Source organism: Lutjanus erythropterus, chromosome 3, assembly GCF_056507025.1.
Source record: "Lutjanus erythropterus isolate fLutEry1 chromosome 3, fLutEry1.hap2, whole genome shotgun sequence".
NCBI lineage: Eukaryota > Metazoa > Chordata > Actinopteri > Lutjaniformes > Lutjanidae > Lutjanus > Lutjanus erythropterus.
This window is the reverse complement of record NC_139319.1, coordinates 2192565-2264653: the sequence shown is the minus strand read 5'-3', so window position 1 is coordinate 2264653 and position 72089 is coordinate 2192565. Positions and strand designations below refer to the sequence as shown.

At 39.1% G+C, this 72089-nt stretch overlaps 3 protein-coding genes across 3 annotated transcripts in view; 2 read left to right on the top strand and 1 right to left on the bottom strand.

Moving 5' to 3' along the window:
• spred2a (sprouty related EVH1 domain containing 2a) overlaps positions 1-15051 on the bottom strand; it is a 25560-nt gene extending 10509 nt beyond the window's left edge. Inside the window, exons 1-2 of the mRNA XM_084714630.1 lie at positions 14268-15051; positions 1571-1745 (exon numbers count right to left, since the gene is read on the bottom strand). Coding sequence (XP_084570756.1) covers positions 1571-1745; positions 14268-14293 — 201 coding nt within the window. The 5' untranslated portion in view covers positions 14294-15051. The remainder of the gene's footprint in view (positions 1-1570; positions 1746-14267) is intronic.
• A 21399-nt stretch (positions 15052-36450) lies between these two features.
• On the top strand, positions 36451-53602 carry LOC146329378 (NACHT, LRR and PYD domains-containing protein 1b allele 2-like). The gene is made up of 14 exons (XM_084714609.1): positions 36451-36493; positions 40203-40485; positions 40786-40854; positions 41253-43137; positions 43499-43672; positions 44097-44270; positions 44785-44819; positions 44978-45033; positions 45976-46022; positions 47289-47506; positions 47725-47987; positions 50683-50799; positions 50955-51096; positions 52105-53602. The coding sequence occupies exons 2-14, from the start codon at positions 40212-40214 to the stop codon at positions 52389-52391; spliced, it is 3741 nt and encodes a 1246-aa protein (XP_084570735.1). The 5' UTR covers positions 36451-36493; positions 40203-40211; the 3' UTR covers positions 52392-53602.
• Positions 53603-60013: 6411 nt separating this feature from the next.
• Positions 60014-67060, top strand: LOC146329377 (protein NLRC3-like). The gene is made up of 8 exons (XM_084714615.1): positions 60014-60096; positions 60671-60749; positions 60848-61076; positions 61160-62963; positions 63277-63450; positions 64604-64777; positions 66115-66161; positions 66389-67060. The coding sequence occupies exons 1-8, from the start codon at positions 60029-60031 to the stop codon at positions 66958-66960; spliced, it is 3147 nt and encodes a 1048-aa protein (XP_084570741.1). The 5' UTR covers positions 60014-60028; the 3' UTR covers positions 66961-67060.
• Positions 67061-72089: the final 5029 nt, after the last annotated feature.

Genomic DNA, 72089 nt, shown 5'->3' with positions numbered 1-72089 from the left:
CTCAGACCATACTGACACACAGCTGACACAGTGCTGGGCAGTAATACATTACATAATTACTATAATATATTATTTTTCTCAGTAACAAGAAGTGTAAGGGATTACAATTTCCAAAACAGTAATTATATTACAGTAACTATTTCCAGTAACTGTGTCACCGGGTTTCTGAGTTACTTTGCGTCCCAGGTAGACTGTCCTATGACTTGTACGCGCTCCAGAATATGTAGCGATGGAGAGCTGACAACACAAGCTTTCTGAGTGTTAATAGCTCACTGGATCAGCTGTGCAACAAGGTACAAAAGTAATATAGTAATATAAGTAGTCCTTTAAAGAGCAGGAAAATACTATGTCATTGACTTTAGACCAGGTTTTTGTTGGTCAGTGGTGCAATCATCTTATTTTAAGACCAACATGTCCATGGGCGCTCAGACGGGCACAAGTACGTTTACAACTTATATAACGTGGGCGCTGGGCGGGAAAATGAAAACTGTTTCGGACAGAAAGGTGCAATGAGCTTCAGGTCCTCTGTGGAGATGTGGTTGATGGGATGGCCTTGCTTGTTTTTCACCCTGAAGCACGGACTTGACACGCTCGTCCATCTTGATTTTGCGTTCTCTCTTTCTCGCCCTCAGACTCTGTTTGCTCTGTTTTATACGACCACTGACGGCTGACTTCTCACTCGTCTGAACCGGCCACTAGGGGCCACAAGTGATCAACAACTGCTTCGGTTTGAAATCTCTTTTCCGCTCGAGACAACGTATGTGGAGGTCATGCTAATGTTGGAGGAATTCTGCAAATCTCCGCTGAGTGAATCTGGCAGTTGTGGTGGTATTGCAGCAGGTGCTTCACCATCTATTTCATGGCAGAAATCTGCACTCTTGTGAGTGAGTTAAACAGTTTAGTTTATTAATGATACGTCAGGCTGCAGGTACTGTAGATGTTCATTCTGTTCTGCTGTAGTTTAATAATTGTGGTAAAACATGTTGTGAGGCTTCCACACACACGGTTAAATAAGTTGTGATTAATTCAGGGGCCTGGTTGTATTTATCTGTTCTCCCACTTTCATGTTTGTTTTCATGGGTTTATTGCGTCTTTTTTGTCTTGCAGCCAGTCATCATTAAGACAGTGTATTGGTAAGAATCTGGTAATACGATATGTATTGTGATACAGGGGTTACGATTCAATACATTGTGTTCTGTTGTGTAAGCAAGGTGATGTATTGTGCTTTTTTTAAATCTAATTTTAGGAAAACTGCTGTAGTATAAAGGACACACCACCTGAAATCTGAGTTTAAAAAGGTGACTCAGAAAAATAAAGATAGATTACAACAATGCTATCTACCAGTCAGAGGTTTACACAACATAAAACAAAGAACTACTACAAATCTTTGCATGTATCACAATATCACAATATCGCAATATCGCGATACTCAAGTGTACTGATATTTTCTTATACCTATATACATAATAGTTGTTATCATCACACACTTGCTTTATATGTACAAACATGACTACAATGAGCTGAAAAAGATGGGAGACTAAAATAAAAAAAAAAGACCCGTTGTACCCACCTGCTTGTCTTTGAGACGTTCTCCATGGATGAGGAAGGTGTTACGTCCCAGCAGTTCGGTCGGCAGCAGCCTGCACACGCCCACTCTGCTCAGGCAGCCGTCCTGCGCCAACCAGCCGCCGCTCGAATCGTCTCTGGTCATCACCACCGCTTTGACGCGCACAATGTAGCTGTCACTGCAACACACCAGAGAGAGAAAAGGTTAGCATGGGAACCAGCTGTGGAGGAGGCAGCCACTTAGACATTAATTGCTTTGTGGACTGCTGTTTTGAGCCCTTGAGTTTGGCATTATGGCTGCCACCATCTAGGTTTTTTTAAGCCAAAAGTTACCATATTTGGACTAGAGGGTGGGGCTTCATGCACAATATGTTGCTACGTCTTTATTTGCCCAACCGGGAAAGTGAATTTATTAATACCAACACTCTACATTCCAATTTTTCGGTTTAAAAACATTAACATTTTTAAAGGATTTATATGCATGAAATATATGTGATTATTTTAACCCACAAGAAAAAGTTGAATCATACACTTCCAGAGACTGGTTACCATGACACTGATATCGCCAAGATCACACGTCAGTCAGGCGTTGAGATTTATTTCAGCAGCATCTTTTCTATTCTGCCTAGGATCCATTTGTTAAGATAGTATTACCACAATTGCAATGCTAATTCCCGTTAGCGTATCAATGAGGATTCCCATTATGTGTTAGCATTGAGCTAACGTATTAAGTGCTAGTTATTTATATACACAGAAAAATCAATTCAGGAATCATAAAAAACAAAACAAAACATGACAACCCTAGAAAATAGGTGCAGCCTTAAACCCTGGACTGGACTGGCGAATTTGTGTCAGCGGTGTCGACCAATGAGAATCCGTTAGCACTGATTCCACACCACCAGCATCTGCAGCCGCATGGCCTCGGCCTTTTTTCCAGCATGATCTTTACTGCACATAGCATCACTCACCTGTGATCTCTCTCTCTCTCTCTCTCTCTCTCTCTCTCTCTCTCTCTCTCACACACACACACACACACACACACACACACACAGAAAACCAAAACAAACCCTGTCCATCGCCCTGAGCTGAGCCCACAGACTGAATCTTCACATTCAGAAAAACATGGAGCCTGAAGCACGGCAGCATCGAGGCAAAATACAAACAGAAAAAAAATGAAGGATTAAAAATAAATAAATAAATGAATAAATAAAAACACACTCTCTCTCTCTCTTTCTCCCTGTCTTGCCTTTTGTGCTCCGACATCTCTCGTACATCCTGTTTCCACGGTCACAGTATCACGGTGGTCTCCGTTGACGACAGGTTGTCGAGCTGTGCTGCTGCACGCCGCCGACGCCACATCCTAACGGGCCGGAGAGAGGCAGGAGACGCTGCCTGCCTCGTCTCCAGCCTCACACACACACACACACACACATACACTCTCTCTCTCTCTCTCTCTCACACACACACACACTGCTTCCCTCCGCCGTGTGATTCAGCCTGCCTGTCAAACAGATGGTGCTTGTGTGTGTGTGCGTGTGTGTGTCTAGCATGAGTCATCACTGCATTTGCCGGCAGCGTGCAGTGACACACACACACACACACACACACACACACACACAGGAGGGACTATATACTGGAGTTTGGTTCCAAAATGAGAGCTCCTCCATTTGCAAACAGTGACACCTTCACTTACAAAATGACTGATGATGTAAAATGAAACATTAACTGTTTTTTAGTTCTAACAGGATGGACTTGTTTTACAGACTATTCCACTTTATATGATATCTTGATATATTAATATCTTGATATACACACATTCTCTAAAATAACATAATGGACGGCTGTAGATCAAACTCGCCAACAGAATATAAAGGAGTTAAAATGAGCTCAACCTTAAACATCTCCTGCAGCAAAATGCAACATGCAGCAGTAATATTATTCCATATTAATAAAACAATGACCGGGACCATTTTACCTCACAATGACTTTTGATTTAAAAAGTTTAAGTAAAAATTTGTTATATTACCTGTTCTTGGAAAGTGGAATAAATCATGTCCTACCAAAAATGATTAATAGCAACATCATTTTACTGTGTGCATTTTATACTTCAGTAGAAATTATTCCACAACATTATTGTGGACTTCAGAAGAATTAAGTTTACTGTTACGTACGATGTTACATAATTATTTCATTGTCATTTACAGCACTTTAACTATTATTTTAATCACAAATTTACATGTAGTATTTAAGTTGCTTCCTCATGTCCCCCGTCTCTGAGTTAATTAGTTCCTACCTGCCGTTGTTTCAGAGGGACAGGTATCAGTGCAACAGAGGAGGGTTTTTCCTGCTGTGAATATCAAGCCTAATCAAGCGGCAGGATTTTATTGTGAAAGTCTACGACACAACCTTTGACCCCACATTCTGCCAAACAAAGGGACGTCATCGTTTGATCTGACAGCGATGTACGCTAGCCGCTCGCTAAAGAATGACATAAAGGCAAAAACAGCCAATGGTGAATATCAAACTTCTGTTGCGCTCAAACACTGTGAGAATGTTGTCAGTGATTTTGCTTCTGGTAAATTTTTTTAAAAATGTATAAACCACAGATATGTTATAAGAATTTAGATAGGGAATGCAAAGATGGCACCCATTCAGTCCAATGTCAGCTGCTAGTCTGACGCATGAGCCAAAAAAAAAAAAAATTACATCCAACCAAACGTTTGAAACGTAAAATGATTCATTTTGTGTTTATATAAAACCAAAAAAGTCATTGAGGAAGATAAATAAACCAGAGACTTTTTGACATTCTTGCTCAATTTATCAATTATCGAAGTTGTTTTTTTAACTGTCTATTAAGCAACTGATTGTTTTTTGTGTTTGTGTAAGTGTATTATAAAAGATTTAATAAGGACACATTCCAGTCATTTGTCCAAGTAACATCCAGCTTTCTGTGTGTGTGTGTGTGTGTGTGTGTGTGTGTGTGTGTGTGTGTGTGTGTGTGTGTGTGTGTGTCCTGTGATATTATATAACACACACACACCTGAAGGTCTTTCCAGGTTAGAAAATGTAGGTTGAATGTTAGTCAGAGGACAGCGCTTATCAGGTGTGTGTGTGTGTGTGTGTGTGTGTGTGTTTGTGTGTGTGTGTGTGTGTGTGTGTGCACCAGGTGTCTCTGTGCTGTCAGGCTCATAAAGAGGAGGTCAAAGGTTTTTAATGTACAACGTCCACCTCCATCCCTGCAGGTGTGGTGATGTCATCCATTCATCTCCTCGTGTTTGTCTCTCAGTCTGTCAGACTCACAAACTGATCATTTATTCTGTACAAGTATAAGATAAATTTGCAGAATAAACATAAAATCTGTGCCTTCACCTCAGCTTAACGTTCGAGAAGCTCCCAAACACAAGTGGCGAGCAAATGAGTGGCACGTGAATTAGCATAGAAAATCTTGAGTTATGGCCAAAAATGTGTTTACTGAGGTCATCGTGACCTTTGATCCCCAAAATCTAGTCAATTCATCTTTGAGTCGAAATGAACATTTGTGACAGGTTTGAGGAAATTCCCTCGAGGTGTTCTTGAGATACACGTTTTTCACTTTTGCACTTGGAAATATCTCGTTGCTTTTATATTTTCACACCGTGGTTGTAAATAAAGTAGAGTGGCGCAACCTTGTTCATTCAGTTCTGATGCATGGTTGTTGCCAAATATTCATCCAGGGAAATGACGAGGCAGTTGCTAAGTGGTTGCTAAGGTTTTGCTAGGTTGTTGCTAAGTGGTTGCTAGGGTGTTGCAGATGCGTTCACTATTCACTGTGGTTGGTTTATCTTCAGATGTGCTCCGTGCAGTTACCCATTTGGTTGCTATGGTATTTATAGGTGGTAGCCTGGGCACTGGTAGGTGGTTGCTAGGATATTGTTGGTGGTTGCTAGGGTATTGTAGGTGGTTGCTAGGGTATTGTAGGAGGTTGCTAGGTATCAGCAAATATGCTCCAGGCAGTTATGCCGATGTTTCAATGCGGTTGCTATGGTAATCATGCTAGGATGATGATAGGTGGTTGCTAGGATCATTTTTATTAGTTATGGAGATTCTGTAATGTATTCCTTATCTGTTCAGCAAGGCTGAGCAATATATCGATATTATATCGTATTACGATATAAGACTAGATACCGCGACAGATTTTGGATATCATTATATTGTGATATGAAGTAATTGTTGTCTTTTCCTGGTTTTAAAGGCTGCATTATATTAAAATGATGTATTTTCTGAATTCACTAGACTGTTCTAACTGTTCTATTATTTGGTTTTACCCACTTAATCATTATGTATATGATTATTTATCAAAAAATCGAATTGGGTTCATATCTTGTGAAAGCACTGATGGCCATCCCTACAATATAGTCACATTATCGATTCTGAGGTATTTGGTCAAAAAAAAAGGGGTATTTTTAGTCTATATCGCCAAGCGATAACACAAAAAAATCATTTTATCACCTTAGCTGCATCCACCTCCAACCAACACGATCAATTTGCTATTGCTGTGCAAACTACTGTAAGGTCACTATATTCTCCTCCAATGTGACAAAATGCTGTCTGAACCCAAACCGAACCCGTCCTTCATTAGCATATGAGGGAACCGAACCCGATTACAGGCCAACATTTTTCTTAACAAGCTTCCCTCTATGTACCAAACAGTAGGAGTTTTCAGTGAGAGTGACAAAACATGGGGGGAATCTGAATTAGCAACAACAAAATTGGGGAGGAAAATGAAAAAAATAAAAGATAAAAATAAAAAAATAAGAATAATAATGATACAGCCCAAACCCAACATAAGCTAATGAAATATGTGAGATATACAGCCCGACCCGACCCAAACCCATTGAGTCCCATTGCGTCCCTTCGGGTTCAGGCACAGATCTCAAGCTCTAGAAAAGACAGATAACCTTGACCCTGAGCACAGACTTTTCCAGCACGATGAATGTGTCAAGTGTCATCCATTCCCAAAATCTCTTTTTTTTTGTGCAACAATCTGACAAGCCAGGGCCAAATGGTGGGTTGATTTTGAAACCGAAGGGAAATGAATTGACCTGTTGGACAATCTGACTTGGACAACCTCCATCAGTCCAATCACTGTTGTTTTAAATGCTGTCAAACGTGCATCACAGTTCCTGACAGGATGATGGTGTGGGGAGAATCAGGCGCTCAAACTTCAGGTCCAAAATGAAATAGGAAAATAAAATGCTTATTAATCAGACAGAAAGGAGATAAAGGAACAGTCTGACACAGATATTGTACAGTCAGCCTTCTGTCTCTGCTGGTTTACAGTAACTCCCGAGTCCATTAGACCTGAGCTTGTCTTTCCGTCATCGCTGTATCACTGATGATTCCTCACACCGACTGGGAAGTCTGAGCAGACAAAGCAGCTGGCCAACAGTCTCAGTCAGAGATGCACTACACAACTGTGCTGGGAAATCAAGGAAATTACCTGTCAGTTTGTCTGACCTTTAAGCCACCGACCAGAACCCGACTAACACCAGAGTGAAGATCTCCATCCTCTGACCGATCAGAGAAGAGACAATCCAACAAGAACGTCTACAGCTGAAACTGAAAAAGCTGAAACCAGACAGCTCAGATTTCAGGAGGTCAGTGATCACATGTCGCATGACATCATTATACAGACTCCAGTGTCCCAGAGGAGGGTCTATTTGAACTTAAATTTAAACAAAAACAGAAAAAAAGAATGTGAACTAATTATTTTTAATCTCTATGAACTGAACTTTGAGCGAGCTCTTATATAGTGTGAAGCTACACAACACTGTGAGTCCCTAAAAAAAACCTGTTTCCTCGGTTCCTGCGGTGGAAACAAGCTGCACAGAGCTGGACATCCCTGCCCTCAAACAACCCCGTCCTCAGAGGACACGGTAATGAAATGACTGCTTAAAGCACTTTAACAACAGTGTGCGGATGTACTTAAACAAACAGCATGACACACACACTCGCACACGCACACGCACACACACACACACACACACACACACACACACACACACACATCTGTGGGAGCTGACCAGAGATGCAGATAACAGTCTCTGGTGGTCTGTTTGCTCCATCATCATGAAAGACAAACACACACACACATAACTACACATAACGCTCCAACAGGAACACGTATGTTGTCAACACCCAGGGCCCCAAATTATCGTTCTCTCTCCTGCAACTGTCCCGAATTCTACTTTTTGAGACAACTGTCCCAGACGTTTTTCTTTCTCTCTGAAATTGCTGCTTCTTAAACTTTTCCTCGAGACAAGTAAACACACACCGTGTACACAACTACACAATTTTAACAGTGGAATTATTATTTAGATGCTCTCAAGATGAATTTAAATTTAAAGATTTAAAGCCTTCAATTTTGGTAACCATTTGCACACAGAGATACCTTGCTTTGCTTACGAAGGGTGCAACATGAGGGGAAAATCAGATGAGGAAACACAATTGATCATCTGATTGCGTTTTTTACTCTACCCTCGGATTCTAGCTTTGAAACATATCTGGAAGACCTCCGGTTTTAGGTTGTTTTAATTGTCTTTAGTACGACTCGTAACAGCTAACAAGCGAGCTCACTTTCACAGCAAACATGGACATGTATCCGTAGACACGACATTCACCTCTTTGGCTTTCCAGCTTTCCTAAGTCAAGACTGACATATGAAGAAATGACGGAGTTGCTTTTTTTGTCTGGAGCGAAAATGTTTATTTCTCGACCGATCTCAATGAGTGGTGATATATTATAGTGTTCATGATCTGCGTGGAGTACGTTCTCAGTCCATGTAGTTCATAAACCCTTCAATATAACTGCATTCATTGAAAAATTATTTTTTTGGTCACCTGATGTGTGAAACGTGAGCGGCGGTGAAGTCGATCTGCAGCCGTGCGGCACAGCCGAGTCGACCCTAAAGGAAATCCATCTTCCATTAGCCGGGTCACGTTGCCGTTTGGAGGCTGGCCATTTTTTTGGCATGAGTTGCAGAGTTTTAGAAAGTAGTTCTGGTAGATTTTAAAGTAGATTCTACTGCAGACATAAAGTAGTTCCTACATTACAACAAAGTCTGTGGATTATCTTGGGTAAACGGGTCAAGATATTTGGAAAGAGACACTGATTTTTACATTTTTTTTTAGCACTTCGAGCACCACAGGACTAGTGCCATCTATTTCTATTATACTGGAGAGAAGGCAGACATTCCTACAGCCGATATCTCCAAACTTGTGGTAAAAGCATATTCCACTGGTGTCATCAGAGAGAACTCAAGAAGAGAGAACTTATTTGTTTTTAATCACAGCTGAGAGAAGATAAGATGATTTTACTTATTTTCACTAAACTCAACATTAAAATCTGCTCTCCGTCTCCACATCTACGACCACCAGAGCCGCCTCAGCTGGAGTCACTGGGCACCAGCAGCTCAGATGGAGGTCAGCACTGATATAAAATCGATGATGTCCTGTGTGGGTGGGGCCGGAGTACCAGGGACACTGCTGCCTGCTGACCTTTCCTCAATGTCATTTTCAACCCCCTCCCCTCCCTCTGGCGTTATCGACAGCTCTCTGTTGGCTGGTTCGGGGGCATCGGTTTGCCCGATCAATAGAAAACACCCCCACAAAAACACCTCTGGAGAGGAGCAGGGGAGAGTTTGAGTCGCTCACCGTCCAATGAAAACCAACAATCCTTCGCCAAAAACAGTAAAACTACTGAGCAGCTATCAGATCACCTCCCACTGCAGATCGCTGATGAAGCTACAGAGCCGCTGTGTTTTCTTCAGCGTTCTCATTTCAAGGACTTCATGCAGCCCAAATTTCAATGTATTCACAACATACAGACAGTCATACTCAGTGGAAAAGCTGGGACTTCAGGTCACACAAAACTTAGCCAGACACACAAAACAAAAATAGGAGCAAAAGGAGAAAAGATTTTGCTGGAATAAGCAGCAGAACAACAGCAGGTGTCTGTAGTGTGCAGCAGTCACATGTCACGCCCAGTAGAGGGCAGCAGACACCACACAATGACAGCAGAATAAATAACATTTTACTAGAGTTTTCTGAACTTTAACTTGTATTCAACAGTAGAAAAAAAACATTTACTCTACTATCCATTTGGATAAATTATTAAGTTTGATGATTGAGCTGTAATGGCCATCGAACATCGCTGGTCGCGTCTTCTTTGTCTAGATTACAAGCAGGCCAAGGAAGGCCTGGGGTGACAATTTTTAGTCCCACCCACTGTAAATCAAAATGTGATTGGTCACTTTCTAAACAAACACACAGGCTGTGGCCTTCTATACCAGTAATGAGTGAACCACCTCTGACCTTTCTCTGCCTTGGGACAACAACAAAAAATCTGATTTTACTGAAATTCTTAAATTTCTTAAATAAACTTAATAGACAGAAACGTTGTAAAAAATCTAATGGCCAACACGTAGAAAAATCAAGCTTAAAGTTGCATGTAACTTGATTACTTTGCCTAATATAGTGTTTTCATCAATTAACTGGTCTTTTATTTTGTCAGTTAATCAATTAGTTATTTGGTCCATAAAATGTTAGACAACGGTGAAAAATGTTGATCAAAGACCAAGATGACGTCCTCAAATGTCTTGTTTTGTCCACAGCTCAAAGACATTCAGTCATTGTCAGAGAGGAGTAAAGAAACCAGAAAATATTCACATTTAAGAAGCTGGAATCTGAGAATTTGGACTTTTTCCCCCAAAAAATAACTGATTGACAGATTTTCAAATTCATGCAAATTAATTTAAAAGTTGATTAATAATACATTAATCATTGTAGCTCTGAGTGTTTTATGTTTGCTGTTAGGTTTATTACTTTGTCCAGCTGTTCCTTCCCTTTTTGTGTGTAACTGATTGATTGATTGATTGATTGATTGATTGATTGGTTTAAAGACAAAAAAATGGTAAAATTTCCATCCAGTAAAACATTTTTCTGCTAGAGACCAGGATAATGAATTGGCAGCTATGTCATTCTTTATTTTGAGATTATACTTCTGCTAACAATCTTTACTAAATTTTTACTAAATATATGTTTTTTTATCTTTAACTATTTTTTTTTTACCATTCTTTGTGTCCAGATTACATAATCCTGTTACATAATCCGTCACTCCCCAGATTTGGTTATATATATATGTGTTTATTTTTCAGCCGATTGGCTTCTTTAAGATATAAACTTATCTGCAAATACAACAAAAATAACAAGACAGACTGCAGTACAGAAATGCTACATATGTCTGAATGAAATACCACTGATATGGTTTGTCCACCACACATGAAAAAGGTTTTGATAAAGACAAGTTCGACCAGTCAGTGGGTTAGCTGAGCCTGTACGCAGCCTGGGAGGAAAAACCCAGGGCAAAAAAAACAGTCATAAAAAATTGAACTAAAGGTAAAAACTAGACGGGAGGACATTTGATAACAGTGACACCTCTGTCTTATAGAACAGCCTGCTACCTGCTTCTCTCTGGTGCACTGTGGGTAAACATTTCACAAGTTGAGCCTATTATCTGGCTGTACGTGGGCGTATGAGTCATGTGTTTACCTGCAGGGGTGTGCACAGCGTGAGGCAGTGTAAAGAAAAGGTACCTGGCTTCATCAGGTTACCTGCTGCCGAGGCTCTCCGCCCGGGACGGAGAGGCTGATTGGCTGAAGACTGACGATGCATTCAAAGCCAACATGTTCTGAGTGGTTTATTCAAACTCTGCAGCTTTTAGTACTTTGCTACAACCAACTAACAGAACCCGGACACTTGAAAATGACAAAGAAGCAAAGCCTGTCAGACAGTAAATATATGATATATTCTTCTCAGTGGAACATGTATCCATCATGATCATGATGGTGTACTTAAAGTTTCAGGGTGCTGCTCACTGTTGCTGCAGCCTGCTGCCACATCTGCTCGTCTGACCACGAACTAAGAAGTACCTCAAATAACAGAAAACATCTTTGGAAAAAAATTAGTTGATGTGACTTTGAGTTTTTAGTTTGGCCCATTTCCCATTTGTTAACATCTAGGGGACAGGGTTTATGACTTATACTGCAGCCAGCTACAAGCGGTCGATCCAGATGTTTTGGCTTTGCTTATGGGGCACTCTCATGTCCAGATGTCACTGAATCATACCTAGTTGTAGCAGTACCGTGGCAGGATCCTGCCTCCAAGACAGATGGAGGCCAGTCTGGTGACAGGGAATACAGTACCAAGGTGATTTACAGCTGCTCCGACCAGGACCGGTCCAGAAAGAAACCATGGGTTCAAGCAGGGACAGGAGAGACGTGAAGCGGGAGACAAGTGAGACCTCCAGACGCTTGAGTGGGGGGGTCAGCCCTCCCAAACCCAGCCAGAAATAAGGCTGTGATGATAACAAGATTACCGCAATGTGATGCTACCGCAGGGTTGAGCTCATTACCAACATCACCGCAAATTTTATTTTGAAGGGTTAATCTCATGTTGATATCAGCACACTGATCTATTAATCAGAAACACAGCCTCTGACTAGTTGACAGACTCAACGCAAGGCATCTTGGGATTGCCACTGGGCAGCTAACAACATGCTAACAACAACAACTGTTTTCAACACGGAAGAACGGATGAATAAGTACACTTTTATTCATTTATTTATTTTATCACATCTCCAAGAAGATGCTGCAGTTCAAGGCTGGATAACAAAGCTTCTGAAAGTCATACAAGTGCATCAAGCCAATGTTGTTAAGGTACAACGCTAGTATTAGCATTAGCTTAACGTTAGCCTGTCACTTTTCTGTCATTCATGTCAACAATTGTTGTAAAATCATTCTAAAATCTTAATAATTTAATAACTGGGGAAAATTGTATATCGCTTTGCAAAAGAGATGCTCTAATATTATTTTTTCTTCCTGATACCAATTCTGATTCCATGTGTGTTGAAAAAAACATATTACTATTATTTTTTTTACAGCTGTTTACTAGTGACGCTGTACGGTTGGGTTAAAGAAATCTGGCGTATGGAAAGACCTGTCTCAGGGCTTAAAAATTTCATGATACGATGGGTGCATTGACTGGAGAACTTGCTGACACCTGAACCAGCATTTTAGGCTCCACTGAAGGTAGTTTTGTTACTGATATCAGAACAACTCACTGTGATTTATCGTGATTTACCAAACTAATGGATCAGTTACTCTTTATACTATAGAATATATTAAAGCTGAGAATCTCTTGGTACCTCAAGATTCGATTTGATTCAGATTCAAAGGGCTATGATGTTTTTATAAAAAAAAATGTATCTGTGCATCTTGATGTATCACAGCTTTTGATTTCTACAAGTCCCTCCAGGAAGTTGCATTGTTGTGATCGCAACAATTCACACTAATTCAACCAATATCTGTGAGTTCTGCACAACCTTGCAATTTTGTCCAATTGCCGCAACTTTTCCACAAATTTGACCAGTTAATAGCTTAGTAATTTTTTCACGGATACTGGAAAGAACTCAAGGTTTGTCATTTGTCAGGATGACTGAAGACCCCTCCTCTTCCTGCTATGAGGAACAGACTGTTGTTATGAAGAATAGAACACTGTTGCGGAAGCAGTTCTGATCATATGGTGCGTTCAAATGGGGTCGTTCTATCATGTTCACGAGATGAGAACATTTGAACGCCTCCCCTCGTGTCGTGCTGACGAAGTGGAAGTTTTCTGTTCTCCGAGCTCATTTTGATGCAAGTTCACTGATGCGTAACAAACCCATGTTGCTGCTGAGGTTGCGTCTGCAGACTGGTTGATGCTGGTTTTTCAAATCATGGTAAATCAAAAACTGTTTTAACAATAACGGTAATGGTAACAGTTGTTGGGAATTTTATAACCGTTTAATATGACACCTGTTATATATATGTTACATTGTATATATTTTCTTTATTCTATTTTAATTTTACATTCCTTTTTTCTATACTTGTTTTTTTCTCCTCCTTTGCATATTTAGACTGTTAAAATATAAATAAAATAATAAAAAAAATATAAAATATAAACAAGGAAAATTCAGTTAAACATGAAAATCTACTAGGCAATAAACTTGATTCTGATTCTCAAACTTTTTATCATCTCCTGTAGCATTTTTTTATTTTATTTTGAATAATTATATTTTTCCAGCCTCAACACAGAGAAGGAATATTCTCCCTCTGGTTGAACTGGTCACAACCTGTGGACTCCCTGATGATGAGTCACAACACACAGTGGCCTCAGGAAGGCTGCTCCTGCTGGAGGAACATGTCCCTGATCTGTTTTTATGAATGAAGGACAACATGCAAACATGGGACACAAAAAAGAAGCCCCTCTGTCTGTCTGTCTGTCTGTCATGATGTAAACTGCACCCCCCATCCATCCTCTCCTCTCACATCTGCAGGAGGCTGCACACGTTTCTCCTGACTGTGAAATCTGTCCGACCTCAACCAACCTCTCCATGAGGAGGAGGAGGAGGAGGAGGAGGAGGAGGAGGAGGAGGAGGAGGGCCCCTGCACCCCCTCATCACTCGAGCCCATAACAACATATGAGCACAGATCTGCATCCATGTGATCAATGCACAGAGCTGAGCGGCGGCGCGCCAATAAGCAGCCAGTCATCATCACAGAATAATAATGATAAGGGGGGGGGGGGGGGGGGGGTATTATTATGGGGTACGGGGGGGGTACTCACTCGTCTGGGCGCGTGTCCTCGCTCATTTTTTTCCGTTTCACCTCCGGTAATAATCAGCTCCCGCCGCGGCTGCACAGTGCGGTGTCTTCATGTTTCCTCGCCCTTCAGCGGCAGACGCGGCAGAAGCGGCAGAAGCGGCGGTTCTCTCCCGCTCTCCGCTCGGCTCTTGAATCCCGATGAGCGTTATGTGTTCTGTGTCCTCTCCTCCTCCTCCTCCTCCTCCTCCTCTTCTTCTTCTTCTCCTCTCAGTCCTCAATTGCTGGAGCGCATCAGAAGAGGCGCATCTGGTCTCCTCTTCCTCCTCCTCCTCCTCCTCCTCCACCACCTCCTCCTCCTACGCCTTTTCTTCCTCCTCTTCTTCTTCTTCCGCCTCCTCTACCTCCTCCCCCGCCGGCCCGGGCTGGAATGCGGTGACCGAAAATGTTGCGCTGGTGTCGGTGAGGATGGCCCCGGACGAGCCCCATCTCCTCCTTACTCCATGTTGGATTCAGTGAGCGCAGGCAGAGCGGAGCGGACTGAGGAAGAGGAGGAGGAGGAGGAGGGGGGCGGGTGACGTCAGACCCGAAGGACTGCAGAGTCACGTGCTATTAACATATAATAATATTAGTAATAATAACAATAATTACGTTATTTGTCAGTAATAATACCATATAGGCCTATTGCAATATTAATAAATGTCATCCTCCTTCATAACTTAAAATACACTGGTCATCTTTTGATATAAAAAAACTAATTAATTGCACTACTATTAATATGTTTTGACTAAAGAGGACAAGACTATAATATTAAAGATGTCAGCATATTAAAGGTTGAAGTGTGTATTATTTAGGAGGATCTCTTGGCAGAAATGGAATATAATATTTTGTGTGAATGATGCTGGACGGTATATTTTGTTTTCAAATTTTGAAGTTTATATTAAGTTTATATTTTGTCCCTTCTTTAAACTCAGGGTTGGAAAGATTAAACTTTTCAAATGTGTTCTGATATAATTACCTGTTAAAAATGTAGTCACTGACATGATCTAAGTACCACGATATAAAAGCAATGTAAATTGATTTCTTGTCTACTCTATTTTGCAGTTTAGATTCATTTTTTCTGTACTTGTTTTTTGATATAAGAAAACATATGTGCACTATTCTAATCTAATCTAATAATAAACTAATCTTGAATATTTCTGGACTGATCAGTCTTTATTTGTGCACATTCATGAAATGCTGAAGGACCTCTGTGATTCAGAAGTTTGGAGAAACGTTGAAAAACCTCCCTCTAATATCTTTTATGTCTTTATGTTTTTATGGCCACAGTCATTGTGTTTTCAGGTCATCCGGTTCTTGTGAACAGGATATCACAAGAAGAGCTTGAGTGAATTTCTTCAAACTTGATACAGATATTCTCTTGGACTCGAGGATGAAGTGATTAGAGTTTGGTGCTTAAAGGTCAAAGGTCAAGGTTACTGTGACCTCACATTTTTGGCCATTACTCAGGAGTTTATACACTAATTACGACAAAATTACACTCAAATATCTAACAGGATGAAATGATTGATGCCATTTTATAGCTGACTTCTCACTCTTCTTAACCAGCAGCGAGGGGCCGTGAGTGATCAACAACTGCTTCAGTTTGAAATCTAGTTTCAGTTCAGGACAACGTATGTGGTGGTCACGTTAATGTTTGCGCAACTTTGCAGATTTCTGCTGGTTGCATCTGACAGTTGTGGTGTCATAAAGCGCCATCTGAAATGTTTGTCCAGCTGACAAAATGTGACGAGATGCTGTCTAGAGCGTTCGTCCAGTGTGCAAAATGTGAAAAAGTGTCTTCTAGAGCACCCTTCGACGCCCTCCAGAGTGCCCCTCCAGTGGAGAAAACATATTAAAGCGCCCTTTATTGTGTCCTTCAGTGGAAAAATTGCAATAAAGTGCCCTCTAGTTTGGCCCAGGACATGGCCTGGTGCCACTAACAAGGCTTCTGTGGGAACTAGTTGGACAAATGTGCCAAAGTTGCTAAAAAAAAAAAAAGTAACTGTTGAGAGTTTTTGTTCAACTAGTACAATAAAATCCTGAACTAGTGTGACCAAATGTCCAACCAGTGCTGAGAAAGACCTTAAATGCTCAAAAGACTGTCCCTAGATAACAGCAAATAAAAAGTCCAGTTGGTCCTGTGAATTTCTATGATATACTGTGTAATACTTCACTCTCAGGTGTGGTACTTTACTGTAGTACTTCACTCTCTACCACTGAGGAGTGCCTACAAACTATTCTTCAAAATAAGAGCCCCAATTTATATTCCTAACAGTTTATCTTATCAGCTGACCCCCAGTTCAACATGTCCACTGTGTTTTACTGACACCTAGTGGTCAAGAAATGCCACTACAGCTGTGTCTCCACATCTGTTCTACAGCTGCTCTGACTACAATAATCTACAGTGTTTGGTGTTTGTTTGGTGAAAAAATGGGAGACGTGACTCTGTGTGTTTTTATTTCTTTATTTAACTGTGATTCTGTATTTTCTGAGTCACTTTATTTGGACAGTCCGGTGCAGATGTCCTGTCCAGTGATTATAACGGGACACAGTAATAAAATCTACTGAACTTCAGGCGATATTAAAGGTTTCTAAGGCAACAAGCAACAAAACAATGAGAAAAATAACAAAATACAGGCAGAGAGCAGCCGGATCTCTGCAGGTACAACCATCACCACACCTCCACCTTTGTATGAGTCTGTACTTGTACACTTTTTTAGGAAAATGTTGCAGATTATACCTTTAAGCAGAGTCAAGAACAGTCTGAGGGGTTAAAACAGGGTCAGGTGGAGGTTAGATCAAGTTTCAGGAAACAGACCAGAGCTTGTTGAGCGTTGATTTTTTTTTTTTGACAAATTAAGTTTAATCTTTTATCTAAAAATAATAAAAGTGATGCTGTGACTCATCTTTCTTTGAGTATGTAACACTCTTTGCTGGAAGTTGAGTAAAACAGTGAAAAGTTTGTACTTTCATCCCTCACAGAGAACATAGACTACAGTCAGTGTGGATGAGGGTTTTGTTTATAGGTTTGATCATTTTTGGGCTAAATATCATAAACTGATTCCTAAGTGTGGACCGGGGTCTACTGCTTGGCTGTTAATGCTCTGCAGGAGGTCATAAAAAAGTTTTATAATTTTGGAATTACAATAAAGTATTTATGCTTAATTCTTCAAAAATAAACTAAGAAAACTAAGAAAACACAGCTGTGAGAGTTTAATTACATGTGATTCTTCTTTTATCTGACTGAGGTTAACAGTGTTACACATATTAGTGACCAGTCACATGATCTTATATCTCCTTATAATTCATTAGTGTTGTGTGTTGATCGGAGTTGTGATTAAAAGTTTTCAGTTTAGGAATGTTTGATGGATAGAAAATATAACTTATTTTAATTTATATGAATGCATAAAATGTGACGTGCTCTGAGGCCATGAGAGGCAAACAAGAGAGAAAAATTCTGGTTATCATCAAATGATCAAGTCTGAACTAAACCTGTTTTCTCTCTTGTGTTTATGACTTAATAAGAGGTGAAAAATAGTTTTGCCAGGATATTTTTCTACCTGTGTGTTGTTGAAATACTGTTCCCACCTGTGCGATATGTCATGGGCCAAACCTGCCCCTGACAGGGTGCTGGATGATCCTCCAACCATTTTCTAATTCACAATGAAAATAAATTGACATGTTTTTTTTTTGTTTTTTTCAACCGGAAGGAGAGGCAGATATGTCAGTTTTTTATAATTACAGAAATGAGACTGTTAGTAATAGAGAAGACTTGTGATCTGCAGGAGGATTAGATGGTGAACTCTGCAGGAAAAATGACTATTAGAAGAGAAAAAGTTACTGTAGGCAGAAATAAAGCTAATTCTGATCCTATTAATATGTTTATTACATGGCTTTGTTGAATATTCTGACTGGTCAGTTACAGCATTCAAAGGTCTGTTATTTCTGTATAACAGACTGTTGCTATGGATACAGTTCTGATCATAGACTGTGGAGGAACAATAAAAACATTGTTAAATCACTAAAAATGAATTTAAACTGAAAATTACTAAAAAAAATAATTTAATCATTGTTAAATCATTTCCAAATTTACATTTTGTGCCAAATTATTGATATTTCTTTGGTAAATAATCATGAAACTAGCAGGACTAACAATTTATATATATATATAAAAATCTAACTATGGATTTTTTGAAACAATCCACTCTTACAATATTCATTTAGGTTGTCGTATTAATAAGATCAAATGAAAACGAAAAATGGTCACATACATGATTATATAGATTTTTAAAAGGGACATACTAAGAATGCAAATATATTACAATACATAAATAAATAAATAAATAAAACCATGAAATAAACTGTTCTTAAAGCAGTGAAATGACCAGTGTAACTTCTGTCAGAGAAATAAAGTGACTCCTCTGCAGTTTTTCTGTCTGAAGGCAGCAGAACAACATTAAAGGCAGGACTTGTTTTGTTTCCTCGGTGACTTTTAAAGTCAATTTTGGGACAAAAGTTGTGTTTTCAGTCATAACTTGACAAAAGATATGCAGAGATGTGGACTGACACTAGGAAAATGATTTTTAAAAAAAGAGTTGCTTTGGGAAATGCATCTGAAGTTTTGATGTTTTTCTCAGCCCTGAAAACTATAAATTAATAAAAGTGCATCCAAGACAAAGTTTTTTTTTTAGAAAGTCCAAATTCTCTTAGAAGACGAGTTACTTTTTCTCATCTGTAAAAACAGATGGAAAAAAGATTTGGGATGTAATTTCATTCATTCATTCATTCATTTATTTATTTACTTATTTGTTCATTTATTTATTGTCAGGATCATTTTTGAAGTTTTTGTTGTTGTAATACTCATTTTGGCCACAAGAGGACGAAGTGCACCTCTACCTCATGTTCTCTCCCAGCTGAGCTGAAATTTCTCCACACACTCTTTCAAACACAAAGTACTCCGATTGTGAATTAGTGAGTTATGTAAAATAACTGTCGTATTTTTGATTGATTAAATTAAATGTAATTGTGTTTAATAATTAATTGTATTTGCAGCACCTTGCAGCCAAAATAGCTTAACAACAAAGAAATTACATGCATGTAAAAGACATGGAATGAACATAAAAACTGGGAAAGAATGTCATAATTAATGGGAAATAAGATGGAAAATAAAACAGTAAAAAGAAGCTAAAGATGTGAGTAAAATGTACAGATTGCGTAACACAAAGCAGAGATTCTTAACTTGCTTTGTCTGGGGACAACTTCAGCAAAATGACAGGAAGTCAGGAGACAAAATAACATTAATGATAATATTATTTTATCTAACAGGTGAACTGAGTAAACATTAAAAGGCTTATAACTTAATTATCTTTGAAATTCTTTATTTCTAAATTAACTGACTGATTAACGTATTAAGTAAAATAACTTGGTGCGAGGACTGACAGAATCAAATATTTTTACTGCATTTAATGACTGCATTTACACTGAAAATGATTCGGCAACAAGTTTATATGAAACTGCTGCAGCCTCCATCACTCCATCAGTGAAATATTGAAATGATTCATAAACATAAATCAGGGAAAGGATGAACAATATATTTACACTGCTTTAGTATGAGATTTAAGGGGTAATGTACAGTGTTTCACAATAACAACCTGCTCACTGTCGGGGAATTCAAGTCCATTTTAAGGTTCAAGAAAATTTCTTGTGTGTGACAGTTGTATATGTCTGTATTGTTGTAATTTGTGTCAGTGTTTTATGCTGTACTCTTGACCACATCACTGTTGAAAAAGAGATTTTTAGTCTTTTACCTGGTTAAATAAAGGACATGTCAAATCTGTAGATGTTTCACTGATTGTGTTTAGACTCCAGGTGACAATTCATGAAACTAAAACTATCTACATATTCTCAGGATAATTTTTTGACCTTGAAACTCAACATAAATTATACAAATGTTCAAGAAACAATGAATAAACCATTTGATTAATCTTTGTTGAACATTCTCATGGTAATGTTCAAAATGTTTAATGTTCATTAAAAGTTTTACCATGTTTTTACTTCATTTCTTTCGTTGATGTTGAACATTTGTAAGCTTTCACTTGCATGTTCCTACACTGGTTACACGACATTTCACAGTGGAATTACAAGTTAATCTTATCAGTCAACAAATGGCTGATGATGATTCAAGATGATGTGACATTTGTTGGTGTCTGTGCCAAACAAACACGTTTTCTTATATCTGGAGAACAAGATTTGTCAGTCAGGACGTCTCTGCAGTGCTACAGTACTTCAGCAAAGATGTCCAACACACAAGCTTAAACTCAGACTTAAACTAAACTTAAACTTGAGCTTGGGCTTGGGCTGGTGGACTTCCACTGCTGCTTCAGGAGGTCCCTCTGAAGGCCGGGGATGCTTGTTCCAGTCTGAGAAAACACAAGTGTATCAAACAGGACAGGTGAGATACTGACAGTGTAACTGTGGTGGATGAACCTTTGATGACGCTGGTTGGCACAAATGTAAAACATGACATAAATCACAAATCACCCATCAACATTTGTTCACATGTCATGTGTGTAATGTGGCTGCAGGATCTGATGATGCTGCTGCAGTAGCTGCTATAACACACTGTGGTGTGTGTCTGTGCTGTGGTCTTTAAACATCGACTGTCTTCATGGTGTTTATGCAGCAGTGACTGATTCAACAACTTTGTTTGTGTATTTTTGTGTGTGTGTTGCATGTGTGTGTGTGTGTGGAGGTCAGGGGTGAGGTGTTGCATTTGTTACTGAAGGCCCCGTCTGAAAACTCACATCACACTGCTGAGAATAGAATGACATCAATTATTCCATAGAAATATGGCAGAGAGTGGAAAGTATGAAACAGAAGTGACTGATGAACAAGTTTGAATGAAATCAGATCTGCTGCTGTAGATGACGGGGTTCAATGTATCATCTGATAAACTCATAATAAAACAGTAAAAGCTGAACTTTGTCCTGTGCTGCAGGTTCAGGCTGGTTTATAGTGTTTTAATATTGAAGCAGGTCGTCACACTCAGATGAATCTAACCCTGTTTTTCTGCACAGACCTGATCAGGACACAAGTGAGCAGCTGGACTGACAGACACTCATGGAAATAAGTTCAGTAAGTGGAAATCTGCTGTTTGACATCAGTATTTATTTTAGGTTTGAAAAAACTATTTCCAGTTGTTTAAAGGTGTCCCTGAATGCAGACATCAGTTCAAACAGAAATTTAAATCAGTAAACTTCCTCTCAGGGAGGATGAAGGTTGAGGTTGATGATGAGTTCAGAGGTCTCAGTGGGACTGATTGCTGAAAATATTTACAGGTTAAATATTGTGTGTCAATAGGGCGAAGAGTAAACACACACATGTCCATGGACTTATTTGGTTTCATGTATGAGAGCTGTTTCAGTTTACACCAGACTTTCACAGAGACTGGGTCGTGACCCTCAGGTGGGTCACAGAGGATTTTATTTTACACTGTTTAACTTCACTCACTCCTCTCCTACAGACTCTTTTAATAGATGTGCAAAGTGTTCCTTTGTTCTGTGTCACCAAATACATAAAAGACTGTGGAAGAAATTCAGCAAAATTAAGATTTATATGTGAAGTCAACCTTTTATAAAGCATTTAAAACATGTCTATTATTATTATTTTCCTGATGAGAGTAAATAAAAACAATGAGATGACCTGTTAATTCACCTGAAGTCATTCATTTCTCATTCATAAAATATTTAACATGTATATGACTTCAGTAACATGAATTGAGATAATATAAGGTGATGGTGGTAAAAAAAAACGTTCAGGAACATTCATTTATGCACAAATTAACTCTTCCCATGATTTATTGATGAAGTCTAAAGTGATGTGGGTCATGATGAATTCTAGTTGTCTGTCTATCAACTATTGATTAATGTTTTACTCGTGATTCACTGACACAGACTGGTCACCTGTCAACCAATCACTGTAGAGATACTGAAAATGTTCAGTCAAAAAACATGATGTGATCCATAGCAACAGGGTCGGCTCCGCCCCGTCTCGTCTCTCAGGATTCTCTCAGTTCTTCAGTAAAAATGTCTCTCAGCAGCTTTCAGAATAAATCTGAAGAACCACTCTGAGTGGAAGAATAAGATGCTTCTTCACATCTTATTGTCTGTCAGTGAATTTTCCAGAGATACGACTCTCTTCTCCTCAAGGCATTTATCTGAGCACTGAGCTGCTCTGTGTTCACTGTAGATGAGTGAGGACATCTAGTGGCCTGAGAGCAAAACTACACCAGCTGCTCTGTGATTCTCTGACTCTCACTGGGTTTCTGACTGCAGCTTCAACTGATTTTATTCTTTCAGATGGATCAATAAGAAGCATCTTCTCTCTCAGTTCAGGCTTCTTCTGACCTTCTGATTATCTGATCAGCAACTTAGTTTCATCAGTTTCTCTAACAATCAATCGTTTCAACTCAACTAGTCAATAAGTCAGACATCCAAAGTCACAAAAAAAGAACTTTATACATTTAAAATGTTATTGAATGATCTTGAAGCAGCTTGTGTTTGTTATTCTTAGTGGATAAAAGTGAGTGAAAGTCATCAAAACTGCCATCCTGTAATTAATCAGCTGATCTAACGGTCTAATTATACTTTTTAATGCTAAAATTTAATTATTATTGTTATTCATGAATTTTCAAATTTGAAAAAACAAAAACAACAGAAAAAAAGTAACGCACATTATTATTTCTTGAAGATGTCAAATTGTGGTTATTTACTTGCATTCCTGAACAGAAAAATTAGTTTTAGTGGTTGAATATTATGCTTGATTAATTTCTGACTTCTCAGAGAAGTCCAGTGAATCGGCTCAAATTTGGGTATAAAAAGGTGAATTCAGTTTGAAATTCCTCATTCCTGTTCAAAATGGTAAAATGTCTCGAGCTCACTGAAAATGAAAGAGTCCACATTAAAGCACTTCATGATGCTGGATGGTCTCTGAGACAAATAGGGAAAGAATAAAATGTCTCACAGTGTGGTGAAGTCTGCTTTGGAGTCAACTGCAGAGACTGGAACTTACAAAATACACTGAGGAAGAAGCAGGAAATGAAAGTTAACTGAAGCAGATGTCAGACACCTCAAGATTTTAAGTACGAGAGACAGAAAGAGGACCACTGCTGATCTTCAGGCAGAGATAAATGCTTCTAGATCAGAGTCTGAGAAAGTCTCCAGAATGTCCAGAAGCAGACGACTGACAGAACAAGGCTTAAAGGGAAGACTAGCTGCTAAGAAGACATTATTGAGGCCTGCAAACATCCAGAAATGCCTCAGATTTGGCAGGGACCACAAATACTGGACTGTTGATGACTGGAAGAAGGTCCTCTGGACGGACGAGTCCAAGTTTGAACTCTTTGGTCAATATCGTCGTGTTTATGTCTGCAGAAAAGCTGGAGGATGTTTGGATGCCAGATGCAGCCACAGTGAAACACGGTGGAGATTCTATTATGGTATGAGGTTCCATTTGTAGAAACAGCGTGGACAAATTAGTGAAAATCAATGGTATCATGAACAAGAACGTCACAGCATCTTACTGCGTGATGGAATCCCTTCTGGACTGAATCTGACTGGTCGTGGGTTCATATACCAACAAGACAATGAGCCCAAGCAAACTTCAAAGCTGTGCAGAGACTATTTGACCAAGAAAAAGGAATCTAGAGTTCTGTAACTGATGAACTGGACAAGTCAAAGTCCGGATTTGAATCCTATTGAACAAATTTGGGATTTAGTTGGTTCAAAGATTGATCACACAAAAGTTTCATCTAAAGCAAGTCTGTGTGAACAGATATAAACTATCTGGAACTCAATAACAAAAGAAACTGTCGAAAAGTCCATAAAAACAATGTCAGCAAGAATATCAAGCTGTTATCAAAGGAGGCCAAAAAAAATACTCAGTTTTTTGGTTGCTATGTGTGAAAAAGGACTATTTGTATTAGTTGTTTCAGTTATTTGCAAATAAATAACAATATTTTTTTTTAAAGATATGTTTTTGTGCTTTTTTTTTTTTTTTTTTTTTTTTTTTATAATTCAAGTTTTTATTAATTTGGAAGGCATGGTACATGACATACATATCTTAATTTCTAGTCATACAAGGATACAAGGCAAATATATACATACACATACACATATATATACATATGCATATACACACATACACATACATACACACATACATACATATATGTATATACATACACACATATACATATATGCATACATATTATAATATGGAGGTGGACTCCAATCCCCAAAAAAAAAGAAAAGAAAAAGGAAAATAAGTAAGTAAATAATGCAGATAAGTCTAGGCGAAAAATGCAGGGAACAAACTTACAAACAAAAACATGTAGAATGTATATCCCTATACATTGCTCTGCAGGGACAGTTAATCACTGTACAAGTTCATAACTTTGTGGGCCTATCTTCTATTTTAATGTGAGTCCATAAACAATCCCAAGGAGACACTCCTTTCTCCTGATCACCATTAATACTACTGAGCATCCTCTCATAAGATGCTGTTTCCACCATTGCACTGGCCCATTCTTTCAATTCTGGGGCCTTTATTGTCTTCCAATGTCTTAGGATAACCCGACAGACAGTTATTAAACCAACAATAATAACAGAAAAGGCACACTTGGATACATTCGGTATCTGCGACCGGTCCCCCAGTAAACACAACATTGGACTTAAGGGGATTTCTGAGCCAGACCAACTACTTAGAATATCCAACACTTTGATCCAGAGTGGTCTGACCAAACTACATTCCCATATACAGTGTACGAAAGTCCCTATTTCAGTTTTACATTTCCAACAGGTATTGGTATTTAACAGTTTCATTCTGTAAAGTCGCAGAGGTGTGTAATAATATCTGTGCAATACCTTATATTGTGTGAGCTTCCCCCTCGCTTCTTTTACATATTTACCACATCCTGACAAGATTTTGGACCATTTGATATCTTCGATTTCTTCTCCAAGATCTCGTTGCCAAATCAGTTTCATATTGAAAGATACATCGCACAAGAGGGAATTAATTACTTTATAGAACTGTGAGGCCTTATGATTTTCCGGGGGTAATTTGAGATATTTTATAATTATGTTATCAAATAGACAAAAATAAACCATCCTTAAAAAAATCACCAATGGTACATAAACCACTGGAGTGCCACTGTTTCCAATACACAGTACTTTTTCCAATACATATTGCAGAGTTATACCACAATGAGGAGTATCTTTGTAAGTTATGTGATAGTTTTAACATTTTATGGACTTTTATCCACACATCTCTTGAATGCAGAAGGATTGGATTCGTTAAATTACTTCTTTGAGATAAAGCAACAATAGGGTTAAATGGTGAGTACAACTTATATTCGATGTCCATCCAGGCTGCTTTATCTCCTGCTTCATCCCAATATTTTGCTATTTTAGCCATTTCGAAAGATAAGTAATATAATCTTGGGTCAGGAAGTCCCAACCCTCCTTTCTCCTTATGAACATGAAGCTTATTCAGTTGGATCCTGGGTCTTTTTCCACTCCACAAAAAACATTTTATTATATCATCTAATTGTTTAAAAATAGTAGATGGTATTTTAATTGGGAGCATCATCATAATATAGTTACGTTGGGGAACCACTGTCATTTTTATAATGCTAATTTTTCCCCATAATGTGAGTTTAATCTTGTCCCATTTTTCTAAATTTAATTTAATCTTCTGTATTAACGGGTTAAAATTTAGCATTACCATTTCACCTATATCCTGAGAGAGTTTAATGCCAAGATATTTCAGACCCTTATGAACCCACTTAAAATTAAATTTTTCCACCATATAAGGGAGACAAAATTTCGAAAGAGGCATTGCTGAATTACTGAATAGTGTCCATCAGGTGCGGTAGGGATCCCAGAGGATCGGATATCACTGCTAACACGTCGTCTGCGTAAAGTAAAATCTTATGTTCTTTGTCTCCACCCTTGATTCCTCTGATGCCAGGGTGCGCCCTAATAGCAACTGCTAATATCTCCAAGAAAATTATAAACAATAATGGGCTTAGGGAACACCCCTGACGTGTCCCTCTATAAAGTTTAAAAAAAGGTGATACTACTCCGTTCGTCATCACTGCTGCTTTTGGTTCTTTATATAACATTTTTACCCATGTAATGAAATTGGAATTAAAACCAAAGTGAGATAGGGTGGAGAACAAAAAACACCACTCCACCTTATCAAAGGCTTTCTCTGCATCGAGAGAAATAGCAGTTACTGGGACATTCTTAGACTGACTCAGCCACATTAAATGTAACAACGATCTAACATTATCAGTGGAGGATCTATTTTTCATGAATCCCACTTGATTGTGGTGAATGATACTTGGCAGCAGATTCTGTAAACGTGTAGCTAAAATTTTGGTCAGAATTTTACAATCAAGGTTTAGCAGGCTGATGGGTCTAAAATTAGAGGGGTCAGCTACATCTCTACCTACTTTAGGAATAAGTGAAATTAAGGCTTCATTAAAAGTTGGAGCTAGACGACCCTTCTTAAACATCTCCTGATAAACCTTTTGCAATATTGGGGGCAAGAATATCTATAAATGCTTTGTAATACTCCACTGGGAGTCCATCATAACCAGGCGATTTCCCATTTTTCATTACAGAAATTGCCTCCCTTACTTCGTTTTCTGTAATGGGCAACTCCAATCCCTCTGCTTCCTCAGGCTGCAACCTAGGTACATCTATGTTTGATAAAAACAATCATGCAGATTGTCAGTGGCAAGTGATGATGCATATAATTTTTCATAATACACTTGAAATATCTTATTTATGTCTTTAACAAGAAAAGAACTGTTGATTGTCCTGATTGATTACTGGTATCATGTTGGAAGATGTTTTCTCTTTCAATTGTCTAGCCAATAATTTCCCGGTTTTTTCTCCTCCTTCATAAAAATTTGTTTTTAATCTAAACAGTGCATATTCTGCTTTTTTATTATATATTTCGTGTAACTGAAGTTTGAGCTTGCAGAGCTCCTGGAATTGCCCATCAGAAAAATGCTTGAACAGTCCTAGTTCTTTAACCTTAATTTCCTTTTCTAGTTCATTAATCCTACTTAAACTTTCTTTTTTCTTTTTGGTGGCTTGAGCTATCAATTTCCCCCTAATATAAGCTTTGGATGCTTCCCAAACTGTTGTAATTTCCTCAGTGCTGCCAATATTTATTTCAAAAAATTCTTTCAGATCTGTCTCCAATGTTTTCCTAAAGACAGAGTCTAATATCAATGAAGTGTTCATCCTCCACCTTCCCCTCCTTTCATTATCTAAGTTAGTATTAATAAGTAGTTCTACTGGTGCATGATCTGTAATAGATATTGTTTTTATAATACATTCTGCTACACTGTCTACTAGGGAAGTAGCTATTAAAAAGAAATCTATCCTGGAATAGGTTTTGTGACAATGTGAAAAAAAGGTATATTCCCTCTGAATTGGGTTGATTAATCTCCATATGTCTGTTAGCCCTGTATCTTTGCACACCATATGTAATGCATCTCTCTCTTTAATCGATGAGGGAGCTCTATATAAGCTTTTATCTAAAATAGGATCCATTACCTGGTTGAAATCACCTGCTAAGACAATTTGACCCTCTGTATCACCAAGAATCTTATTAACTTCGTGAAAGAAATTTGGATCCTCCTTACTGGGTGCATAAATATTACATAATACCATTGGTAAACCCTCTACTATGGCTTCAATACACACAATTCTTCCCTCTGCATCTTTAGTTTGTTTTAATAGAACAAAACTTATATTCTTTTTAATCAGAATAAGTACACCATTACGCTTACTTGAAAAGGAACTATGAAAGACATGACCTATCCAACCAGTCTTAAATTTGTCTGCTTCAGCACCCTGCATGTGAGTTTCCTGTATGAAAACAATATCTGCTTTACAGTTCTTCAAATAAGACAATATTTTCCTCCTTTTAACTGGACTTCCACATCCATTGATATTCCATGAAATAAATTTAACTAAATTGCTAGGTATTCTTGAACTTTTACTATTAATATTAAAAATACCAATTTAGTTATCATTTGCCCAGGGTCCCTATCTGTCATAATACATGAACTATTATCCCTTGCCTTGAAATTCATAATTTCTCTTAAATAATCACTTGTCATTACCAAATGCCTTCTTATTTTTTGAACACCTAAAACAAAACCATAACATAATAAACACATCCACACAATAACAAAACAAAAAAAACAACAACAACAACAAAAAAAAAACCTGGCTGTCTAAATGCAACCATTTCCTGAGTGCAAGTTGCCACTCACTGAAAAAAATAAATAAATAAAATAAATAAACCTTATTGGTCCGTGGGATTATCACAGCTCAGTGGCTTCTGGTTCCTTACTTCTACCAGCCTCTCTCTATGCCCCGCACAAGTCCTTCACCAGATCAGTTGAGTTTGTAACAACCACATTGTCTCTTCTCAACGTAGACAGCTACTCATTTCATTTTAACCTACTCAGTCATCAGCTTCTTCATGTCCGTGCTCATTGATGAAACTCTCGGCTGCTGTAGCAGTGCTGAATGACATATTTTTGCCCTTCCATTTGAACCGCAGTGTCGCTGGGAAAGCAAACGTGTACCTCACATCGAGCTCTTGAAGTTTTCGCTTCACAGGTGTATAAGCTTTCCTCTTCTGCACCAGCTCCTTAGACATGTCCGGGAATATAGAAAGTCGGCATCCTTCCCAAACAAGTCCGCGTTTTTCTTTTGCTGCGTTGATCACCTAGTCCCTCGCGGACTGACTCAGAAAACGTACCAGAACCGGTCTGGGGGGCTGGTCTGGGTTCGGCATTGGTGCTAAAAGTCGGTGCACCCTCTCAATCCCAAACTCCCCGTCCATTGCAACGCCGAGTCCCTCATCCTTCGAACACAAGCAGGTAGCGTCCCATTAGCAGTGTTGGGCACGTTACTTTAAAAAAAGTAATTAGTTATAGTTACTCACTACTTCTTCCAAAAAGTAACTGAGTTAGTAACTGAATTACTCTATAGTAAAAGTAACTAGTTACCAGGGAAAGTAACTATTTCCGTTACTTTGAAAAGAAGTTGTTGTATGTCAAAGAATTTGAAATTTTCTGAGCAGTATTCGAGTCAGTTGAATAGAGAAGAACAGACAGGTAGTTGTGTTATAGAACCTTGTAATATTTATTGCACCTCACCAGCAACAGATTTATCCTACACTTGAAGTGCAACAAAAATAAACAGTAAACAATATAATAAAATAACACACACACGACACATGACTCTAACCCTCAGCCAATCACAATCACTTCTATCGCATCTATCCAGGGGGTGCATTCAGGTAGCCTCGTCCCCCTCCTCCTCCTGTCAGCCTCAAAGCGTCTGCCGTCCTCAAGATGGAAGCAGCATTCTTGCTGGCTGACAGTGGGGGGATGGGAACGAGGCTAGCATTCAGGTGTAGCAAACACAGAAACGTTAGCAAGCTTTGGAAAGCATTGTCTAATTGAATGAGCAGGGACAAACAGCCTGGAGTCATAAGAAGTACGTGCGCTATTCTCGAACCTGAACGCACCCCAAGTCTTGGATGACAAATAAACAGAGCAGAGTAGACTCGCAAGCTAGGGAACAATAGTTTGTAAGCAGGGGGGAAGAAAAGGGAAAAGGGGGAAGAAGGGAGAAAAAGAAAAATGAGGAGAAAAAGAGGAAAAAAGAGAAAATGAGAGAAAAAATGAGAGAGAGACCAAAATACCCAGATTGTTAAAACGTTACATAATTGCCAATGGTGGCTACATAGTGTAATTTTAATTTAATTGCTGAAATGTTACAATTTTGGTTGGATAAGGGAAGACTGACGTAGTTCTGAAGATCCCTGGTTCGACTCGCATCTACACAAAGGAGCTAAAGTTTACTGGTTGAGATTAGTGAGATGTCTGACCTTGTCTGACCTTAATAAGAAACACTGTCCACTACTGTTGTTGTACTCAATAATATCGTTTTTGTTTATTTAGAAATGTTTAAGATACTTATGAATTTAATTTAAAAGACTGAGACTGAGTATAAATTTAGTAATACTTCTATATTTGGTCAATGTTAAAAGGCTGTTTGGGCTATGAACTAGGTGAGTGTGTGACCAACAGTTTTATTTAAGTCAGATTTCCAGGCACTTTAATATAATTAACTGTCTGACTATTTTCTTAGATTGTTCCCTTTTCTGTACAGGTAAGTATGAGGGTTCATTAACAGGGAAGTATAAAGCAAATATTAGGTTCAAAAGATAGGGGTTTAAAGCTGTTATGTGTAGACTTAATTATATTTCATGTAAATTAATGTAAATACATCACAGTAATTACAATCATTCAAAGGAAATCAGCAAATCATGTTTTTATATGAAAAAACATGATAAAAAAATTGTTCATTTATTTTCTGTTTATCAGAATAATGGATTAATGGTTTCAGATGTATTTGTATTAATCTTTAATTCGTAACTAAACATCAACAACAACTCCAACTAAAATTGAATTAAAAGTGAAAAATGCAATGAGACGATTAAAACACTGAAGTAATGTCAGAGTAAATTACAGACTGTCTGGAGCTGCAGCTGTTAAATTCTTATTTTCCTCTGAGACTTTTTGGATTTGACATCCATAGCTGGACAAGAGAGACTCAAGACGAGACACTGGAGACATTTAGAGGAAAAGTCTCTCAGGGAGGGTGTGGGTCACAGAAGAAACACAACTTCTCTCTCTCTCTCTCTCTCTCTCTCTCTCTCTCTCTTATTTCCGCCTTTTTATGTTTCACTTTCTGTCTCGTCGTGACAGATTATTTTCTCTCTCCGTCAAAAAGGTAAATGTGTGTTTTTACCGTCAGTTCTTCATGTGTGATTTGTGTGTTTTCTTGTGTAGTGCCTCGTGTTTTGGGACTGTTTGTGTCTCAGTGTAGTTTGACTCAGTCATCAGTGTAAAAAGTGTGTGAGTGTGTGAGAGGAGTCCAGGTTGTTCAGGACGTTTGAAACAGTGAAAAGCTGCTTCACCGCTGATGCTAACAGCTGCTAACAGTCACTAATCAGTGTCAACACTTGTTTATTGTCACAGCTGTTTATTCATTTAGTAGAAAATAATAGAAAAAGTTAAGTCAGAAACAGCGTTGGTTACCGTAATGTTTAGCCTACAGGCGCACTCCGGTTTGCAGTGTGTCCGTCTGTGTGCTGAGCTGCTCTCAGGCTTCAGATGACTGAAACTAACAAAACCTGCTTTAATTGTAAATGAAGAAATGCACCTGCGGTTTATTCTACAAAGAAGGTCGAAGTCAAACAAGCTCAGATGATAAAATATATCCATGTATACAGAAAAGCAGGGTTTGAGTCACACAGTGGTTTCCGGGCGTCCCTCTTTTCCGGTGCAAACAGTTTCAGAAACATAAAATATACGGAAGTCCGAGTCCGCGCGGCCAAATACAGGATGACCCTGAAAATCACGTTACTGTTACTATTACAGGTAGTTAATACTGTCAGTGACATTTCATAGAGTCTAAATAAGAAGAATATAAGGCTACTGTTTGAAAATCAAAGAATGCATTTATTAATCAGACCAAAAAACACGAGATAAAATCATGAAATCAGCAGGGACACAAGCAACGTTACACTAAAAGCTTCAACTGAAGCTTGTATGTCTCACTGCAGACTTCAGATTTAAAATTCCAACACCACAGAACCAGCAGGACTTTAGGAAAAGGTCGACATTTATATGCATCTTTTTATTTCTTTAGTATTAATATAAGGAAGAGGCAGAGAAGGGGACTTGAGGAAGAGGAAGAGGAGGATTAATTAATCAGCATGAAGTAATTAACTATTTAAAAGTACAGAAATCGGATTTGGAGTAAAAAATAATCAGGCACCACAGAAGTGTAGAGTAATATTATAATTGATGATCATAAAAAGTTTTTATATCAAGTTGACACATCTGTTCATATTATGACGCTCTCTCTCTCCCTCCTTCCTCTCTGCTGCAGGTTGGCCTTTTTTTTTTTTTTTTTTTACCTGGTTTCAGGTGGAGCTACAGCTTCATCTTCATGTCTGTACCTTTTTTTAATACCAGTTAACTCTCCCCAAACATGTATTAGAGGTGCAGAATGAAAAGCTCTGGTCCTCATTTGATGCTCCAAAATCAAAACAATGTGCACTTTTTAAACACTCTTCACCTTTGCTGCTACAATCCATCCTGGGGGAAACATTTTCCATTGAACAAGCTGGGCCTTTGCCAAAACAGCAACAACATTTGTTGAAAGACAGACATTAACAAAACTGTTTCCTAACTGTCCCTCTGCTTAACAAAATCTCTTATTTACCAGGGAGCTACAATGGAAAAACAGGTCCTGCTTCAGACTCTGGAAGATCTGAGAGATGATGAATTTAAGTGTTTCAAGTGGTTCCTGAAAGATGAATGCCACTCAACCATCCCAAGACACAGGCTGGAGAATGCAGACAGGTTGGAGACAGTTGATCTGATGACCCAGAACTACACACCTCCTGGAGCTGTGGAGGCGACCAAACGGGTTTTAAAGAAAATGAAGAGGAGTGATCTGGTGCTGAGACTGGAATCAAAAGGTCAGTCACAGAAAGACAAAAACATGAAAAGACACCTGTTCAAATGTTGAGTTTGGAGGTTTAGAACATGATGATGTCAGTATATGATAGCCAGTCCTGTTCTCTATCTGTCAGGTGAACATATGGTGGGATACTAATCATATCTTGATACAAAATCAATATCTTACAATTAAAACACACTTTTAGTATTTAAAGACATGCATGTTGCTTACATGCCAACCAGATGGTCTAAAAAAACAACAACCTCAAACAGGAAGGGAAAATATTCCATAAACCAAGTCCAGCTCATACAGGAGTTCAGATGACTTCTGTCAGCTTGTCGCTGAAAATGTCTCAGTTGGTTCACAAGCTCAATTTTTTTTGATAAATCCAATGCAAAGAAATATGCTGACAGGCAGCTGAATGATAAACTGAGCAGCACAGCATCACTTGTTAGCATACAGAAGGTATGAATTCCAGTAATTCAAAACTGGGGCAAAGCATATGATGCCTCCAGCAATGAATGAAATCACAGCAACAGATATTTAGCTTAGAGTCAAAATAAGTTCTGTCTCAGTCTGACAGCAAACAGAAAAACTCCAGGGGTCTTTTTCAGAAAGCAAGCTCAACAAACTCTGAGCCTAATCCTGAACTCTGAGTTGACCGAGCCTGAGGAGGAAAACTTGTCAGTTTTCTCCTCCAGAACAGCTGATCAGACTTAGTTCAATCAACTCTGAGTATGTTATAAATAAAGACAGAGCAAAGAGTAAAGACTCCATTTTAACCCAGTCGAGCTAGAAATATGAATGCATGCCAATGTGGACCATAACATTTATCTTGAAAAACAGGAGTGGAGAAAAGAGTCAATGAGTTAACACTGTTATATTTTATTCAGTGTGGTCCACTCACTCATCATTTACCAGACAAGGATTTCTTTAATGGATAATAAAGTGCTGCAATCTGACTGTAGGTTACATTTGGTTTTTAAATATATTTATCAGCTATAACCTGATGGCAACAAAATGCAAATGGAAGCAACTGAAGATGAAAATATGGATCAAACAGACACATAGTTTACAAATGGACCTCTGATTATAAAGTGAGTCCAACACAGTAATTTCAGTGTTAAGAAATATATTAAACATTTTATATTGTCAAAACACGTTAGGACAAACGTAGCCTGTGTTAAAAACTACATTTAGTTCAGTTTTAGAATCTTAATAACATGATATTATAACTATAGGAATGGTGCGTTAATGCAATCAATCACAATATGATAAATGATTGTTCACTGATCAGTGTCTTATGCAGACTAGTTTTATTTAAACTGATATTTATTTAAACAGTGAATAGTTTTATTTAGGTAGTGAATCCACAATGTGACAGATCACTGTCTCTGTCCTTATGTTTATAAGAGATCCATCATAAAAGTGCTCCTGTTTAAGTCATTGGGAAACAAACTAATATCTAACTGGGGTTTGGTGTTTCTAAAAAATTTAACTTCTGCAAATTAATGTGTTCCAAGATGCACTTTGATATATCAAAGTGTGTTCAACATACTACAGTTTGTTTAAATAAAAGTATTGCTATGTTTTGTCAGGGCTGAATGTGGCCCTGGTTCAGACTCTGCAGGAGGGGAAGAGTCAGAGTTCGTTGAGCAAAACCTGCCAGTGAACATGTTGGCTTCACAGAGTCAGGTACTGCAGTGACAGACTCAGAGATTAGGTTATGTCTCTTTCTGAAACCCAGAAGAAAACCCAGTTTCCCTCATCTCAGACTGAAGAAACTCAGAGTATTCATTAATCCTGCTTTCTGAAATGGGGCCCAGTGCAACAATAGAATGGTGTTAATTAAGTGCCCATACAAAATTATAATGGAATAAATATAACAGAGAGCACAGTGTTATTATTCGCTACCTCTGGACAAGTCTTGTGAGGATAAAAGCTGTTTTTAAAATGAGCACTATAAATTTTAGAGGGTAACTTCACCCCAGAAAACATTTTTGAGCCATACACTATTTATTGCTTATCTCACATAGAGTAAAACAACAGTTAATTCATATGTGCTGGCAGCTGTATTTATGTAAATCAGCCTCAATGCACCACCTGCAGGATGAAATGAGCAGAAGCAGTAAAGTGTGAAATGCTTGAGTGAACAAGAGTGATTATTCTAATACAGAGGAAAAAAAAGATTTGCTCAGTATTAAAGCAGACAGGTGACCAATCACTTAACATCCTGATCACATTTCAAACTTGAGTTTATCTGCGAGTTAAAGCCAGTAGTGTTTATAGATGGGGTTTTTCATACATTATTTACCTGGTTTGTTACTTTATCAGAACAAGGTGTCTGTTTTTGAGCAAATTTAACCTGGGTAGCTCATGTAGCTTTCATTCCCTGGTCATCCACACGCCCACCTGTTCTAGTGGCTTTCAAAGCCCCACCACACTCCTTATGTTTCTAGTGGTAACGCAGAAAGTGCAAAGCCCAATTCCAAAAAGGTAAATAAAAACAGGATGCAAGTTTTTTTTTTTTTTTTTTTTTTTAATACATATAAACATTAATTCTTTGTTTGCAACACGTTCCAAAAAATCCGGGACAGGGGCTGTTTCAACTGTGATATATCACCTTTTCTACACTCAGGAAGTGTTTGGGAACTGAGGACAGTAATTGTTGCTTGAAATCCTCGCTTGTTAACAGCTGAGCCTTTCGAGGACGCCCCTTTCATACCACGTCATGATACTGTCACCTGTTAACAGTTATCCTGTTTACCTGTGGAATGTTCCTAACAGGTGTTTTAGTAGGATTCCACAACTTTCCCAGTGAGTTTGAACACAATATATTTTGCCTTTGTACTGTTTTCAGTTGAAGTAGAAAATGAAATTATTTTACACAACGTCTCAAGTTGACTCTGACTACCCCTGCTGTCACGCATGCTGTTATCCATGTGTTAGTCAGTGTTATCTGTGTTCCCACACCCTCCACATCTTCACACACCACAGAGCCACAAGGTCTCACAGATGTTTATCCCTGACTCTACTGTAGCATTTTATACGTTTACTGTGAGGGAGGGTCCTGCAGAACCTCAAGCCTAAACTTGCTCATCGTGTTACAGTACTGTTTACCCAGCAGCAAAAATAAATTGTGTTGTGTTAGTGTTGTCCCTGGTAATGGCTTTTGCGCGTTTCCTTCACCTACTTTCATATATTCATCCAGTGTTGTTTAAATGTATCTGTGCCATGAAATGTTGTGCTGCTTTAGTTACCAGAACTTGATGTTTTCAGTGTTTCCATGGCAACAGTTTCCTGGTGCTTAAAAACAAATGTAAATATTGATGTTATTGAGAGGCACTTGTTTAAAAGGCAAATCTAAAGTCAAACTTTTTTCAATATGATTGATGATTCCAGCAGCATGTGTGTGATCTGTGTGTGTAGATTTAACAGAAGTTTTGAGTTTGAGAAGGAGGAATTTGATTCAGATCACATTTATCAAATAAAAATAGCAATAATCACATTATTTCTCTCTGTTTCAGTGGATGTCAGCGATGTTGAAGAAAGGAGGACGGAGGCCAGACTGAAGGTAGATTTGCAACAGATTATAAAAATGTGATTTTACGTTATTTACTGTCATTTGTGTAAAACATAACTGCCAATATCCATTTTAAATTAATTATTTCAAACAAACAGGCATGCAGAAAGTAAAGAGTTCTGAGTATTTTTTCTGAAGCCACTGTACATGTACTGCACCATGCAGATCAGTGTCATGCCCATCTTGGACAGAACATTTAGAATGAGTGTAGTGGGCGAGCAAGAACCCCCAGAACCACTGTAGAACATCCCCAGAACATGTGAAAATAAGTACCAACAGCCTTTATAGGGAATAAAGTTTCAGCAATCATTTTCATTAAACAGAGCTTCCTAGAAGTTAAATATGCTCTATGAATGAAATTATTTGGCATTATTTAAAAATGTATTTGCTTTGTCCCAGTCAAAAGCTGGGTCCAAGGAGGGAACATCGGTTCTTCACATTCTATCTAATGCCAGGGGTCTGTACACCTGCCATGACATAAACCAGTTTGGAAACTAGGCCATTTGTGCCTCTTGTTATGTGCAAAATTATGTGAAATTGATGAGGCATGAGAGGGTTCTCAAATGAACTCCACTGGCCTTTAAATCTGACCTTAATTGCATATAAAAAAAAGTGTGTGGTGAGTCAGATTCTGTACATAAGTCTTGAAAAGAATGTAATCCCTGCTCGCCATACGTCCTCAAATGCCTTACTTTCTCCAACAAGAGAACTGAATGGGCTGACCACCAACCAGTGACACTGTTAAATGACCAAGGAAGTACAGGCTCGTGTTAGCCATTCCGTTCCTTTAAGACTTCCATAGTTGCCACCCAGGAAATGAGCCTCTCAATTAGTGGTAATAATGCTCTCCTGAATGGAACTGATGAACTCATTGTACGTTTGCTGGAAGTTGAGAAGTTACCTCAGCAAGGTCAACAGGTACATTCAAGACATGCTTTCTGTAAAATATCGTACAACTTAACAATGATGGAGAATGACTTGAATCTATACTCTGTCCTGTGTACATGATGGACCTTTGGACTATTACCTTCATTCACAGTTATGTTAGTGTGAATACTATACACCATCATCCTATACACCACCCCTTCTCCTTTTGTATCCCAAAAAGAGTTTCATTTAGAAACAAAAGAACGTAACACCACAAGAAGTCTGTTAGATGTATAAGACTGCCACAATGGGATGCTTCTGCAGAACATATTGAAACATTACTATGCAGTGGGATGGTAGCCCTTGAGGACGTCTTAATGGGACTGCAGTATTATGAAACAACTGGTTTGTCAACCGTGGGATCACTGAGCATGTATAACCATGTTTTTTTTTATCAGTTACCTCACTTTCCTCGCCATAACCTGATACCACAAATTTGAAACAGCTGTGTTGTCTGAATGAAATGTTAAATCAAACTTCTCATAAATGAAACCCCTGTCATTCTCCTTAAATTCACTTATTCTTGCAGCTTCATTGTTAGATTGTAATGGCAGTTGATCAGATAAGTCATCTTCTCCCTCAGCCCTGACTGGAGTGAATGTGTCCATTTGAGAAGTCCAGTATGGTGCACAGACACCCTGCTATCTATCAGGAATGTATGTATATACATTTAACCTGCATACACAGTTATAGGACACCCAATGGTGGTCCCTAAATTATAAACTCTGGTACCTCCTTCATTTTCTTCCATTGGTGTAACTTAATCAGTTTTTCTATGATCCTTCTATTTGTGTGTCCCATTTGTCTGGAACTGATGCAACTGATAATAGCTTAGGGACCTTGGCTGTGAAATGTATGCCATTATCTGAGTCTGTTCCCACAGGTAAACTAAATGTTGGAATTACGAGCTCCGTCAAACACTTAATTTCTGAAAGGGATCACATCTCTGAAAGGGAACCTGCTCTATACACTTGACAGTCCTGTGGCTGTCTATTAAGACTGCAAGCATTTCCACGTCCTCTGAAACCATCATTTTCCACTGCAGTTAGGTTTGTGTGTCCTGTTACAGCATCACACTGAACAGCCTTGCATTTTTGGCTTCGGGTTCCTAAAAAAACAATTGCATATGTAAAAGTATGTGCCTCCTGTGATCCCAGTCCATTAATCACCATTGACACAAAGGATGGATCAGCTTTGTCTGAAATGTCCAGCTTCACCTGTTCTTTGAAAGTGTTGATGGACGAGTCGTTTTCCACTCTTAATGCAGCTGTTTCACCTCACCACTTGGTCGTCACATCGTCATCATTTTCATCAATCCTGCTGCATATTTCTGATCTCACTTGTGATAGCTCCACGTGCAGAGATGATATCGCGGTTAGCACTTCCCGGTTGTCAGATGTCTGAGCACTCGCACCGGGGTTCTTCTCCCAACTTTCCCCCGAGGCTTCGTCAGGATCCGCTTCCTCCGCTGCTCCCGTCTTTGTGTTTGCTTTTTTTTGTCTGCAGTTTTGGTTGAAAAAAATCAGTTTCCAGACCTCTGAAATACATCTAAGATGTTTATAGTTAATTCAGTGGAAAAATCTTGGTCTACTTTGGTTGTCTGAAGGTGAGATATTGTATTTGCGTTTTAATGCGGAGACCTTTGCCTTGGCAAGATTTATATAAAATGCTGGATTTGGCATGTGGCCATCCAGGCTATTGTTCTGTTTAGTGTCTTGTAAGCCCACAGGCTGGGTACCACTTTGTGCAAGACACTTAAATAAAATCAATCAATTATATAGTTAGTTAAAGCCAAAAAACATCTGGCAGTGTTTAATAATGTAGCTTTGAACATGAAGTCCACAAAGCTACTCAAAAACACGTCCTATCTACTCATCACACCGCTAGGGGAGAACCAACAATGGGGTTCTCATTGGAGTGCTAGACCCAAAACCAGTGAGCATATTCCAAAAAACTGAAAAGGTAACATCTCTCAAGTCTTCCAAGTCAAGGAGTATAAAATACTCACATTTCACTTATTTATTTGGCTCGTATCACAATAAAAAAAAAAACACTTAAATGTTTCAGCACAAAGCCTTCATCAGAGCTGGAATAGGAGTTGTGATTTTATCAGAGCTGTGTTCACTGCTGAATTTTAGGAAACTTGAGCTGTTATTAAGATATGATACAAAGTCCATTAGTTCACCCTGTGTTTCTTCCCAAAATAACAAAATGTCATCAATGTAACGTTTATATAGTTTTATCTTTAAAATGGTATGGGTTGTTACTGGGGTCATGTATAACAGCATCTTCCCATTTTCCCACCAATAATCCAACCAACAGGGTGCTGTTGCTTTCCCCACTGCAGTTCCAGCCTGTTGGAGGAACCATTTGGCATTGTACAGCACATAGTTCCGATTCAGAACGAGGTGTAACAGTTCTAACAGTAATAGGGGGATTTTTTCTAATGGACCAAACCACCCCTGAAACAACGAACCTCTGAGCACAAAACTGCAATCCGTACAGGCAACATGGATGATGCAATTGCAAAACATTATGCTGAAGCTAATCACGGGTCACCTTCAGTGAAATTTTGTGTGATTGACAAAGTCATGATACCCACTTGAGGAGGAGATGTTCTGAAAAAAGTGGATCAAAGAGAAATGTTTTGGATATACACACTCAACATGATGGCACCAAGTGGACTTAATGATGATTTCATGCTTTTAGGGTTAGGGTTATCATTTGTGTTTTTTCATGTAAGGTGCATGACAACACTGCTTGATCTTAACAGGGAGCGACGATGAAGAAAGAGGACCTCTTGTACACTCTCTGGAATTTAACAGCTGATGAATTCAAGGCCTTTAAATGGTATCTGAAGCAGCCTGGCATCCTGGAAAGTTATGAAACCATCAGAGCATACAGACTAGAGGGTGCAGAGAGGCAGGACACTGTGGATCTGATGGTGAACACCTACAGTCTTCATGAAGCTCTGAAGGTCACCGTGAAGATTTTAGAGAAGATACTCAGGAATGATCTGGTGCAGCATCTGTTAGACACCAGCTCAGGAACACCAGGTCAGTAAGATCTTTAATTGTATTTTAGGAAACATTAGAAAATGACATAGTTAAATTATTGACACTTCAAATGAGAAATTAGACTTCGGTTTCAACAAAAATACTGTCACTTAAATTTGGGCTACCTACAAATAAACAGTTGTAGGAGTCACACATATATCAAACTCCAACTAATCAGCCCTAATAACTTAATGATGAATTCAGTCAAATTGAAAATATAACACATTCTCTCTCTCTCTCTCTCTCTCTCTCTCTCTCTCTCTCTCTCTCTCTCTCTCTCTCTCTCTCTCTCTCTCTCAGTATGGGTGAATGTCAGTGATGTTGGACAGACTCCAGAGAGCAGAGGACCTTCCTCCTCTCAGACTGAAGGTAAAACTGCTGTATTCTCTGGTATGTATGTAAGCTCGGAAAGACAAAGTGTAGTCTTAAGTATGAAAACGTCTATTGTTTTACCTTCTGTGAGAGACATTATGACTCCATTATAACTGAGTGAAAAAGATGAGAGAACATGTTGAGATTCAGTCTAAACAGTATCATCATATCTGCTTGTTTTAAAGGGATAGTTATCCTATTATCTGATGTGGGGTTATATGAGGTACTTATCCAAGAGAATGAGGTGCTCAAACCTTAACTTTAACTTGACTGATACACAATGACAAATCTCTGACTACTTTAATGCTGGCCACAGATAACTTGCTCCACCTGTGACTGGTAGATTCTGTTTGACTGCAGTTTATTTGTTTTTTGTTCCTATTTCTGTCATACAGATGGGATTGTTCCAGTACCAGAGCCACGACACATCTCATATTACCAACAACTTCTTCAATCAAACCTGCAGGATAAGTTCATGTGTGCTCAAGAGGCCTGGATGGGAAGGAAGGATGTGCAACTTCTGCATGATATCTACACAGAGCTGTACGTCACAGCTGGAGGTGACGTTCACATCAACAAACAGCATGAGGTCAGACAGATTGAGGCAGCAGTGAAGCCAGCAGATACAGAGACAACAATGAAACCCAGTGACATGTTCAAACCTCCCTCTGGAAAAGAAATATCCATAAGAACAGTACTGACCAGTGGAATCGCAGGAATTGGCAAAACATTTCTTGCGCGCAAGTTTGTGTTGGACTGGGCTGAAAGAAGAGACAATCAAGATGTGCATCTCATTTTCCCCTTCACCTTCAACCAGCTGAATTTACGGAAAGGAGAAAAGTTTTGTTTGGCAGAACTCCTTCATGAATGTATCAAGGAGACCAGAAGCATCCCAGAAGAAGCTCTTAATTACATCTTTACATCTCTGCAGTCATCAGGAATCACCAACTTTGACAAAAGTAAATTCAAACTTCTGTTTGTTTTGGATGGACTGGATGAGAGCCGCCTTCATCTGGACTGTTCTACCAAACAAAACCAGAACACAGACTTTGATGTGACAGAGTCCACCTCAGTGGATGTGCTTCTGGAAAACCTCATCAGGGGGAAACTGCTCCCATGTGCTCGACTCTGGATAACCACACGACCTGCAGCAGCCAATCAGATCAATTCCGACTTTGTTGACATAGTGACAGAGGTCAGAGGGTTCACTGACCCACAGAAGGAGGAGTACTTCAGGAAGAGATTCAGAGATGAGGAGCAGACCAGCAGAATCATCTCCCACATCAAGACATCACAAAGCCTCCACATCATGTGTCACATCCCAGTCTTCTGCTGGATCACTGCTACAGTTCTGGAGAAAGTGTTGAAGACCAGAGAGGGAGGAGAGCTGCCCAAGACCCTGACTGAGATGCACATCCACTTCCTGGTGTTTCAGTCCAAACTGAAGAATGTCAAGTATGATGGACGAGCAGAGACAGATCCACACTGGAGTCCAGAGAGCAGGAAGATGATTGAGTCTCTGGGAAGACTGGCTTTTGATCAGCTGCAGAAAGGAAACCTGATCTTCTATGAATCAGACCTGACAGAGTGTGGCATCGATATCAGAGCAGCCTCAGTGTACTCAGGAGTGTTCACACAGATCTTTAAAGAGGAGAGTGGACTGTACCAGGACAAGGTGTTCTGCTTTGTCCATCTGAGTGTTCAGGAGTTTCTGGCTGCTCTTCATGTCCATCTGACATTCATCAACTCTGGAGTCAATCTGCTGTCAGAAGAACAATCAACCTCTCCAAGGTGGAAACTGTTAAAAAACAAACCTGAACCAACACTTTTCTACCAGAGAGCTGTGGACAAAGCCTTACAGAGTCCAAATGGACACCTGGACTTGTTCCTCCGCTTCCTCCTGGGTCTTTCTCTGCAGACCAATCAGACTCTCCTACGAGGTCTGCTGACTCTCACAGGCAGTCCCTCACGGACCAATCAGAAAACAATCAAGTACATCAGAGAGAAGATCAGTGAGAATCTGTCTCCAGAGAGAAACATCAATCTGTTCTACTGTCTGCATGAACTGAATGATGGTTCTCTAGTGGAGGAGATCCAACAGTACCTGAGTTCAGGAAGTCTCTCCACAGATAAACTGTCTCCTGCTCAGTGGTCAGCTCTGGTCTTCATCTTACTGTCATCAGAAAAAGATCTGGACGTGTTTGACCTGAAGAAATACTCTGCTTCAGAGGAGGTTCTTCTGAGGCTGCTGCCAGTGGTCAAAGCCTCCAACAAAGCTCTGTAAGTACACAGGTAACGGCACATAATAACTGTATTACAGTACAAAGTCTGAGTCAACTGATAAGATCTAGTCAAGTGATTGATTAGTTGATAAATAGAACAATCTTTCGTATTGATTCATATAATTTTACCACCACAGGTCTATGCTGCAATTCAAGGCAAAAAATGCAGTGTGTTTAATTTAAAGCTGAAATTAATTACTATTTCCAGTAATATTTTTTTTAAAAAAAGAAATTTAAAAAAATCTTGTCACCCAAGACTCACACATGATTGTTTGAGAGCAATCATAGACATACATTTTTTAACATTATAGCCTAGAAAACAGTCTCAGTGTTTTTCTTTATCTCTAACTCTCCTTCAGGCTGAGTGGCTGTAATCTGTCAGAGAGAAGCTGTGAAGCTCTGTCCTCAGTCCTCAGCTCCCAGTCCTCGAGTCTGAGAGACCTGGACCTGAGTAACAACCACCTGCAGGATTCAGGAGTGAAGCGTCTCTCTGCTGGACTCCAGAGTCCACACTGTAGACTGGAGACTCTCAGGTCAGATAATTCTGTTATGCTTTTGTGCAACACTGTATAACACTTAAAATATTGAATGCTTTATGGTCTAGTTTTGTAGTACGTGAGACATATTTACCCTCCATTGCTGAAACAACTAACAATCAAAGCATCTTTGAACATGAACATGTTCACACTGCTCCTCCTGCTTCTCTGGATATGAAATAAAATGTTTTTTATTATCGGGTTGAATCAAACCAGCCTCTTAGTGAAATGCTTTGACGAGTTCTCGGCTTTACAGAAGATTCTCTGAATGAATTTGTTTCAAGCAGAGAGTTTACTTGATAAAATATCTTTTGGATTTTCACTCATTACAATGTGTTTCCACAAATAATGTCTAATCATTGATATTGATCCTTAAGAGTGCACACACTGTTTTGATCTAAAACCTTTATTCTTTATTCAGATTGCAGAGTTGCAGTTTGTCAGAGATCAGCTGTTCTTCTCTGGCCTCAGCTCTGCAGTCCAACCCCTCCCATCTGAGAGAGCTGGACCTGAGAGGAAACAAGCTGCAGGATTCAGGAGTGAAGCTGCTCTCTGATCTTGTGGGGAGTCTGCGCTGTAGACTGGAGACTCTGAGGTCAGTAAAGGGGGTCCGACTCAGTCCATGCTGGTTTCATCATATTGTAGTGAACACAGGGAGGTTAATGAATTACTCCCGTGTGTGTGAGGAAAAATACAAGGCTGGCTGTTGTACAGAGGCACCTGAGCTGGGAGTCAAACCTTTATGTCGGGGGCGTTGGGTGAGAACTTAACTACTGTCCAGAGGTAGCCCAGCACCAGTCAGTGATTTTACCAACTCAGCGCAGTTTTGCCTTATTTTCATCTCAAATTTCTTTTCATTCACTCTTTATTCTTCCACAAACAAAGTGACAAAGTGGAGTTTAGTTGTAGCTTTTTATCAGTAGAGTGAAAAAGGTAGCTCATTTTGTTTTTTGGATCTAGACTAGTTCTTTCCTGTAATGTGGGCTCAGAACATTCATGCCAGCAGTCAGTTGAAGTCTCTGCAGTGAAGATATGTGATGAAAGCATTTGATGAGTTTGATTATTTTAAACTTGATCTTTAACAATTGTGACGGTGTTCATCTCTACAGGATTGACCCATTGATCACAGCTGACAAACGCAAAAGTGAGTATTGAAACCTCATCAACGTTGATGATCTTAAAAGGAGAATGTGCTCATTGTGCAACAGAAATATTGTTCAGCTTTAATTTTGTCAAATGATTTTTCTGACCAAACTAACTAATCAAGTTTTTATGACTGTTTTCATACCGTCTCTTTCCCAGATGACTCTGATGTCGCCCTGGATGAGAAAGAAAACCTACCTGATGATGACAAAAAGGTGAGAAAGTTCTTCCATATATGACATGACTTTACTTGGACATTTATTGAGTAAAACAGAAATTGGAATTTACATTTCTGTAAATTAAAATAATTATCATGTACAGTTTGTGTTTCATGTCTGTGTGACATGAAATGACATCAATCTGGTTGCTATGAAAATGTTAATTAGCCTGATAAGTTTGCATTATTTTGATTTAGTGAACTCTAGCCATCATAATTTGGATGTAATGTTTGGTGTTAATATTATTTCAGTGGAGACAGCTTACTTGTTATTCCAAATATCACTGATGTCAGGACTCATTGTCATTTAATGTTGTTAACATTACCATTTTGACAAAATGCAGACAGGATTGTTGTACAAACACAGTAACTTTGGTAGATGCTCACTTAATCTGTAAAACTCAGACAGCTGAAACTTCATATTAACTTGAGCTAAAGTTTGGGATGTATTTTGTATAAAACGAGGACTTTGGATTTTGTCCCACATTATTTCCACTGGTGTCACAGAGGGGATCTCTTGGTGGCCAGTATTAACACGTCAGTGGTTACCTAGATTCTTCCTTCTCAAACAATCGTCCTGGTTGTACCTGAGAAAACAAGGTCACAAATAGAAACATGTATGGCTCCTTTGAGCTGGCTAGTCTAAACAACAGAGTCTGGTCTCCATGCAACACATCAAGAAATTAAAACAAGCTCTCACCAGCTTTCTGCTCACATATTTAGTGAGGCTTATTTACTTGATAAAGTTTGTCCTCTCTGTAGCCTTTTCTAACTCACTTTACACTGACACCATAATGATTTGATGTCCTCTCTGATCCATACAATGTGCTTCAGTCAAGCATTGATAAAGTCAGTATAGTATTCCATCACCTCATAATCACAAGGACAAGCTGGACATTTCTCATTAAAAGAACTCCCTCTGTGCCTTTTTAAATTCCAGGTGTCACTATCCTTCTCACCTGAACAGACACCTGAATCTTCATACAGGTAAGTCAGGTTCCAGGATCTTTGTGTCTGTTCAGATGGTCTCTTTGTCAGATCAGGAGATAATAGAGTCCTAAATTCTTGCCATGATTTGGCTGAGAGACATGATAGACTACACCTTGGTCTCCGACCAGTCACAGCTGGCTGTCTTTCACAACGTGCTCGATGTCATCAAAAATAATAACGTAGGGAGCCACTTTCTTAAACAAGAACTGAAATAAGCATGGTGTCTGAAGTGGTGTGAGGTTGTTAAAGTAAAACTGACTCTGAGCTTTCTGGTATCACAGTTTTACCTCACAGCACCACCAACAACATTCCTCTTTCACATCATCATATTTACAGGTGAAGAGTGCTCTGTGCTCCCATTGGTAGACAGTAACAACATACAGTGGACTTGGAATCAAACTGGGAAAGAGAATGCAAAAAAATTCTGACCAGCTTGTCTTTTTGTTGGGTACTTTGACATTTAAAGATGGTTGACATGACAACTCCCCAAAAAGTAAAGCCAAAACATCTTGGCCACCCCCTGGTGGCTGGCTGCAGTACAGGTCATAAACCCTGCCCCCTACATGTTTGCAAATGGGACATGGGTCAAACTAAAAAATTAAAGTATATGTCAATTTTTTTTCAGAGAAGGTGTCTGTCATTTTATGTAGTTCTTATCACACTGGTGTTTGTTCAAGTTTTTCTGACCAGTTTGGTTTTAATTAGTTATTTGATGACATAAAAAAGGGGTTTCATGTCATGATTGACAGCTGAGCTCTGATCACTGCTCTGCAGACTCTGGCTCCAACATGTCACAATTTGTATCCAGTGGGAGGAAGTGGACACGTCCAATTTTATTTATAGTCAATGGTTTGAGCGCTGTGAGGCGTCCCAGTCCTCTACTGGTTTTATCACACAGGGTAAAACCATCAGTTGATGCTCAAGATGCCCCACCTGTGCTGAATGCAACATTACACTGTGCCAACATCATGCACAGGTGCAGGTGGTGGTTAAACCCCAACATCAGAAATTTGATTTTAACATGGAACTGTTTGGTTCTACACTTAAAGATGTGGATGGTGGTGATTTATTCCACTAACTTTAAAGATCGTAGATCCCAACCAATATCTTCACCTTGTCCTTGACTGAAGGAGACTGGATGAGTCCCCTGGGTGATCTCCTGCCTCACACCTGCTGCACATCAACACCTGTCTTAACAGGTCATGTGACTAAACAGACAAATGAATGCTTGTCATACAAATTCAGCCTTTCTCTGTCTTGCAGGTACATGTTTCCTGGTCCAGGTGTGTTCCAGTGTAAGTTGACTGGACTGGTGTTTGTTATGGCTCAGGAGGCGGAGCTGCTGTACAGGACTGTCCAATGGGATGAGAGCATCCTTCAGTCATCTGGCAAGACTGCTGCAGGGCCGCTGTTCGATATCAGTTGTTCAGAGGATGCTGCTGTCTCTCAGCTCCACCTCCCACACTGTGAAACACAGGATGGTAAACACAAAGCTGTCTTCAGTGTTAAACAATGAAAAAGTAAAAGTGAAACAGTTTGTATTAATGTGAAGTATTTGGTTAAAATTAGCTGCATTGGTCCAGAGTTAATGACAATAGATTTATTTTAACTCTCTGAACTCAAGAAGTAAGAATTGAATCAGGCAGAGATGAATCTGTTGGCAGTAAAACAAAGGTTGAACATCTCTTTGCTTTCACAGTGCTGCTCTCTGATGGCCCGTTGTCTGTCGTCCACATCACTGATGATAAGATGAGCATCTTGAAGCCGCTGGAGATTACAGGCTCTCATGCGGTTGTGAAGGTCCCTCACCTCTCTGCCTTTGGCCTGGTCTGGGATGTTGTTAAAAGGTTCAAGAACATCTCAGAGCCAATAAATGGCAAAGTTCTGCTGTTCCAACATCTGCACACAGGACCCCCAGTGCTCGATATATTACTGCTGCCAGGAAACATCCCAGTGAATGAGGTAAAGTTATGTATCATAAGTTTTTACCAGCAGCCTGAACTCACATTTTAATCTAAAGCTGTTTCCACAAATATTGTTTAAGTCTCCCTTTTTATCAGACCTCCTCACACTGTGCTAAGAATCTAAATCAATCATTCCCAGAAAGAGGAAGTGTGTGGTCCTGTGATTATTCATTACTTTATATTCTGCACAACATTTACAGCCACCTGGAAATGACTAGGAGTGCAATGGATCAAAAAACTCACGGTTCGGATCGTATCACAGGTTTGAGTCAAGGATCGGATCATTTTTCGGATCAGCAAAAAAGAAAAAAGTGGTGGGATTAGAGTTAAATTATTTTAAAAATGCACTTGTCTTTGATCTTTGTCTGTCTGTAATTATCACCATAGTTATGTAATAATAATGATAATAGTAATGATAATGGTAATAATATTAAAAACTTCAAATTTATACAGTGCTGTACTATGTATATACTATACATATATTAGATCATTATACACTGTACAGTATAATACACAACTACGCTCTGTAGTCTGGCTCAATGTCCCGCCTACAGCAGCACATCTGATTGGTTAGAAGTGATGATCAATCAATCAATCAGCAGACACACTGTGTGACAGACGGGGTGAGACAGAGCTGCAGCGGTGAGCAGAGAGGAGCTAGAAGTTAAGACACCTGATATCACCAAAGTTTCAATCAACATCACAGTTTTATGATCTGTTTCTATGGTGATAGCAGAGTTACATCAGTGAAAAAAGTTATGGTCTGGATTTCACTCGAGGTGATGTGACGACTTTTAAATCAGTCGCTCTTCACAGAGATGCGCTGCATACAGACGCATTTGTCCTCTTTTCACTGCAACTCTGCATTGAGATTTCTGGTATTATAACTTATACAAAAGTAACAGTGACAGTAAAACTATGATGCTCACATGTGGTCCGCAGATCACACGCGTGCCGAACCGTAGAGGGCGATCCGTACGGGACACAGATCAACTGCGATCCGTTTCAGCCCTAGAAACAACTGCTAGCCCTGCTAAAGAGTTAAAGTTCAGTTCACACAGATTAAAATGAACCAGTTCATATTCATAGTTCACAGTTTTGTATTTTGAACTAAGTTCATTGTTCATGTTTAAATAGAACCTCCTCCTACCAGACACACCGGAGTCTCTCTCTGTAATGATGTCACACCAAGTGATGCATGATATTCATGTTTTAAAAAACGGTCCAGGATCACTCATATCTATAATTGTTAACAACAATTCACAACAATTTGACATTTTACACTACAGGAAACCTGAAAACCAACATACTGTTGAAATGTCCACCTGGGAACTCAAAATTCTGACTTTCCAGTGCAAACTGAACATCCCATAATACATGAGGACTGCAGGGAGATGAGACAGAGGAGAAGAATGAATATAACACATATCTACCTGTCTGTTTCTCGCTGTAACACAATCTCCAGTCTTCAGTGTAGTTCGTTCCCTTCATCCTGCAGATCAACCAAAATATTTATATCATATCATATTTCTGTCCATATTCGCACACTCTGGGCCGGGGTGTTTGGCCGAGGCACACATACACGTCTTCACCATCACCACACACTTTTATTTATGTTCAGTCTTTTACCCACACAGGAGTGTAGATTAGTATTGTCCTTTGAGCACATTTTCTGTCAGCAATTAAGTGTAAATATTGAAATTAAAAGTGTGTGTGTCTCGCACACATATCTCCACAATCATAAAACACCTTTCATTTATGTTAAACAACATGCATGCATGTCTGTGTGTAAAATTATTCTCACTGATAAGGCATGAAGAATTATTTTCATCATTATAAATCCTAATAAATCTCAACAGACCTTCAACGTGCACACAGGACAGGATCACAGCTGTCAGATCATATTTAACAGATCAGTCACATGACAGCTGGAGCAGCTAGAGTGTTTGTGTCTCTGTGTTTATTGGGATCCAGTAAAATGAGAATTGAACATTTATGATCTATAACATACAAAATGAACAAGATGTTATATCTGTCCATGAGACCGGCCCGACCCGAGCAGAAAATGGTACGTGTATTTCTGTCAGAGCCTGATGTTGGATGGATAACTGTATAAATTTGCCTACGGGTTGATGGTTGGTGCCTTTCAGTATCCTTCCACAAGGTGGTGCTGTAAACATCAACATCAAAGAATGAAGTACCTGACTATTCTAATCATCTGTAAAAGTGTTACTGCTTTTGCAAAAACTTGATGACTTAACTGGCATGGATCACATTATAGAAAATGAACTGTAAATATTCATATGTAACAAGCCTGATACTGATGGTTGGATAAGAATAGGAGACAGCGCTTGGAATTGAAATGATGAAGATGAATTTTGGCCTGAAATAAGACATAACTGCTCACACTGTTTTTTTTTTTAGAAGTTTCTATTAATTTATTATAGACACAAGGCAATGAAGTGATTTATTCTATTTTATTATATTATATTATATTATCATTTTATTATTATATTTTATTACTATTTTATTAAATAACTTATATCTTCATGATTATGTTTATTTTTATTTGATTGTAATTCTCTCTGTGAAACACTTTAGTCAACATCTTTTGTTTTTAAATGTGTTCTGTAGATAAAATGGACTTGACTGTCTTGTCATTAACTCCATAATAAAATGTCCTGTTACTGAAGGTTGCTGCCCAACAAGGAGATGCTGAGAACATCAGGATCTCCTCTGACCGTCATCTTGTTGTTGGTCAAAGTTACAGTGTCCACTGTGAACCTGCGGGCTCCAGACTACAGCCTGATGTGAGTCAAGTCACTTCTACAATTCTACTGGTTATAAACAGAATTATCATGAATATAATTTCATCTGCTTGTTGAAAACATGTTCACAATAAGGAAAGTAGCAGAGAAACAGTTTTACATCATGTCTGAAATGAAACGTTGCTTCTGGTTTTCAGCGTGCAACATTTGAATCAAAGTACGGACCAGATTTCCTGCCAACGTTTAAAGTTTTCCTGACGACAAAACAACAGGAAGTGACTTTGATGGTCCAAGACCAGGAGAGGAAACAAGTCTGGAGACATGCCATGTATCTGACAGGTAAAGGCTTTATCCTCCTGCACCAGCAGTCCACCTGAGGTTAGACCTCCTGATAGAGTAGAATAAAATATAAATATACAATGTGTGTATATATATATATATATATATATATATATATGTATATGTTCAATTCAACTCAATTCAGCTTTATTTATTATGCACCTTTCATACAAACATACAGAACAACGTGCTTCACATTAAAACAACAGACATGAATCAAATGAAAACAAGCAAAGAACTATTGTGATACTCTATATGTAGAGCTGCTGTGCACATGTAGAGACCTTCACATTTGCTCTGTTTCATATCATTATTTATTCAGGCTACAATCAAATTGCAAGTACAATAAAAAGTCCTGTCAGCATAGAATCATTTCAAAGGTTTACAGATTTTCAGAAGATAAATCAGCTCCACTAAAGCTGCTGATACTAAAAATTGAAACCTTCAAGATTGTAACAAAATTTGAACAGTTACTTTGTGATCAAAGAAAAAAAATCCAGCTTCACAAATTTCCAAACGTACTAGAGAGTGCTGTTGTTAAACTGTAGATATCACACTATTATGGGAATAAGTGAGTGTTTAAAGTGCTGATTCAGTAAATAGTCTGCAAACTGACATCAGCTGATCACTTTTCCTCAAAAACTGTGTTTGTGTAAGACATGTTTACAAAATGTTTTATTTTCATCTTGACTTATGAGAGTCTTATTACATATTTACTAACACTTATTACAAGGACACTAATATGGATAATTACCCCCCAAAATATTCATTCATTCATTTTCTGTAACCACTTATTCCGTAAGGGTCGCGGGGCTGTCCCCCCAAAATATAAAACATCAAATTCTCCCTTTTTGTTTTTGGTTTTTTTTCCCCAAAAGTAAACACAGAATGTGATTTACAGAACAGATATGTTGCTCTAGAAGAAAAGTTAAAAAGTTCAAACTTGATCTCTGTTCAAAAGTGGTGTGGCTTCTTATTAAACGAGTCTTTTCACTGATTATCTTTCAGATCCAAGAACGCGCAGGGTCCCAGCAGAGGAGAGGCTGTTTTCAGTTCGGATACGGTTCATAAGAGGAGTGTCTGAACCTGTTCTGAATCTGCTTCTGGATGAACTCCTTGACCACAGAGTTATAAATGATGATGAAGTGGAGTCTTTCAAAAACAAAATAAGATCAGACAAAGCGCGAGAGTTGATTGACATGACGCGGAAAAAGGGAAATACAGCCAGCAGTTGTCTGATCACTGCTCTCTGTAAGCACGATGAATGTTTCTCTAGTGAGCTGAAATTAAGCTGAAGCAAAAACAAAAAACTAGTGTGATGATGAATCTCTGTAACTGCTCGATGTAATACAGTCACACAGATTTCACATGTTGAAATCTTTAAAGGGACAGTTCACCCCAAAATCAAAAATAAACATTCTTCCTCCGGTCTGTAGTGCTGTTAATCCATCTAGATAGTTTCAGTGTGAGTTAGATATCAGCTGTAGAGGTGTCTGCTTTCTTTCCAGTATAATGGAACTAGATGGCCTTTGGCTTATGCTGCTGAAAAGGCCCAAAAATGACATTTGAAAAATTCAACAGCAATGTCTCTGCCCACAAATCCCGACCTGGTTACTCAAGATAATCCACAGACCTTGTTGTGAGCAGTTTAATTTCCTGTAGATTCTTCTTTAGATAAAAGTAGTTCCTACATGAAACTGTTCACAACAAGGTCTGTGGATTATCTTGAGGAACCGGGTCAGGATTTCTGGAAAGAGACGCTGCTGTTGAGTTTTTCAAGTGTTTTTTGTTTTTTGTTTTTTTTTGTACCTACTGCAGATATTACAGTTAATCTCCAGCTTGGGTTGGGTCATAAAAATTACTAGTCTGATCAATAACTGATGGTCAGGGGTGGGAGAGAGTGTGAGTCTTCCCAGAGAATGAGGCTGTGTGCGTCCCAACATACGACGAGACAACAGCATAACTTCTTTGATCACTTAATTCTAAATCCTCTGGAGAGCTGCTTAGTTTATAACTTCAGTTTTTAGTTTTGCTGCCTCACATATTTGCTGTCATGACATTAATGTGCACATGGAAATAAGAGTAAGCAGTCTCTCTAATCATTAAAGTAATTCATGAAAGAAAACACTCAGACATCAATACAGCTAACAATAAGAAAATCACCCAGAAAGCTTACGCCAGCATCATTTAAAAGGAAACAAAGAACCAAGCAGATAAATGTAAAAGCCTCAATAGTTATTGATCCTTTTCATAAGGCCACAACAAGAGCAATCACCTCTGTGCTACACTTTTCAAGACAATTTTTTTAGTGTGTTTTAGTATCTATATGTTACATAACTGTTTAAATGTGATACAGTTCCACATAATATCTTTGTCGACAAAAACAAGTCAGAAAATGGGCAATAGGATCAGAAGATGATGAGGAACTGAAAGTTTTTCATCTCATGTGGACATCAGTGTCTCTCCATTAACTTTTTATGCATCTGTGACTCCTCTAAAACTCATTGTGTTTGTCTGAACACACTCAGGGAGCTGCGTCGCACATCAAACAGGTCCAGTCCTACAGACACACACAGGAAACAGTCAGACCAGATTTTGTGTTTGAACTTAATGTTTTTAATGTAATAAAATGGTGCTCCAACAGTGACTGTCAGTCCTTCTTTTACTGGGTTCAACATAGTTTCGTCTGTAATATTTCCCTCCTTCCTTTTTGAATATGTAGGCAGCTGAACAATCCGTCCACATGAGACGGTGGCACAATGTACGTTAATGTGCCTTTATAACATGCATATTAACAAAAGGCAAACAAAAGTTATGTAGGTTTATTTCAGTGGGTTTTAAACTACAGTCTCAGTACAAAAGTTATGCAGATTCATTATATTTATGTTTCATTTTTACAAATGTCTTAAAAGGATTTGAACATTTTTAGCTTTGGTGACTCCTAGTGGTCAGATTTTTGTAGCATTAGAATAATTTTATAGACAACATACTCAAAATTTCTGCACATTTTAACAAAAAATCTCCCGTTTATTTCACATCCATATCTTCAGCATTATTGCTCAGTCTTCTTTTGTGAAAACAGAAAAATAAACTAGACGAGGTCACTCAGCAGAGTGCAAATCCCTGCCAGGGTACAGATGGTGAAGCAGCATATGAATTTTTGAGTTATGGCCATAGAATGCGTTTAGTGAGGTCAAAGTCAAATCCAGTCAAATCTAGTTCTTCGGTCAGTGGTCATTTCTGCCAAGTTTGAGGAAAGTCCCCCAAGGTGTTCTTGAGATATCACTTTCACAAGAATGGGACGACCTGAAAACATTAAGCCTCTGGCCATAGCTGTCACCAACATAGAGCCATGAAAAAAAGGTTTTTCAAGGTTTTTCAAAAGTTCTGAATCTTCCTTTCTCAGGTCCTTCAGCACACAGTCATGAATGTATGAAACATAAATTAGGCTAGTTGGTCCAGTAGTATTTGAGATTAGCTGTGGACAAGATTCAGGATTGATGATCACTCACACTCATCACATGATCACATGATCCCCGTCAGAACTCAACAGCAGTACTGATGTTCTGTTTATGATACAGTGTGTATAAAGAAAAAAATGTTTGTTAAAGGTCTATGAAAAAAAGCTGTGTTTTGGTGTCTGTATCTGCAAAGATTCTGCCTAGATTATTTTCTCATTATTTTCCTGTTTGTGAAGCTTTACCACCTCAAAGCATCTGTATCTGATGACCTGGAAATTAAACTCAACAAATCTGTCTGGAACATTTACAAACATCACCCGATAAATCCTGCTGATTCTACCTTTAATGGAACATTTATTTTGAAAGTCCTCCCTCAGTCTGACAGTAGAAGCAGCTCTACAGTCTGCAGACTACAAATAACAAGACTTCATACTTTAAAATAGCTTACAGTGCATAAACACCAAAGTCTGAGTTTGTGTGCGCATGATCCCTCCCTAAAACCTTTAGTTTTTCTCTCTATCTGAAAATCAAACACAGAAAGGCAGCATTTAAAACATACATCTGACCTAAAATAAATAATGTGAGAGCAACAATAAGGTCACTTAGAAACTTCACCGATATTACATACATTAATTTTTTTGATGGCCTTTTTTTTAAAGAAAGAAATCATTGACATGTAGCCTATTGTTCCATTTCATTCATAAATACTGAATTTGTAAACTTGATCAGCTTCCATTGGTTTAGAACAGAGGTTTTCAAAGTGGGAGGTGGGCCTCCACAGGGGGGGTCCAAACACTTTCAGGGGAGGCTCAGTGAATGGAAGTGAAAAATATGATGCTAGTTATCAAAAGCAGATCACATAGAACAGCATTGATGTGTTAAAGAGATAGTTCACACATACAGTTTTGAGTCATTTTACTGTTTTTCTCAGAGTCACAAACTAATAAATGTCTTTGGACAGAACTTTATTCTGTATTTGCTGGAGTCTGAAGTTGAAGAGAACCTGAGACCTTAAGGAACTACGGAAAATGCACAAAATGTGTAATTCAAATAGGAAGCCAAGTCTTCTTACAGACAGGTGACACATTTTAACATTAAACTTTCTGTCACAAAACATAATTTTGGTTGATAAAAGCACAAGAACATCTGATTTAATGTGATGAAGAGGTGAAATAATTGTTCTGTATATAAATATGTCATTTTGCCACAGCTGTAAGGTGATGGAAAAGATTGAAAATTCTTGAGAAGTGCTTGAATTTGACTTTGGAAAAGGTGTACAAGCCCTGAAATTGTGATTTTAGTTGACATGTGCAAATCTGATTTTGAGGACCTCAGAAGAGACAGAGAGACAAACTTTTTCCTCAGTTCTTAGTTTAGTCATTTGGTTCAGTTCTCAGTCAGTTCTGGATCTGTTCTGGGCCAGTATTAATCTGGGTGCAGCTGAAAGTAATAAAAGACAAAGAGAGGATGTGGGTTTTGTAGCACAGGAGAAACACACAAGTTCACTTTTCTCTTCTCTTTCCGGTTCTTTAACTTTCACTTTCTGTCTCGTGGTGACACAGATTATTTTCTCTCTCCGTCAAAAAGGTAAATGTGTGTTTTTACCGTCAGTTTTCATGTGTGATTTGTGTGTTTTCTTGTGTAGTGCCTCGTGTTTTGGGACTGTTTGTGTCTCACTGTAGTTTGACTCAGTCATCAGTGTAAAAAGTGTGTGAGTGTGTGAGAGGAGTCCAGGTTGTTCAGGACGTTTGAAACAGTGAAAAGTTGTTTCTCTCCTCTCTTTTTCTCTTTTTTTCTCTGTTTCTCAGTGTAACTTGTGTTGGATGATCTTCATTATGTCCTTTTAAGTTAACCAGTAACTCAGAGCTAACTGTCCTCTCCTGAGTTCCAGTGGCATTTCTTCCATTTCAACTTGCAATGCTGATGTTGGAGTTCTAATAGCACCTGTACACAATCGTAAAGCCTGATATTGAATATTGTCCAATTTTTTTTTAAAGATGTATGTGCTGCAGATCCAAATGCGACACTCCCATAGTCTAATACAGATCTTATCAGTCCGGTGTAAATGGTCTTTAATGCTGCTCTGTCTGACCCCCATTCACTTCCAACAAGACATTTGTTCTGCGTCTTTTGAGTAATTACCAAAATTCTCACAAAATCTGCTTTATTTGTAATTGAAAAAGTGAACCTGGGGGATATTTGACGAAGAAGTAAAATCTTTTTGGAGCTGAAACTCAGTAAAACATTGAGTCTGTTCATTGAAACATACATGAATAAAGTTTGCGTGGGGACTGTTAGACTGTTGATTGTTGATGATTGGTCAAATTTACAAAAAAGATGCCTTGAATGTATGAAATTGCAAAGATGTGCAAAACTCACAGTGAATGAATTTGTTTAATATTTTTGATCTTAGATTATTTTATTATCTTTAACATGTTCATAACTTTGTGTCATGTCTCAGGGTCTGTGTTCTCAGATTTTTCACATTTATTGAGGTGCTTTTTATTTACTTTTGTCTTTAAGTATCACAAATTGTAGCATAACAGATAAATATTAGATATAAAAAATGAAATAACTTAAATAAACTAAGCATTTTTCATTATTACAATGTTCCTTCAGCTCAGCAAACACAAATAAAGGTCTTTTATTTAAATAGACTGGTGCAATAAATCAGTATGTTTCCATGATTTTCAGTCCCTCCCTTCACCGACTGCCACTGATCATACGGCTGGGCAGTATATCAATATTATATCGTATTGTGATATGAGACAAGATATTACTACTACTGATATTACTACTTATTACTATAGATTTTGGATGTAGTTATATCATGATATGGTATCTTGTAATCAAATTGACATACATTGCTCTTGGAGGCTGTTTTAGTTTAGGGGGTCTCCAAGGAAAAGAGACTGGGAACCACTGATCTAAATGACTCTGAACTCCTGCTCTGTTCTGCTCAGTGGTCACGCTCACCTCTACACTCCTCTACCTGCTGCACAGGTTTTTTCATCTGTACGTCCTGGTTTTCATTGGCCTGTTTGTGATCAGAGAGCCTGATTGGCTACAAAACTGCAGATAAAAGGTTTGGATATTAATTCAAATTGTAGGTTTACTCAGCAGAGAAATATGATTTTAAAAGTAACATGAGTAGATTACATAGTGTAATGAATACTGAAGAAGAGCAAAACTGCAAACTTGAAAAAATACAAGTACCCAAAAATGACTTAATTACAGTAATGTGTGCAGGTTCACTTCCTTACTTCCACTCCTGTGAACAACCAATAATATACTGTGGTGAGATCAGTGCAGACTGATTTAACTGTCAGGAAACAATGAAGCAAATCAGGGTTTGTTGACACTGAAGTCATGAACATGTTGGTTTGTTGAGACGTTTTTCAGGCTGTTAGAATCAGAGCAGGAACATTAAACATGACTTTGGTAGAGAGCAGAGATGAACTGTGTTGGTATAAAAAGAAACAGAAGTGACTGATGAACAAGTTTGAATGAAATCAGTTTGACTGTAGATGACGGGGTTCAGTGTATCATTTGATAAAGTCATAATAAAAGAGGAAAAGCTGAACTTTGTCCTGTGCTGCAGGTTCAGGCTGGTTTGCAGTGTTTTATTACCATTATTGAAGCAGGTCGTCACACTCAGATGAATCTAACCATGTTTTTCTGCACAGACCTGATCAGGACACAAGTGAGCAGCTGGACTGACAGACACTCATGAAAATACACTGAGTAAGTGGAAATCTGCTGTTTGACATCAGTATTTATTTTAGGTTTGAAAAAACTATTTCCAGTTGTTTAAAGGTGTCCCTTAATGCAGACATCAGTTCAAACAGAAATTTAAATTTGTAAACTTCCTCACAGAGAGGAGACATCAGACCGTCACATACAGGTACTTTGATAAAATGTCATAGTTGTTCCTCCTTTTGGGTGATAGAAGACTGAAGACCTCATTAGTTTCGTCCAGTCACAGCTGTGTATGTTTGTGATGATGATAAATGATGTGTGAGCTCTGACAGCATGTTGTTGTGTTTGTGTGAAGGTGTGGACTCTGCTATGAATCAGTGTGAGGAGACAGAGGAGGGAGTCCCTCCCTCTAAAACCACTCTGTGTGGGGAACATGACAGCCAGACCAAAGCTCAGAGGTGAGATGAGCATCTCTAACTGTTCATGACAAATCACTCCAGCATCATTATTCACAGTCAGAGCTCTGTGTGTGTGTTGTGTTGAAGCCCAGAGCAGCAGCAGAGACCAGACTCTCCTGGACCTGAACCCAGCTGTGTGTCCATCAAGAGTCACTGGTCCATGAATTAACCTTTAGAGTTTAAAGGACAACTTACTTCAGAGACTCAGTAACTCAACATAGTCCCAGCTAGCTGGGAACGTTCCCATAAGATTACATCATGTTCTGTAAAACGTCTAACAATAGGCTTCATGCAAGAACATTTTCATTTTCTTGTATTAAATTTCTCTTACTTTTTTCGTATGAAGGGCTCATATGAATACTTCAGATAACTGTGTAAATGATCCACCTGTGTGTATTTGAGTGCACGTGCATGAGACTTGTAAATTATCATCATTAACGTCCCAATAATACCATATATGGCTGCACTTACTGCTCCATGTCAGGAGGTGTTCTTTCATGAAAATGGCCTCAGAGAGAAAAAAGAAGAACTTTATGAGTTTCAATATGAAAATGACTGCAGAGGGGAAAAAAAGACTCTCCACAGCCACAGCAAGGAGCGATCGATGACTGCAGTGAGAGGAGAGGGTTAAGGTGAAGTTTTCATCACAGAGACAGAGGACAGAATAAATGAGGATGTTTGCCTGGACAGAGACTTAATAAACCTGCATGTGCAGATATACGGTCAATACACCTGACAGCAGATAATAATAGATCACTGAATGAATGATGAGAGGTTTTACATGTAAGTTTACAATTATATTTGAACTTGAAATGCAGTCAAACAGGATAATGTCGACATAATTACAAAGTGTAATTTATATTTCAAAATCAAAATGTCTTCAAATTAATGAAATATGCAGTCATCAGTGACAAACTTGGGTTTGGATACCAGCAGATTGACTGCAGCTGCATGCAGCCACAGATGTTCTCTCCTCAGTGGGAACATCTGAAAACAGACGCTGGCGCTCAGAAAAGAAAGCTAAGTGGACACGAGCCCTGAGAGAGTAAAAGTATCAACACAGTCAGGTCAACACAGTCATCCTATAAGAATAAGACCAACTGAAGGCAATTAAAATGCAACTGTAATCACCATTCTTATGTTCACTGTTTAGTGTGGTCAACTATCTCTGAACTATAAGGTGTGTGATCCAGTGGTTGTCATGGCAACAGAAAGGATGCAGATGAAGATTTGAATGTTGTCTTGGTTTGTCTGTCTGTTTCTATCAGTGTCCACCAGCAGAGACCAGACTCTCCTGTACCCAACTGTGTGTCCATGAAGAGTGACCGGTCCATGTTTGAACCTCTTGACTTCAAGAATGAAAACCACTCTGCTGAAGAAAAGTAAGAATTTTAACTGCTGAATTTTTAAAATCTGCAGCTCTCCTTCAAATTTATTCCATACATCTTCAAATGCACTTGAACACCTCATCTGTGATGTAACCTGGGGTCATCAGGGTTTTTTGGTCTTTCAACAATCATACACCGTCGTCCAGGTGACCCAGCCAGGGTTGATGAGGACCTGTCTAGTGTCCAAGTGTCCTGTGTAATCCATGAACAGTTTACCACGTTTTATTGATGTTTATCATTTCAAGGAACACTCTTGTAATGTTCTCCAACTCCTCTTATCTCATCAGAACATATTTTAAAAAGGATTGTAGCTTCAAAGAGAGGGAATGATGAGCAACATGAGCATAATTAGTTTAATGAACTAATATTATGAACAGTGAGTCTCATGTAAGAACCAGTGTAGGAACAGATTGGTTCTTAAGTGGTACGTACAAGTGATTCAGGAGAACTTGTCACATTCACTTGTTTTCCTGTATTGTGAAAAAACTTGACTCATTAATAAGTTCTGTATGCAACCATGTATGTCTTCTGATATTTGAAGACGTCATATTTCCTGTTTTCTCACCAGACTTCAGGAGCAACAGTCAGAGGTTCCTGGTGGTCAGTCTGTCCAGCAGCATCCAGAAGACCTGGACACCATATTCATGGTTTGCAACTGTCCAACAACAACAACTTCTACCTCCATTCCCAATAAATTAGACATAAAATTTGAAGTTTTGTTTGTTTGTTTGTTTTTTCTTTCCAGCATCTGGAGGAGAACATTGTCACTTTTGTGAAGAATGAGCTGAAAAAGTTCCAGAAGGTTCTGAGTCCAGATTACCCAAAATGTTTAGAGAGGCAGAGTGAGGATGAGGAGGTGGTGGACAGTGAGGAGGAAGAACAGAGGAGGAGCAGCAGAGAGAAATTTCTGAAGATCACACTGAACTTCCTGAGGACAATGAAGCAGGAGACACTGGCTGACTGTCTACAGAGCAGTAAGAGGATTTTCACACACACAACTCTTCTCATATTAACAATAACATCCACTCACTCATCATATTTTTGTGTTTCTATTCAGGAACTTTTGTTCCAGTTTGTCGACGTCAACTCAAATCTAAGCTGAAGAAGAAGTTTGAGTGTGTATTTGAGGGGATTGCTAGAGCAGGAAACCCAACCCTTCTGAATCAGATCTACACAGAGCTCTACATCACAGAGGGAGGGGCTTCAGAGGTCAATGATGAACATGAGGTCAGACAGATTGAAACATCATCCAGGAAACCAGACAGACCAGAAACAACAATCAGACAAGAAGACATCTTTAAATCCTCACCTGGAAGAGATGAACCAATCAGAACAGTGATGACAAAGGGAGTGGCTGGCATTGGGAAAACAGTCTTAACACAGAAGTTCACTCTGGACTGGGCTGAAGACAAAACCAACCAGGACATACAGTTCATGTTTCCATTCACTTTCAGAGAGCTGAATGTGCTGAAAGAGAAAAAGTTCAGCTTGGTAGAACTTGTTCATCACTTCTTTACTGAAACCAAGGAAGCAGGAATCTGCAGGTTTGAAGAGTTCCAGGTTGTGTTCATCTTTGATGGTCTGGATGAGTGTCGACTTCCTCTGGACTTCCACAACAATGAGATCCTGACTGATGTTACAGAGTCCACCTCAGTGGATGTGCTGCTGACAAACCTCATCAGGGGGAAACTGCTTCCCTCTGCTCGCCTCTGGATAACCACACGACCTGCAGCAGCCAATCAGATCCCTCCTGAGTGTGTTGACATGGTGACAGAGGTCAGAGGGTTCACTGACCTACAGAAGGAGGATTACTTCAGGAAGAGATTCAGAGATGAGAAGCAAACCAGCAGAATCATCTCCCACATCAAGACATCACGAAGCCTCCACATCATGTGTCACATCCCAGTCTTCTGCTGGATCACTGCTACAGTTCTGGAGGACGTGTTGAAGACCAGAGAGAGAGGAGAGCTGCCCAAGACCCTGACTGAGACGTACATCCACTTCCTGGTGGTTCAGTCCAAACTGAAGAATGTCAAGTATGATGGAGGAGCAGAGACAGATCCACACTGGAGTCCAGAGAGCAGGAAGATGATTGAGTCTCTGGGAAAACTGGCCTTTGATCAGCTGCAGAAAGGAAACCTGATCTTCTATGAATCAGACCTGACAGAGTGTGGCATCGATATCAGAGCAGCCTCAGTGTACTCAGGAGTGTTCACACAGATCTTTAAAGAGGAGAGAGGACTGTACCAGGACAAGGTGTTCTGCTTCGTCCATCTGAGTGTTCAGGAGTTTCTGGCTGCTCTTCATGTCCATCTGACATTCATCAACTCTGGAGTCAATCTGCTGTCAGAAGAACAATCAACCTCTCCATGGTGGAAACTATTTAGAAACAAACCTGAACCAACATATTTCTACCAGAGAGCTGTGGACAAAGCCTTACAGAGTCCAAATGGACACCTGGACTTGTTCCTCCGCTTCCTCCTGGGTCTTTCTCTGCAGACCAATCAGACTCTGCTACGAGGTCTGGTGACACACACAGGAAGTCCCTCATGGACCAATCAGGAAACTGTGAAGTACATCAAAGAGAAGATCAGTGAGAATCTGTCTCCAGAGAGAAACATCAATCTGTTCCACTGTCTGAATGAACTGAATGATGGTTCTCTAGTGGAGGAGATCCAACAGTACCTGAGTTCAGGAAGTCTCTCCACAGATAAACTGTCTCCTGCTCAGTGGTCAGCTCTGGTCTTCATCTTACTGTCATCAGAAAAAGATCTGGACGTGTTTGACCTGAAGAAATACTCTGCTTCAGAGGAGGTTCTTCTGAGGCTGCTGCCAGTGGTCAAAGCCTCCAACAAAGTTCTGTAGGTTCACAGATAACTGCACATAATAATGTCATCACATGTGGAGTTTAATTGTGTCTCCACAGATTAATACAGTCATGAAATTAAAAAAATCACCATCACATTGTAGTTCACTTGAGGCTAAAATGATTGTGATCCCAGAGATGTGACTATAATTTTAGAAATGTTCATCAGTTGCTGTTAGATCCCAGTAATATACACAATAAAAACACTAATCATGGAAAAATAAGGGCAGTCATAGAAATGTGTTTTATTATATTGTAGACAACAGAAACAGTGTCAGTGTTTGTCTTTATCTCTAACTCTCCTTCAGGCTGAGTGGCTGTAATCTGTCAGAGAGAAGCTGTGAAGCTCTGTCCTCAGTCCTCAGCTCCCAGTCCTCGAGTCTGAGAGACCTGGACCTGAGTAACAACGACCTGCAGGATTCAGGAGTGAAGCGTCTCTCTGCTGGACTCCAGAGTCCACACTGTAGACTGGAGACTCTCAGGTCAGGATTTATTTTCTGTTTAACAGAGGAGCATTTAAATGTTACTTGACATACAAGTTAATGTCTATTAAAAAAGATCCCCAACATCTACTGGATTTCACTTCTAGATTAAACTCACATAGAACAAACAGTTTCTTCTGACAGACTTTCTGGAAATGTCTGTCTTTGTGAAAATGTCAGAATTTCATTTCGTAACATTAGCATCTTTAAATCCTCTGGAAACTCAAACCCACAATATCATATTAGCCATGTAATTTAGTGTTTCATGTACATACTGTAAATATCAGCATGTAAAACATGAGAAAATGGTTTTAATCCAAAATCAATGAATCCAACATATTATTTGATAAATCAGTTAGTTTGTAAAAGAAAAGCAACAAGAAATGTGAAAATATTGAGTGTAATATGTGGAGTATGAGGCTCCAGCTTTGTCTATCAATCAGCTAAGAGGTCCAGGTGAAGACCCCTGGTCTTTGTATTTTTACTATTTAAAGCAACATTTCCAGAGTCTTTAAGTAGTATTTTTACATTAACAATGGATCAAATGACTATATGTAATATAAAAGATGATCTTCCAGATGCATGATTTGTTTCTACGACACACAACTTAACTGTGTCAGTCAGTGTTTCAGTCTCACTGCTCTCATCAGCTTGGGGCGACACGGTGGTTCAGTGGTTCACACTGTTGGCTCACAGCAATGTCTCAGCGTACTCTGGCTTCCTCCCACAGACCGAAGACCTGCAGGTTCATAATAGCTGCTTATAACAGGTTCATTGGTGACTGTAAATTGTCCGTAGGTGGACATGATTGGTTGTTTGTCTCTATGTGTCCGTCCTGTGATGAACTGGTGACTTGTCCAGGGTGAACCCCGCCTCTCGCCCAGTGTCAGCTGGGATAGACTCCAGCTCTATGGATCATCTGTGTGTTTTTCATCAAACAAGCTGTGATGAAGACACTGTACACTACCTGTCCAGCAGCAAACAGCAGAGAGACACAGTTAGAGACTATCTGGTGAAGAAGGTGGAACATGTAGCAGCTAAAGAGCAGCACAGATTTCAAGATATTTTTCTGATCTCACAGATGTCTGATGTCTGCCCACAATGATTAAGAAGGTTTTGTTTTGGGCTAAAAGCAACTTTACTGTGTCTCCAGTCTGTCAGGCTGTCTGATCACAGAGGAAGGCTGTACTTCTCTGGCCTCAGCTCTGAGATCCAACCCCTCCCATCTGAGAGAGCTGGACCTGAGCTACAATCATCCAGGAGACTCAGGAGTGAAGCTTCTGTCTGCTGGACTAAAGGATCCACACTGGAGACTGGACACTCTGAGGTATGAACACACAACAAGAGCTCACACACTGTTTGTGTGTCACACTGACAAGCTGAGGACTGTTGGTTCACAGTCTGTAGCAGCAACACTGCTGATAACAGTGAAGACAGTAACTGATGTGCTGAGAGTCCCTGAGAGTCCCTGCATCTCACCAGTTACACCAGTATGTCCATGCTGGTCTGCCATCAACTGACCAGTTACACAGCACTACCAACCTGTCTGCTCACCGCTCAACCAGCTACACAAAACTCAACAACTCAACAAAGATCAATCAAATGGATTACTGATTGTTTGTTGAATATTTGTGTCCAAGTTGTTGAATGTTTGTGTAACATATGTTGAGTATAATGTTTGATGAATTATCACCTAAACTCTATAGATAATCTGTGAAACATCTGCAGATAAACTGAAACAGTTCAATTGTTGAAATGTTACAAATACTCTCTAAACTATCTGTAGGTGGACTATCCAAATAAAGTCTTACTCAATAGATAATTAAATAAATCAATTATTAATAATAATAATAGTCAACAAATAAACAGATACATATAAACAGTGACATGTTCCAAGTGCATCATTTGACGTGTGTGAAATGATGGTCTGGTCTGTTTGATTGTGTTTGTTCAAAGAATAAATTGATGACATCACTATTTCACCTTGTTTTTTTCCATGGTTGTCTGAACCTCTTAAAGGAGCAGTCTGTAGAATTTGAGGCTCAATCACACTCAAAGTGATAATTGACTTTATTTGAACTTTATTTATTGAGGGGAGTTTGACTGAGAGCAATGCTCTCTTTTTCAGGAACGTCCTGATCACATTCACACAGTTACACACATTCACAGCTGGAAGCTGCCCAGTACAACCACAGTCTGATCTGCCGGCCAGAGCAGCTCCACTGGAGCAGTTGGGGTTCAGGGTCTTGCTGAAGGGCACCTCAGTGGTGGTAATGAGGGAGGGGCAAGAGCTGCTCTTTCAATTTCTCCACCCAGATTTATCCTGCTGACGACCTCCAGGACACAAGCTTGTTTCTCAAACCTTTAGGTCACCACTGCCCCAACATTTCTGTTGACCACTGAATTAAAGACACTAGAAATGATATTTTTATCTTTTACTGTTTTATTGTCTTGATGTTTTGGATGTTTCCTTCTTGTCTGACCTTTTTATTCTTTGACTGTTTTCTTCTGAGTATTTGATGTAAAGTTGAACTGAGTCTGTGTGTGAAATGTGTTTTATAAATGCAGCTGTTTTGTCTTCATGGTGGATCTGAGTGAAGGTTTATGAAGATCATTGATGAAGAAGCTTCTGAAGGTTCATTCTGACTTTGTTTCTTCCTCCAGGGTGGATCATGGTGGAGAGCAGAGGCTGAAACCTGGTGTGAGGAAGTGTAAGTGTGTGTTCACTGTGATTCATGAAAACAAGGCGGCTCATGTTCAAGTAGTTTAAAGCAAAAGCTTCTGTATCTGCATTCAACTGTCAGTTTGAAAGAAGATCCAGAAAGATGAGAAGTTTTGCTCTAATTAACAGTCAGTCTGTTAATGAAGCAACAAATAAACCCATCAGGTGTGTTAGATGATAAACTGCTGCTGTGTTGTGTCTCGTTCTCTCCATCAGATGCCTGTGAACTCACAGTCGACACAAACACAGTAAACACAAACCTCAAACTGTCTGACAACAACAGGAAGGTGACACATGTGAGAGAGAAACAGCCATATCCTGATCATCTAGAGAGGTTTGAGTACTGGGATCAGCTGCTGTGTAGAAATGGTCTGACTGGTCGCTGTTACTGGGAGGTCGAGTGGAGAGGAGACATTCATATATCAGTGAGTTACAGAGGAATCAGGAGGAGAGGAAACAGTGATGACTGTTTGTTTGGATGGAATAATCAGTCCTGGAGTCTGAGGTGCTCTGATGTTGATGGTTACTCTGTCTGGCATAATAAGAGAGAAACAAACCTCCCCTCCTCCTCCTCCTCCTCCTCCTCCTCCTCCTCCTCCTCCTCCTCCTCCTCTGTCTCTCACAGAGTAGCAGTGTATGTGGACTGTCCTGCTGGCTCTCTGTCCTTCTACAGAGTCTCCTCTGACACACTGATCCGCCTCCACACCTTCAACACCACATTCACTCAACCTCTTTATCCTGGATTTGGAGTCTGGTCTGGTTCTTCAGTGTCTCTGTGTTCACTGTAGGAGGGAGACACACACACACACACACACACACACACACACACACACACACACACACACACACACACACACACACACACTTTTTGTCTCCATGTGTTTTTACTTTTCTGAATGTTCATCCAATTTTAAAAAAACAAAGTTTTTTTTTCTTGGACAGATCAAATCAAACATTTTATTTTGTACAAATCAGATTCTACAGTTTTTATAAATGTGAGGTTGTTATAAAATGTTTGACATTAGTTGTGTAATGTATCTGAGCTCTGAGATCTCTGTATCATCTCTTCTCATGTAATGTGTCTGAATGATAAATGCTGTGATCTGATCATATCTTTGATGTCACATGTGGTTTATATTTTAATCTGATCAGATAAAACATGATAAAACATCATGGATGGCCAGAAAGCTCCACCAAAAAATGTAAAACCCTTCTGTGATGAAATAATCTCAACACAAGGTGGAGCTGAAATTAATCTCAAAATCTTAAAATTTCTTTGTCACACTGTTAACACACTTTCATGCTTAGATTGTACTTCAGAGTTTTAGAGACTTTACCCTCCATTTTGGCCACTGAAATTACAAAGAAACCTGCATTTTTATGTGAAATACTTTAAATTTTACTTTTAATTCTCAGGAAAGAATGCAGAGGAATTCTCCCCTCTGCCATGAACCTGCATAAATATCTGGTGTTTTCTAATATTCATCAGTTTTCTTTCAAGCATTTATTTTTGCTCTGCCCCTAGAAGAAAATAAACACAGCAGATTTTACAAAATGCACCCTGCCTTAAAAACTTGACAAATGAGAATTCTTCTCGCAGGAAGTCTGGTTTAATGTAACTATTGTCAGACTGTTTTGGAGTCGTAGGGGTTATACATGTTGTACGCTGCCAGAAACAGGTTATGGAAATCAAAAAAGGGAAAAAGGAAGAATTGTGATCCCAGGATAAAACAGAGAGGGAACATGTTATCTTATATGTTGTATAAAACACAAGCTGCTGAAATGAAATACATTATATAAAAGAGAAAATGTGATTTAAATCAGGAATCATGTGATCAAAGACTAAATCAGTCAAAACCAAAACTCAGTATGAAAAGAAAAAAATTTGACCCCCTTCAGAAATGTTTAAGATTTATGTTTGGGAAAATACGTTTTTTGATATTTCTTTCACAAAAAGTTCTGTTGCTTTTTAACATCATTACAAAATCTAAACTACGAGACACAGAATGAATGTGTTCCAATATCCATACTTCCATACTATTAAACAGATTTAATATGTGCCAGTACATTCTGTATCAAAGTATATATGCTGTATCCATTACTTAGAATCATTGCACATGTATGTACACAGATATTCAACGTTATTTATCATTAAAGAACACAGAGCTACACAATGAAATGAGTTTTAGTCCCTTTATACAATATACGCTGATAATTAAATTAAAAGTAGAATAGTTTAAAATTTAACATACAGATAAAAATATTAATTAAAAGTATTGTATATAAAATTCCTTCTTTATATTATAACTAAATGTATATTGCACTGCAGTGTCTAAGTGAATTTAAAGGTACATTTTACCCAGCATGCAACAGCACTTAGTAAGAGTAGCTGCACACTAAAAGTAAGAAGAAAAAGCGATTTGGAATGTGGCCTCTATCCTTTTCTGGCATAATAAATATTCTGGGTGTGTTCCAATAACCACACTCCCTCACCGTCTCCTGCTTCACTGAAAAGTCCTTTTTCAGTATTTGTGACCCGGAGGCTTCATGTTTTTCACAACACACCTGTGCACCTGTTTCATTCTGGTCCCTGATTGGCTCCAAACTCACTGTGATGTAATCAATCCTGCAGGTACGTCCAGGAGTTAAACTGAGATGTAAGTATAAAAAGAAATGTGCCTCCTTCCGCAGATGGACGTGAAACAAACTGTGAACAGTGAATAAAAAGAAGAAAACACATTTTGAGTGGAGGAGAGTTTATAGTTCAAAATAGTTCTGGACAATATATCAATATTATACTGTATCATGATATGATATCGTCTTAGATTCTGACGTTCGTTTCATCATGATATGACATAAGAGTCTTACTTCTACTTATAATTTGTCTTTACCTACTTGATGTTTGTATCCACATTATTGATGATTATCAAAAGTCTCATTGTGTTAATTAGGGATGTTAATGATTAAACATGAATCGATTAATGGCTGTGAAGAATTTAACCAATTAAAATGTATTTATAATTAATCAATAGTCTATAAATGGCTGATGTTTTGTTAAAGGAAACTTCAACATTAAATGAGGAAGAGAAAAGATAAAAATTTAAAAGGTCTGTCTCATATTAGTTACTAATGATTAATCAATTGTTAATATTTTTAACTGTCAGCTAAGAAAAATTTGTAACTCTAGTGTTAATATTTTATGAAAGCATCAACAGTCATATCTATAATATTGTTGTAAATCAATAAACTTAGTTGAAATATTAATAAAAATATATAATAAACATTGTGATATTTGATTTTAGGCATATCACCCAGCAATAATACAACACACTTATTTTATTACTTATTATACGATCAATAATGATCAATAGACTAAGCCTGGTTCATTATTAGGATCATTTAATGTCAGTTAATGTTCATCCACACGTCTTGTATAATTTTCTTTTCATACAAAACATTAAAGTGAGGAGATTTTTTGGATCAAAGTGGAAAAGAGTAAATGTATAAAGTGAGTTTAGTTCATACAGTACAGGGTACCATCAGTGTGAAGTATTGATTAGGACAGTTAGTCTTGTGCAGTTGAGTTCACTTTGTCACACTTTATGAAACAGATTCCTGCCTCACATCTGTTACTGATGCAACTGCTGTATGACCACATGACATAATGTCGGTTATAACTGATCCTAGAGCAGCCATTTGACTCATTCTGTCTTAAGATGGCGAAATGTTCTTTACTCCTGAACCAGTGTTCACTTTCTGCTGCGAAATCATGACCAAGACGGAAAATTAGGAACTTTGCAGAGAAGAAAACTGAAAGAATGAAACCTGAAACAGCAGCAAGACTTCAGCCTGAAAGAGACGGATTATAGATGAAAATCATTTATCCACATCATTTTCACTGTGGAAGAGAATCCTGCTCACTTTTCACACAAGAGAGAAAAACTCAAAGATGTAAAACTGATTTAAACTGAAGCTTTGCTTCGAGAGGTCTCTCACATAAAGACATGGTTTGACAGCTGCACGTCCAAAAATGAGTCCTGCGTCCAAACAGTGAGTTGGAGCCATAGACTGGATATTTAATAGGTCAAAATCCTATTTCAGTTCAGTTCAGTTTCAGTTCAGTTTGATTTATTGTCATTTTCAAACACGTTAAAAACATGCAGGAACGAAATTCGTTACCCAGGTCCAGCAGCACACAGAATAATATTATAATAAATATTTAAATAACTTAAGAGTCTAATAAATAGAACACATAGTTAAAAACACAGCAGCATGTTAGTGCATCAATCACTGCAAAATACAGGGTGCAGAGGACAGACTTTAAGCCAGGGAGTTCATAAGCCTCACAGCCTCTGGGAAGAAGCTGCACTTTAGTCTCGTTGATTTGGCTTTGAGGCTGAACAGTCTTCTGCCTGATGGGAAGGAGGTGAACAGTTCGTGTGCCGGGTGGGTGGAGTCCTTCATAGTACATGACGCTCTGCTTCTGCACCTGCTGACATAAATGTCCTCCAGGGAAAGGAGGCTGCTGTTGGTAATTTTTTGAGCAGATTTAACCACTCGCTGTGCAGCGCCTTCCTGTCAGTCGCAGAGAAGTTGCCATACCAAACAGTGATGGAGGATGTCAGTACTCTCTCCACCACACACTGGTAAAAGGAGGTCAGGACGGCAGGACTGAGGCTGGCCCGCTTCAGCCTCCTCAGAAAGTACAGGCGTTGGTGGGCCTGCCTTATGATGCTAGCTGTGTTGGTGGCCCACATGAGGTTGTTGGAGATGTGCAGGCCCAGGTATTTGAAGGTGGACACCATCTCCACTGGTGCTCCTCCGATGAAGAGGGGAGGGGGGTGTGGCTTCTCCACAAGCATCTCCTTAGTCTCTCTAGCCAGAGATTGTTGCTCTGCACCAGTCCATAAGGTCAACCACCTGCTGTCTGTACACAGACTCTGCGTTTTGGAGATCAGTCCAAACAGCCATGTGATCATAACCAGTGTGATGGTGAAAGACGAGACACCATTATCAGACTGTGGTCTGTTTGTCAAGAAGTCCAGGACCCAGTTGCAGAGACATGGTTTTAGTCCCATCAGCAGCAGTTTGTTGACTAAAGTCTGTTGGTTCAGGAATGATAGTATTAAAAGCAGAACTAAAGTCCAGGAGGAGAAGCCTGACAGAAATCCCCGCTCTCCAGGTGGGTGAGAGCAGAGTGGACGACAGCTGACACTGCATCAGATACAGACCGGGTCTCCCTATAAGCAATGTGATGGGGGTCCACATTGGTGTTGACAGTGTCCTTTATGTGGGATGTTGTCCAGGCCTGCTGCTTTGCGGCGGTTGATCCTCCACAGCGTCCTCCTCACATCCATGGCAGACACACTGAAGGGCAGCTCACCTGCTGGAAGTGTGAGTCTGGTGCTCTGGGAGGAGTTGGACGACTCAAAGCGGGCATAGAAGGTGTTCAGGGCATCAGGAAGAGATGGGTCATTCAGCATCCCTCCCTCTGTATTCTGTGGTGCTCTTTATGCCCTTCCACATGCTCCAAGGGTCACTGCTGGAAAAATGACCCTGTATCCTGAGGGCATAAGTAGCCTTTGCCGTTTTGATGCCAGCCTCCAGTTTCCTCCTTGTTGCTCTCAGGGCCACAGCATCTCTGGACCTGAAGGCTGAGTCCCGTGTCTTCAGAAGAGACCGCACCTGTCCATTTAGCCAGGGCTTCTGATTGGGACAGATGGTTATTTTCCTGGTGAATGTGATGTCATCAATACATATATCTGCCAGTTGCTGCTTCTCTGAAACAGTCCTGGAGCTTAGAGAAGCTCCACTGGGCCACACTGTGATGGATTTCTGTGTGGACTTGTTATGTTTGAGCACAGGATGGTGAACAGGAACCAACAGGATGGAAATGTGGTCAGAGAAACCCAAGTGG

Coding starts and splice junctions, on each gene's coding strand:
- LOC146329378 (XM_084714609.1), top strand. CDS start 40,212: ATGAAGAAAGAGGACCTCTTGTACACTCTCTGGAATTTAACAGCTGAT. Junction 43,138..43,498: donor AAAGCCTCCAACAAAGCTCT/GTAAGTACACAG, acceptor ACTCTCCTTCAG/GCTGAGTGGCTGTAATCTGT. Junction 45,034..45,975: donor TACCTGATGATGACAAAAAG/GTGAGAAAGTTC, acceptor TTTAAATTCCAG/GTGTCACTATCCTTCTCACC.
- LOC146329377 (XM_084714615.1), top strand. CDS start 60,029: ATGAAGAGTGACCGGTCCATGTTTGAACCTCTTGACTTCAAGAATGAA. Junction 62,964..63,276: donor AAAGCCTCCAACAAAGTTCT/GTAGGTTCACAG, acceptor ACTCTCCTTCAG/GCTGAGTGGCTGTAATCTGT. Junction 66,162..66,388: donor GAAACCTGGTGTGAGGAAGT/GTAAGTGTGTGT, acceptor TCTCTCCATCAG/ATGCCTGTGAACTCACAGTC.